The sequence below is a fragment of the Euprymna scolopes genome, chromosome 30 (assembly GCF_053919585.1).
Source record: "Euprymna scolopes isolate OS-2025 chromosome 30, ASM5391958v1, whole genome shotgun sequence".
NCBI classification, from domain to species: Eukaryota; Metazoa; Mollusca; class Cephalopoda; order Sepiida; family Sepiolidae; genus Euprymna; species Euprymna scolopes.
This window is the reverse complement of record NC_136511.1, coordinates 21,251,252-21,323,340: the sequence shown is the minus strand read 5'-3', so window position 1 is coordinate 21,323,340 and position 72,089 is coordinate 21,251,252. Positions and strand designations below refer to the sequence as shown.

Sequence of the window (72,089 nt, the reverse complement as noted above, 5' to 3'; positions counted from 1 at the left end):
ATTAACAGACTTTTGTGCTGGAATGAAAGGACAAACATTTAAACTGATGTCCATGTTAAACAACTGCAATTACACCTTATTACCTAAAATGTTTTTTTTTTTTAATCGTCTCTGCGTAAAAAAAACTATAGCATTATATTAATTTACAAAGGAAACGTTGTATAAACTGGCTTGCTAATACTGCACTGCCTTAATTTCCCTCCAAAATTCAATTAGCATTTCGGCGTTTATTCATTCAGTTGTTTCACATTTCGGCCAACTATTCGTCTGGCTTTCATCAGGTGGTAATCGTGACGGGAAAGGAACTCCGAATCTCCTAACTGCATTCTCAGCAACTCCTGCCTTCCATAGTTTTTATCTTCCCATGTTTTGGGAAACAAAGCCTCTGGCCGTCTTTAGGTAAGATTGTAACCCTGTCTTCAGACAATTCTCACCTGTAACCGTAGAGATTCAATGTATGCATCCACTAAGCCATGGACCCCGAGAGCGATCAAGGTTGTATAGCCCTTAATAGAAATTGTCTCAATGAATTACAATTCAATTTCGGGCATAGTATTGAAATTTGATAATTTCTCATTGCATGGGTGTAAGCTCTTTCGTTAAGAGTCGCACTTTGTTTACCAATCATTCGGCGAAGTGACGTTAGACAAATATTAAGGTTCAGATGATCAACACTTTATATAATGTTGCTTTTCTTAAAGCAAAAAATAGGTTTTATTCGAGCATCACACAATTATAACTTATGATAAAAATGGTTATGCGCTTTTTAAATGTAACATAGTTTAGTATTTTTTCACAACAAACCTACAGTTAGAACTCTTAAAATATTTATGTACTGTTTTTTTCCCAATCTTTATGAAGTATTTTAATCCAAGATAAACAGTTCATGAATTTGTAAGAGTTCTAGTTTACAACTATAACTCTTAAAAACTACCAACGGCTGATCTATTTAAGGAAAGTACATACACCTTTTAATATAAAGGTTATGGTTTTATTATAAACGCCAAATGAAGACTGTTTGACTAAAACTATTTTTATATTTGCTTTTAAAACTCTACATTCTATAGTGGTTATTTGAATCTAAAAAATTTTAGACATCACATTTGCCGAATGGCTTTGTAAACAGTGCGATTCTTAACGAAAGCGGACGTTAAAAATTTATAGTTATTCTAAAATATAACGGATATTTAAATTTTCAAATCTCTAGATTTGTATAAATGACAATTGTGTTCGTTCCATACGGATTCTGTTTCATACAAATCTACCTGAAATCTCGGAGGCCAATTTTCTGTCGGAATGCCTCCGATAAGTATCAAATCTCAATTTGACTAATGTTCACGCAATTATACAGTCGAACATAAGTTCATTTGAGAAGTTGTATTACCACAGAAGTTCCCCTGATACACGATTTTCGTATTTTAAACTTTAATTCCAATGATTATATAAAATTTTATAAAAATCAACACTAAGTTGATTTACAGTGTATGTCCATGTGTGTGTACTATTATATAAGAGAAATATTTTCTGTGTATGTATGATTTCGTTACCTATGGACTCGAGCTTGTTATACATAAACCTAGTCATATTTGAGGCTTGGAAGTTTCATATTAATAAACTTTACCGTGTAAGCTGTTAAATCTTGAAATACCTTTTTGACAAACTCGTTGTCTATCCAAGTTCTTATATAAATAGTTAAGTTTTTGTCCCTTTCTCACTTTGCAATATTTTAATACAAAAACACACACACACTTCAAATAACGACTTTTGATTTTTTTATTATAAAAATAATCCCTCGCTTTTATATTTGATTTAAAAAAAAAAATCAATACTTTTTTACATGTAAACTATTAACATTTGTCAGTTTGCTAATAGTGTTTTAAAAAAATCTTAGACATTTTTCACGGTCTTCTCCGTCCAGTCGACAAAAAATATTTCTCAATGTGGATGCTGAAATTGAAGATAGCTTTTGGATGTTTTATCAGTAACTTTTTTTTCGCAAGTTTACTCAGACAACTCTTAATCCATAATTTCCCAACAATGTGGCAATTAGGAATTGAACTTTTCATCCAGAAGAAACTACTATACCTAATCGAATATCGCATGTACGGAACGAGGTTTTAATATCTAGTTATAAGTCATTCTCAATATTTTCGTTAACTAACCCTAACGGATATTACAGTGAGGGATACTCGGATATTAAGTGAGGGAGACCCAAATACGTAAAACGCGGAATGAGACTGATCTATATTGGGGAGCATGTTCCTGTCAGATAACGGAAGTAAAAAAAAAAAAAAAAAAAAAAAAAAACGTTGGGGCTGGTCATTATTAAAGTGAATGGCCAATTTGGTAATTCCATGGTCTGTAGTTAAGAGTAAATGCTCTCCCCCTACAAGAGTTGCAACAACCTATCCTCGCCATCTCCCACAACGGGAATATACATACGCCAGGAAACCGCTTGTGAATTTCATACTCCCATGGTATTTCCTCCTTTGGAGGAAGCTGATTAAACACGAATAGTTTTAGTGTCATTTCGCACACATGTCGTGTGATTTTAGAATAGATTGAATGAAATGTGTTAAAGACAGCCTGCACTTTTGACTTTTTGAGATTAGTTGTTAATATTTGAATTTTATCTACGGTTGCAGCTTCTGTTATCACAACGTTTTGTTCGATGTAACCTCCGACCTTCTTTCGGGGTATGTTGTCGAATTCGGGAATGTTTTTCTCGAACTCAGGAATTTAGACTGAATTTCAAAGGGAGCCTTTAATTTGCATCCCGGGAGGCAACATGCTCTTGATTAATCAGCTATGGCTGAATAGTTCGCAAAGACCCGAGGGGCAGTGGTTAAAATACTCGGAAAATCAACTGTAGACGTGATCTTCTAAATGTTTAAACATACATTCTCAGTTTAAGTGAAGGAAAATACAATTGCAAATTGATTATGGCCTCTATCCAGTCATGGCTGACGGAACGAGAGCATGCTACCCCCCCGGTACAGAAAAGTCACGTTCGAAATTCTACTCAAAATGCTTTAGTTCGTAGAATCCTTCCGGAGTTCAAGATAGACCCGAAGAATGTCAGATAGCATCCACCGAAACGTTGTAGATATGCCGCACAAGATGAAAAGAGTTATTCGAACAAACATACAATTACAGAAATACTGTTTTATGTTTTTCAGATGGCCGAGGGTGTGGCAGATGACGTGTGCCAATACAATACGCCAAACGGACGCTACATTTACGATTTGATCACTACAAATAATCTCTCCGAAATAGGTGTGCATTTTAATTCATTAACCATACGTCATCGACAGTCGATTGTCAGCCAAAAAGTAAAAAATACAACCCTTCTCGGACACGCTTGTAGCCTCGGATTCAGACATATCGTGAAATATCTCTTGGACGAATGCGAATCTGATATCTCTGACGGTTATACTCATGGGTACACACACTTAACACCATTGCGAATCGCCATCGATAACCTGGATGTCCTAATGATCAGCTTATTGTTAAGTCGCGGAGCTGATGCTGCTGATAAACACGGTGGACGCTCTTGTGCCGAACATGTTTTCAAGAATGACTATTTCTGTATAGAATCCATGCTGATTAAGCACAACGACGCTGGAAGACAGGACAGTAATTCGGAAGATCTGACCTTGCTTACCTGGTTGACCAATACGCATATAAATGATAAAAAACCCTTTTTATTAGCGTCGGCATCCGGGGATATTGGCGCAATAAAAAAATTGATGGAAAATGGCGTTTACCTAAAAGTAAAAAACCAATCCGAAGAGAACGCTTTGTGCATAGCAATCTTAAACGGGAAAAGGGACGTAGAGCACTTTTTGTTAAATTACAGAGTATTCTCTTTTAAAGCTCATGTGCAGGCTATGGAGTTATGCGGGGCGAAATTTATAGTTTTTCAATCTAACTTTCAGGATGGCTTTCAATGTTGGAGAAACGCGTTAAGAAAAAGAACCGAATATTTTCCTGGCGTTTCGGATAAATTCGTGAATCCCCGCCAGACCGATCTGGGGTTAGAGTTCAGTAGCGAGGAAGAACTCAACGTGATGGAGAATTGTGATGCTGAGATTTATGTCCAGGGGTTGATTGTTTTCGTCCGCTTGCTTTTCCCATCAAGCCAGATACTTCAGGATGCTTTTGTGCGTGTTGCGCGGCACACTTTTATTCGAAATGACTTATCGCAAGCTACAAAGATACTCGCTACGCTTTCTGAAATCCCAGTCTTTGCGGGAAGATTAGTTTCCCCGAGCACTACGGCTTTTGTCACGCTGGAATACCTATTACGCCGTCATTTTCGAAGTAACCTATTAAAAAAGGCTGACATTATAATGAGGTTAGGATATATGATGGATTTCGTAAACAAATCAAACTGGCAAGTGTTACTCAGTCGTCCAGGGAAATTTTATCCATTCCTTTATGCACAAATTCTGAGGCGTATACTGTACAGCACAGTCTCACTGTATAGACTAAATCCTTCCATAAAGGACAAAGCTTGGGTGACTGAATTTATGTCCAACTTGATGACGTGGCATTCCGATCCATACCCAACAACATTACTTCATTTATCGATTGCGGACCCAAATACAAGTCCCCTCATTTCATTACTTGTCAGCATCTCGGATGATGTCAATTGCAGGGATAACCAAGGAAATACCCCAATGCACATAGTTTCCTTCCTACAAAGCGATAACGCTTATATCTCAAGTCTCGTGAACTTGTTAGTGAAAGCAGGAGCTCATATTGATTCCGTTAATAAGTACGGAGTAACACCGCTTAGTAGACTATTATCTGATGGCGTTGTTAGAAACCCCTTAAAATTTATGTCCTTACAATGCCTGGCAGCTTTGACTATTGGTGTGAATAATGTAAACGTTCCGGACTTTTATCCTAAAACAATTCTTCGCTTTATAAAAATCCATAGAAAATGAGTTTCATGTACATTCAAGAATCCACTTCCGACTGATCTGTGGACAGTTTTGTTGTGAAGTGCAATTTGACATAATGGAGAATAATAAATCTGGTGTTTACGGTCAGGCATTAGTAACGTATTACATTTAATTCAAACCGGTTCATGATCTTGCTTTTCTAATGGTCGGCCAGAGTTGTGTACAACAGGACTCATTGACAACGATAAAGATACCCTAGAAACTTGTTCAACTTCCGCATATTCCTTATATAGAGTTTGTCTTCCCGCTAAATTCGGTCCTGGATATGACCTTAAACTATATCCAGTGGTGAGGCCCTAGCCTGCGTGCTTTGGGAAGTGTGGAGCCACCCTACAATTGCCATTGCTCCGAGGTCCACTCTGTTCTGGAGTGGTAATACCAGTTAGGGTCCCAACTATGGGTTAAGTAGAAACCGACTTGAAAACAAATATATTCTATTAAAAATCTTTCAAAACCTTTGGATTTGGCATTAAATAACCTTATGTCGTAATTTTATCAATGGCCGATGAATATAGCTCAATTTTTTAAAAGAAATTCATGAGATAACTTTAAGACTACTAAGGAGAATATGTGCGTTCCGGAAATGTATCCCCTAAGCCCTTTTGTCACTCATAAATTGAGTGCTGAATTGATAGTTATTTTATTATTTAATGTTGTGTACCTAATCTGTATTTTAACCTTACAATTGAATAAAAAAACAAAAGTTTAATTAAACTTGGAAATACGATTAAAATGATAGCGCGGATCAGTAAGTGCATTAGCACCGTTTTGATTTCCAATATTTATAATCATTTAAAGAATACTTAGCGTGTATTCGAAGAATGCATTCTAAGTAAGTTAGCGACACGTAGCTGAAGTTAACTCTGATTCATTGTATAAACTTTTTAATACTTCGCAACTTTATATGGAATTAATATTTAATATCCTCTTTATCCAGCTCACATTTTTAAAATGTGATAAGGTATGTAATCTCTTCAAAACTATAGTTTGAACCAAATCCGGACGGGGTATACAACCTTTGGTCGATCGTCTTAATAGAACAATTTTTACTTCATTTTGGCAGAATTCGATTTAATATTTATATAGCTGGAATACATATTTTATATATAGTATGTAGTTTTTCATTTTTTTTCCTTTCTTCTCCAACATCAGTTCTTAATCTTATCCCCTTTCCAATTCTCCTCGGTCCTGGATATGACCTAAAACTATATCCGATGGTGAGGCCCCACCTTTAGAGGAGTGTGGAGCCACCCTTTAATTTCCATTGCTGCCAGGTCCACTCTGACCCGGAGTGGTAGTACCTGTTAGGGCCCCAACTATGGGTTAAATAGAATCTGACTAAAAAAAATATACTCCATTAAAAAATCGTTCCTCAAAATAACTAGATTCGTTATCAAATAAACTGAAAACAACCAACCAACATCGGGATCAATCGTATTAGTTTCATGGTCAAATAGATATTTGAGGAACACAAACCCCATTATTTGTATTACACATAAAATATGTAAAAATATTATCTTTATCGCAGATTATCGCACGTTTCTTTCCAACTCTGTGTCCACCGTTACATAAACGACGCTGGTCTGGTTTCAAAATATAAACTCGTAAGAGAAAAACGGTTAATTTTTATCTGCATGAAATTATTCTAAAGAATATTTAGAATAGATTGTGTTCTTCTAGTTAAATAATACATTTTAGTAATAATTAAGTTTTATCCTCAAATATTTTCCTGTCATATTTGTTCTCTTTTACAAACTAAACTAACACTGGATTTATTTTTGTTCTCACTGGATATGAGAAATGATATTTTTTGCCCCCTCCGACAAAAGGAGGTTATTCGTCCGTTTTTCTGTCTGCACTTCTTTTTTTTTTTTCAATAAGTACGCCTTGGGATTTTTTGAAATTGGGCCAAATATTAAACATGTGAGAAAAGTGATGGATTTTCCGGGAAACCTCCGGTTGCCCCCTACGACGGCTTTCGAGTTAAAATAATTAAAATGGACTCTTTTGTGCTTATTAAACAAAAAATTGTGCCTGGGATCTTTATAAAACTTTCTGAAAAGTTATAACTAAGAGATTCCTATATAATTATCTTTGTCTATACTTGGCGATAACCCTTTGGTGTGCTCCAGGAGCTTTTTAGGGGCTAATGAAAAGACTCCCTTTTTCTTTTTTTTCTTTTGTTTTACTATTTTTCCATATTTGTCCAACATTTTGTCCAACATTTTATGTGTATGTATATTTAGAAGTTTTGCATGGTGCTGAACTCCAATTTAAATATTTTAAGGTCTTAGGGACATCTGGGGCTAATGGGGGGGAGGCAAATAACTGACATAGTAATGTTTTTGCATGTTGCGGACCTCAAATTTACATAAAGGCCTATAACTGCACTGTTTGTTCATTTTCATCAAGATATGACGTCCCTGGTGAATTCTGGGGCTAAATGGGAGTGGAATGCTGAACTTGGTCATTTTTTTATACCTCGTTCACTACGCACTCACGGGGGACCACACATGCTTCACTTGTGTATTCATTCTTTGTACGGACTGTTATCCTCCCCTTTGTTATTGTTACGCCACGTTTTGCTAAACTAATCATCTGGCCTTCTTCAGGTGATTCATCTCGATGGAATAGAAATAATTATTGCATTTATAGTTACAAGACTCTGCATTCTCTTTCTATCGCGGTTTATTACCTGCAGAAGGCCAAAGGATGACTTGGCCGAAACATGGAACAATAAGAACGAGGATAAGTCTGCCAACGTATGACATACGCTGTAGGTCTTCTAAAATGCTCTCCATGTAAATGCTCCAACTCGTGTTCCCTTGAAGACATTTTTAGTCTTGAATTGCATACTATTATTTCAAAGAATACGCAGATACATTCTTCATCGTGCTGCTCTCATTGAAACAAAGACAATTCAATTAAACTAGCTACAACTTTTCTAATTTTGCAAGCACTTAATGTTACTTAACATTCCTTATTACTAATTTAATACGAATTTGTTTAGTACTCCTTTCAGAATATTCGTTTAAACCTAAGTTTAATAACTCTGTTTATTTGATATATCTCGATCAATCGTATTATTTTCGGTTATGTATATACGGAATCCAGTGTTGTACCGGTTTTGGTACAAGACGCCATCTATTTTCATGTTAGCGAATTAGAATTTCTGGACTGAGTTTTTTTACTTGATTTCCTCCACATTAAGGCATCCATTTTTTTTCTGAACCTACTTGTTATTTCATAAATTGTATGCGACAATATTTTCTAAACAAATGTTGATATTATTACAAATTTGAATAACTGCTGCTTATATTGCATGCATCTTTTTATTAGATCCACTGCTTTCAAATTCACAAAAATCTAAACGAATTTTCATCTTTTAATACTAAAAATTGCTTTATAACATGGAATCGTACGTCGCTTTTAATACCGAATAAAATTAATTTTCCAAAAGAAAAACAGGACCTGTCGGTGGGGCATTAGAATACACCGACTGCCCTCCTGCAGAGGGTAAAAGTCCCTAATGGAGGGTCATGGATATGACTTTAAACTATATCCAGTGGTGAGTCCCTAGCTTGCGGGTTTTGAGGAGTGTGGAGCCATCCTTTAATTACCATTGCTCCCAGGTCCACTCTGACCCGGAGTGTTAGTACCTGTAAGGGTTCCAACTATGGGTTAAATAGAAAGCGATTTGAAAACAACATATATTCTATTAAAAAAAAGTTTCTTCAAAGTCTTTGGATTCGGAATTAAATAACCCGAGAAGGGTTGATATACCGTAAAACAACCAACCAAAAGAAAACGTGTTCTTTTTTTTTTTTTTTTTTTTTTTTTTTTTTTTTTTTTTTTGTAAGGTATCCTTCATTATCAACCGATTTCTATGTCATAATACATGCTTTTTTACGTAATATTTTGGGAATTTGATCCCAATACATTTGTAATACATACTTATACAAAGTTAGTCAAGGGAAAGGGATGGTTTAGTTAAAAAATATTTGAAATATCCGCAGAGGCTTTTCCCCTAAAAACCATCCGTTTTCCGTGATTCACCCTGAACTAATATTTCCTGTCAATGCCGTTCCCATAAATTGAACTCTGTACTTCTGTGTAAAATATGATCCGGATCTTCTCGTAAAGACTCTACATATACCAGCGATGTATTCGTGAAAGAAAAAGTAATAGAAAATAACCCAAAACTGATCATCTATCAATCCAGTATCAATATTTTTAAATGTTGTAATAACCCTTTCTACGTGACCAAATAAAGACTCCAGAATTCAACTTGCTAATAATTACTTTAAATACATTAAATATCTGCAAATACTGATCCCATACAGCTACTAATCCCCCCTCTTTCAAATGTTCCCTGCCTACTTGTTCACTCAACTTTTTACCTGCAGATGATTAAACAGAGGTAGTTGGGTAGAAAGTTATTGCCCAGTAGATTAGGATGTTTGTTTCTAATTATATAGGTGTATGTGTATATGAGAGTTAGAAGGCTATCACAATGCGAGGAATGGAATGTAGTCGGTGGTAGGAAAGAAAGACGAAAATAAGTGATCATTGATTTGCAAATTGTCACTTATGTTCTGGGCAATACATTTTCTGCCCACTCCTATCCCCCAGAACTGACATTGTTTAGCATTAACTACAACAGTGCCATGTTCATAGCCCCAGTTTAAATTCAGTTTATGGTCCGACCAGAGAAAACATTCATAATTAACGCCTAACTGTAAGCGATGTAAATAATTCAATATATTCGTTTTTTGTGTCTTTTTTTTTTTTTACACAGTGGTCACCACTTATCAAGGCCCGGAAGCCACTCAGGGATAAGGGTTATTGCAAGTACATTACGTTAGTGTGGAGATTTGATGAAGTGTTTACTTAAGGGGGCGGTTCATTAGGAATTTGTTTACGTTGGACTTGAAAACATCCAAGTTGTAGTCGGGTGAGAAGCAGGCAGACGGAACAGTTCCACAGGCGTGCAGTTCTAAGAGAGAAGCTTTGTTCATGGAATCTACGTTTTGATTTAGGCACAGATAAAGAGTGGGGAAATTTTTCACAGTGGATTCAGCTGGACGGGTGTTTTTCGTGAAAGATTGGCGAGGGGGGACCAGAGATTGGAGTTCAGACGAGCACCTGCCATGGAAATAACGATAAGACGAGGATAGGCTCGCAACGTCTCTTCTGTGGAGTAAACAAAATGAATCCTCCGAGATGTACCCGTCACTGAAAGGATACAGTAGGGCTTTTTTACAACTGACTAAATAACTGTTGTTTCTAAGTTCAAATATTGTGGCTTCCTTCATTATTGCAGGCTATCGATACCCACTGTAAGAGTACCTGCACATAATTTATTTTCTTTTTTTGTGGCAAGAGTTGCACAATCTCCAACCACACCACTCTTGAGTCAGTGTTGTTTAATACCAGTAAGAAGTGGAGGTTCAAGACGACAGGAAACGATGCCGAAATAAACAGAGCACATACAGCGCCTGGAATCCCTAAATAGTCGCCCATCTGGTACTAACAAGACTCAATGTTGCTTAACTTCGAACCGGTGTGTCAACGTTATTATGCCATATTTATTGATCCATCCCAATAAAAAATCTTATTCTTTCAATCATTTCAAATCTTAACCGTGTCTACATAACATGTTTTAAAACTTTATTCTCGAGTCGTATTTAGCCACTGTATAAGTGCGGACTTGTCAAAGAGTAAAATACGATTCATTTGTAAAGGGTATTTGTAAAAGGAAAATCTAATTAAAATTCATATTTAGAATGATTTTTTTTTTACATCCTGGACAACTTCGGACATGTGCAGATTGCATAATAAACAGACTTAAATATTTTCTTACTGTATTTTCCAGTAGGCAACGCTATAATAAACGGTAGAAATGGATAAAAAAACACATTCTAATGATTTAAATTAAGATCAGATAAAATTCTAAAAGAAAATCCATTTCTAAATTTTTTCAGATGAGCATTGATTACACGTATTATTTGGACCATTCGGACTTTTATTCTTATCATGAGAATAATGTTCACCATGTTTCGGTCGATTTTACCTCCGACCTTCTTTAGGTATATGTTTCTGTCGAACTCATGAATCGAGACGGGATTTAGAACGGAATTTTATATATTCACAGTGAGTTTTATTTGAAATCAATTGTAAAACCGATATTCTCTTGAAAGGCGAAAGTTCAATTCTAAGTACAAAACTGAAAAATACAAGTGCGAACTGCTTAGACCTCCTTCAGTTAATCCAGTAAAACAAAGGGTTCCTTTCAGAATTCCGTCAATATTCCGGTTGTTCAACAATATACACATGAAGAAAGCCGGAGATTAAATCTATCGAAACCTTATAAAAATAGCACTCCATGTGAGAGCAATTGTCCAAATGATAGAGAAATAAATTGTTTAAATTTTTAATGTATAAAACCAGGGGAAAATGGTAAATCTTTTATTTTTGTAAAACTACAAACCTCAATAAATGTCAAATATGAGATGTCCATGTCATTCAAATAAATAGATTAAGCAGCCAAGCATCGTAAAGACATTTTATTTTAATTTTTGGAATGGCTTATATTAAAATATAGAGAATCGTCGCCTGCGTTTACTGACAAGTTATCACTATTTAACAGAAAATAGCAAGCTTCGAGGTGCAAGGAGTTTGAGCGTCAATCAGTTTCATTTAGTAACAATTTTAAAGCTATTAAAAAAAAACTTAACGTTAACGAAGTATTATAAATGAAACAAGGATGTTATATTCTTCTAAGATGCTGAGCTTATTTGAATGAATATTTTTTTGGTTTCAGCTACTTTATTTGCGTAAGATTGAATTCATCAACATGGCGGACCGCTTCATCTACTTCCAAGAGGGGTGCATTTTTGGATTTACTTTTTTTATCAACTGAGCAACGGCGATTTGACACTCGAAAAATCACTGCGTTTATGTGCTAACACTGCATGCTCCAGCTAACCCTCTCAATTATCGAAAGCTTTTCTAATTTATGCTAGTATCTATTTATCGATAAAAGTGAGAGGGGCACCTTCCAACAAATCTTTCATCTACAGACATGAAGTTTGGAATATAGAATATTCAGAAAAGTGGAAAACTTTCTAAATGGTTTCCATCCGGGAGCAAAGGCTGTTAAGGGCTTCAAAGATGAAACGAAATTGTAACAATTGAAAAATAGTTATTGGATTTTTTTTTCTATTTCTCAACTGTTTCACAAATGCGCAGAGAAACATGAAAGCTTGTTTATGTTAGGAATACTTAGGTGTGTAAACACCTATTGAAGAACGGGTCAAGCTGTCCTAATAGTTATCCGAGTTGAGTCACTCTCTTTAGGTTTTAGTTTCGATCTCAGCTCGAATATTTTATTTTTGTTTACTTTTTAGCGATGTTTGGAAAAGGTAATACTCGCATGCACATTTTGTTTGTTTGTTTTTAAATTCATTTTTCTAAAAAAGGAATGTAACTTTACGTTTAATATCGGACAACACCGTATACATCTAGTCTTATATAAATAATATATAATATATCTATATATAATAGTATATATTTACTTTTATATGAATAATATATATCTATATAGAATAGTATACATCTAGTTTTTTATATACATAATATATACTATATAATATACCTACATATAGTAGTATATATCTTATTTATATAAGGTCAACATTAAAAAGGAATATGCTAGATGGCCGTGTTGCGTGAGAAACAAATTCAAGTTAACCCGGTTTACAAAATCCATCATGTCAACAACGAATGGGACTATTGTAACAACCCCGCGATAAGGAAAGTATAAAAGTTCAGCAAGTGGGAAGAGACTTCTACTGCGGCGAATTATTCTTTGGGTGATGATCACAATAGCAACCAAAATGAAAACTGACTGAATCTAGGAAGTAAACGAAAAAGGACTATTCATGCTTGGCCAGAAACATCAGCATTTGATTTGTTATTCGCAACTAAACTTTAACCATAGATCAGTGTTAAGTTTATTCCCGATTTTTTTCTGGTCGAATTTTATGTCCTTCCTCAAACATGGCAACACTTTCTCTAAGCTTGATTTCAATCTTCTAGACGCACACAACTGCAGAATGAAAACATGATATTTCAAATAGAATCGTCATTATAATCACCATTAAGTCCAACAGTCTTGACGATGACTAGTTGGGGCCTCAGTGCTTTATCCCTCGGTGTTAGCGTAATTCAATCGCCATAGGACCTCCCACCTTGTCACCATACTTGCTTATGTTATGTAATGGATGGCTGGAACCATCCGATACACAACTGAAAAGAAAAAAAAACTTCTTTAATAAAAGATTAAAAAGAGTGGGAATCGAATAATAGATTGTCCACCAGTCGAAACGGAAAAGTTTACGTCGTAAACAGAGAAATCGGACGACGATTTTTTTGTTTACAAAAAAAAGGAAACGTGACATTCCTTGCAACTTTGGCATGTATACAAAGTTAGCATGTGAGATAAATTCACGTGTATCGATAAAGTCAATAGTCGGTCAGCTGAAGAGAAATCGGCCACGATGTCTAGGTCAGGAGGCGGCGAAAAGTTGTCAAAACGTGACCAACAGACACGCGCACTGGTATCGAACAGTATGATTGACAGATCGCGTGGATTGGAAAAAAAAAGCGAAAGATGCTAATATAAGGGGCGATTTTTGGAATCTAACCAGAAGAAGAAGAAGGAAGAGAGAAGAAGAGAGAGAGACACCGATAGGAAACGTACGACTGTCGAGAGTATAACGTTTCCACACACTCCTCTCCATCACTGAAATGAACAGTAAGCCACACTGTTAAAGTTTGTAACTATTGAAAATCTCAGTGTAAAACGAGAAAATAATTTCAAAACAAAATATATTTTTATATAAAAAGCCAGTGTATCTTACGTCTTTATTTGTTATGCTGAGTTACGTCTGACCTTTGTATGCATGTTAATTTCTTTTGAGTCGGGATCGCTGTTATGACAAGCAATGACAGCTACAAAGAGAAAATGCACAGTCAAGGGGGAAATAACTCTGTCGTCTTAGCCGTTACCATAACAACCAGAAAATTAAACAACTAGACGATCACTAAAAGACGGCTACTGGGTTTTTGTTGCAGCGGGGAACAAACTAACAACAACCGTTCCCAACCTAGGGGTCCTGGCGCTATATAACACTTGCGCAGTTTAGGTGCAGTGTCTGTGCGATTCAGATGGTGTCTCATCAGAACCCCAATGCTCATGTCCAGTGGAGTGAACCCGCGACGACTGGCAGCAGAGGAGGCCGCAGCTTCTGGCCGAAAGTAAAGTAATATCGGTGAGGTAAACAGTCGCCCTATCGTGTCAGCTACTGCGCATTTTCTTTCTAAACGTGGTTCCATAACTTTAAGGAAAACTGCAAGGCAGCAGTAGGAGTTGAAGTTAAAGTTCCCATCTCTTAGCCTTTTGCTGTGATAAGTATCTATACGATAATGTAATGTTCGTAGTATGTTATAACTCGCTATACTCCTTTTAAATAATAAGGATCTCCCGAAAATTACAAATTTGTATGAAAAAAATAACGAATAAACATCAAAAACATCATTAATAGAAACACTGCCGATTCTTTGAATCCATCAGATTTCGCTAATGCGATGAGCTGTTTCTGACAAAGTCTTTGTATTGTTTTGTACTTAACTTGAGAATCCTTAGAAAAAGAAATACATTTTTGAAGAGACACTGAGCAAGGAATTGGAATTAGTGTTATCCAAAATTAAAATTTTTTTCTGAAAGTATCAGATATTGAAGAAAAAAATCATTTAGTAATCTTTTGACAGTTCCGTGGTTAAAGATCTTCTGTTCACTTTTGAAAGATTATATTTTCTAAAGTAGCCAGATTCTAGATATTCAAATTGTCTGCAAGAACCGTCCAGGACCTCACTAATAAAAATCTAAATGTTTTACCCGCTAGAGCGTAACTTTACCTATGGTTGAGTGGTTTTGGATTAGTGTAATATTATGGGGATTAATAGTTTGAAATAATTTGATTAAATGGTTCGAATACTTAATACAAACAACACGTTGAAATAATGACAGTGAAAATAAAATGGAACAATTCGATTTACAGAACTTTATTGAACGTTAAAATTTATGCTTTTATGTTGTAAAAAAACAAAACAAAAATCACTTTTCTCCCTGCATAGTTAAAATACAAGTTTATTTTATTGTGAAAAATACAAACACTGGTCTCAAAATATATATTATTTAATTGGAATTCATTGAGACGAGTATTATTTATTTATTGCGGATTATTATCCTCATCTTTTTTAGTTGTTTCACGACGTTTCGGTCAACTATTCCTTTGGTCTTCGTCAAGTGGTAACCTCGACGGGATAGGAACTCCAAATCTAAGTGCATTCTCAGCAATTACTGCCATCCATAGTTGTTGTCTCACCACGTTTTGGCCAAGTAAACCGCTTACCGACTTTGGGTAGGATTGAAACCACAATCTTCAGACAATTCTCACCTGGAACCGTAGACATTCAACGTCCCTATCAACTGCCCCACGTTCCTCGAAGGCTAGATACTGAATATTTACAGTTTCATGTGAGAATTCTCTGAAGATTACGGTTTCAATCCTACTCCAAGCCGGCCAGGGGCTTACTTGGTCAAAATGTGAGACGACAACAACTACGGAAGGCAGTAATTGCTGTGGATGCGGTTAGGAGATTCCGGACTTGAAATTTTAAATTTGATACAGATTTCTAAGTAATTTGTGCTGTTAAAAAAATATTGTCAATTAAGATTTTCCCGTGTGGTATTGTCTTTCGACAAAAGAAGAAACAAACTATATATGCTTTATTTATAAGAGGTATAAATCATTAAAATGTTTCTACTTAATCAAGAAAACATTTATGGGATTTCGATTTGTTTTTGGGAATGAAGTTCATTAGATTTTAGGAATGTGATCACGCCGGTTTTGGGGGTTTTACTTTATGGTATAATGTAAGGAGTGGTGAGCCGGCATCAACTATTTTTAGTGAAAAGATTCGCAGATTTTATACTCCAACGTCGAAAAATGAGAAAAGGTAAGCAAAACAGGAGTTACGAAAGCGATATTTTATGTTTCAGATAAGTGTATAGCAATTGGGAGACAGAATGTTCAAATATTTTTAGTTTTTTTTTTTTTTTTTTTTTGTAAAAACAGGATTCATTAGCTGGACCATTAGAAGTTTCAGGAAAATCATTAAAATGTTTCTACTTAATTAAAATAAACCATTGAAAAGGTGTTTATAAAAGTGCATTGCATTTTATATTAATATAAGCTTCAGTGGAAAGATTGGAAATAGTTCAATGATTATAGAGATTTGCAGGTAAGTTTAAGGTTTTTGTTCGTTAATGCTTGTGGGCGTGTTTAGTGTAGGGAAATGGGCATCAAGCGAAACCGATTAGTACACCGTCGGGTTAGGGTTAGGCTCCACTGGTTTATAGAAGAATCTGGCGTTTAACGGTTTTATGTACCTATTTACAATGCCCCCCCACGGGGCAGAGTTAGACACCAGGGTCGTTTTTTTCATGTGGAGAAAAGGTACAAAAATAAAAGTTGTCTAATTCGTGAAGGGTTTCTCCTCCACCAAAAGAACGAGAAATGGAAGTGGCGCATCCGAAGAACAGATACTACACCTTGATCTTGGCCAAAAGGCGCTTTTATGTAGTTCCCAGAAATATCGTTTCGGTGCTTGTACATTTTAAGATATTAAAAAATTAAAATATCGAAAAGGTTATATAGTACGTATCCGTTTTAAACTGAAGATCTCCGAAAATAAAAAAAAAATCACTTTATTTTATCGAGTAGTTTTTTTGGTTTTGGTTTTTTTTTTTTACAGCGGAAAAAAAATGTTTTTTTTATGGGAGCGCGTTAACGTCAGCCATCTTGGAAGTTTTTGATCAGGCCACGGGGAGATAACTCCATTTAAAGCGCCGATACTCCCTCCCATCTTTAATACTAACTTTTCTTCCTAAATATCGAACCTTATGCTCTGTATCAAATTGTTTTTTTTTTCGATGTAACAAAAAAATATAAAATACTTGATCAAAGTGAACAATTTTTCGGAGGACTTCGTTCCATAACGGAGACGTATAACATTTTTTCAATATTGTCATTTTTAACTGTCTTTATAAACTGTACAAGTGCCACCATTTGAATAAATTCAGAAAGATTTGATATTTCGAATGTTTTTATTCAGGATAATATATGCGCAGATGATATGCTTGCAAACGTCTTTATACATTTTCACAAACTGCTATACATTAAATAGGAAAATAGCTCTCCAGTCTGAAAAGTAAAAATGAATAGTAGACTGAATTATTACAAATATGATGCAATGATTTAACAAAGTAATAGGCTGGCCGGCGTTGCCTGGTCGAAAAAAAAAAAAAAAAAAAAAAAAAAAAAAAAAAAAGCTTCAATATATTTTAATTCATGTTAATTTTATATTTATTTTTATAGAGCAAACACTCCATCGATTATCATATTGGACCACACACGTATATATATATATATTTCAGAAGTGTAAGCAATGTTCAGTTTCAGAACAGTTTCCGATGGTTCGTTGTTCCATACGCCCTGGGAGGTGATTGGTTTGCAGTAGACAGTTCAACGGAGCAAAAGATTCTTACCGTGTCGATAGGGGGAAAAAAAAACATCGGAAAATGCTAAAGGTTTAATATTTATGGAGCAATCTGGTTTCTGATTGGTTGGTAGCAGAACGTGAATTAATTCGATTCGTCAGTTACTAGCAGCATCGTTTATAAATAGAATCGCCCGACTGTGTGGAATAAATACCCGATTATGAATTAAAAAATATTGCAACATCCCCCATGTTTTATAAGGGGGAAGTTCTTTGTGTTGGTTCTGCTCAAAAATAGACTTTTTATTTTCAATTATCCATAACAAACATAAGAAATCATTTAGATCTTGAAATTTTAGCATGTAAAAAGACGCCATTTTTAATCGTGTTCAAATGTCAAAACATGTGGACAGAGAAGAGAAATAAAAGTGGAAGGTATTTTTTACCTTAAAAAGGGGTGGGTATGTGAAAAAGAAATAATTTCTTAAGTTTGATTATGCAGTTTTGTAAAAAAACAAAACATGCATATACACATAAATAAATATACATAAAAATAAACATACATGCAAGAGTTTTGTTTTCTGTTAATTAAAACAATGCAAAAAAAAGAGGGCATTTTTGAAAAAAAAGAAGTAGTGTGAACAAAATAAATAAAAGTCAATTGTAATTTCTGCGCGTCTAGAAATTAGCATGCAAAAAGTATTTGTCGAAAAGGAAAATTACAGATGTTTTTAAAAAATTGATATTTTTCTTTAATTTGTTTTTTTTTTTATTTTAGCAAAAATATTAGTTACGCATTAGTAGGTTAAAGTGTTAATACAAATAAAATTGATTATTAAACGTCTTGTCCAGGACTTTTTTATATACAGAAATGTATATACATACAGGGCCATGAAAAAACTTTAGTCAAATCCCCCAACACGTTTTGAGAAAAAAAACTTGTTAACTTTATTCTTGTTGCAGGTTTCGTGAATATATCAGCGATATTTTGTTCTGATGATATGTAATTCAAAATAATGGATTCCATTTTCACCTCGTTATTTATGAAATGGTATTTTATATCTATATGCTTAGATCTTTTAAGACTATACTAGGTTGATTATCACAATTAATACGGGGATTTTAGGTAATTCTGGCTCTAAAATAGTCTTTAGGATATTTTTAAGGTAAAGTGCTCCCTGGGCGTGTTTGATCGCGATAAATTCTGCTTAACACGTAGAGAGAGATACAATCTGTTGCTTTTTAGATTTCCATGAAATCATGGCCCCATTTTTTGAGAGTCTGAAACAATATCCAGATATACTTTTTCGATCTTTCCCTAATCTGAATCAGAAAATCAGAATTTATGGGGATTTGATTTTCCAAATACTCACTTCTGTTCTTTTGTTCCTTTTAAATATCGCAGAACTTGTTTAGCTTTATTTAAATCCTTCATTGTCGGTCGTGATAATTTTTGTGACTGTTTTGTTACTGTATAGCATATGTCGGGTCTGGTTGCAGTCATTAAATATACAAGACTACATATAATTTTGCGGTATAGCTTATTATTTCAGATTCTGTGTCTATATTTTTATTAATATATTTTTCGACGGGTGTAGAGCGTTTCTTTCACTCTCCCATTCCAAATTTTAATAGTATTTTGTCGATGTATCTCAATTGATTCATCGTAATATATCCTTTGCTTTGAGTAAATTCTACCCCCCCCAAAAAAAAACAGGATATTTTGCCAAGATTGGTAATTTTGAATCTTAATTTGTTCCTAACATCGGTCAACATTATGCCAGAATTTGATGCGATTAAAATATCATCGACCCACAAAACCAAAATCAGTAGTTTATTGTCTTTGTGTTGGGTATATAAACAGGGATCTACAGCGCATTGTCTAAATTGTTGTTTAATAATATAATCATGAAATACTGTATTCCAACACCGAGCGCCCTGCTATAGACCAGATGACTTGTTAAGTCGCCAGACGCTGTTTTTATTTTTCATTATAAATCCCTCTGGAAAGGTAATACAAATTTCAGTCTATTGGGGCATTCAAATAAGCATTTTTTACGTCAATTTGATGGATGTTTAAGTCATATTGCGATACGATTTGAAGTAAAATTCTAACGTTCGTGGTAGGTGAAAACGTAGAAAAATATTCTCTACCGTAAATCTAAGTAGCCTTTAGCAACAAATCTAGGTTTTTACTGTTCTACGCCTGATGCTGTAGTCTTTTTTGTAAAGACCAATCTTGTAGAAATAACAGGTTTATCTTTTGGGAGAGGCACTACCGTATAGGTGTCATTTTCGGTTAAGGCATCTATTTCTTTTTTTATGGCAATTTTCCATTCATCACAATGTTCTGAATTAATTGCTTCGTTAAAGCTTTTTGACGCATTTTCCATTGAATAGGAATAGTGGATTTGATAATATTTTATAGTGTCGACCACAAAAAAATCGGGTCGCCTTCAATTTCTTTTGGGATATCTTTCGACTTCATCATAATCATCATGAATACTCTTGTGTCCGTCATTTTTATTTTCTTCGTTTGTTTTAATAATTTGAGGAAATAGAATTTCATCTTCATATGACGGGTTTTCGTTCTAAAAATTAAACGTGTCTGTGAATTTTACACATCGGATTCTTTTTATTTTTCTCTGGAAAATACTAAATTGGCTAGACTGTTTTTATCGTATCCAAGAAATATACATCTGTCGGCTTTAATATTCAATTTAATCTTTTTATCTATATATGCGAACCAAGTTGAACAAAATACATGTATTCTGCTTAATTTTTTTTTTTTACCACAAAAAGATTCATATGGAGTTTAGATAGTGTTTTGTTAAAACACCTGTTGCGTATATTGGCTGCCGCCATAAGTGCGTACGTCCAGAGGTTCTGGGGTGAGTTTTGATTCAATGAGTATGCATCTTGCCATTTCCAAAAGTGTCCGCCACGCTGTTTCAGCAGTCCCATTTTAGTGTGGCGATCTACAAGGTAATCGACACCCAAGACCTACGCAAGATCACTCACAAAAGAGGGAAAATTGGAAATCAGGACAAGCAGAGACCCGGGAGGAAATAACTTTAAGAAGCTCCTTAAACTTAAAGATTCTTAAGATTAGAAGCGTGAAGCAAAAAAATATGTCCCTTTCCTCGAGTCTCTGTTTCCGGAAAAGCCCAAGCCAACCCCACCCCGAAAGAAAAACGTCCCCCTTAAAAAGTCCCAGTCCCAGTAAACTTCACTCCCTACCAGGGGGAAAAATAACGTCCCTAGTCGCCCCTCAGGAAAAAAGCTCAATACCCTCCCTTTGTTCCACCCCTGCCAACACACCCCAGAACACTTCCCCCTCTCAACCATGAAAACGGATATGCCCCCTCCCACCCCGTCTGACGAAGAGGCAAAGAAGCCAATCTACTGAAACTGAATCTCGGAAAAAAATCCCCCCCTTTTTTCCGGCAACACCGTTTGCCCAATTACCCCAAAAGAGAACCGAATATGAAACCACATAAGTCAAAAGACCACAAAAACCTATTAGCATTTAAGTCAGTACAACAAAAAAGAAAAAAAAAGATACCTCAAACCCCGAAAACTTCCCCAAAGCACAGAGGGTTTTAACAGTAGTTAGACCTAGAGAGGAAGCAACAGGAGTTTGGACGATGATGGAGGAGGCGAATAACGCCTACAACCTCTTTCCCCTGTCGCCTTCAACGACAGAGAAATAGCGGAGTTAAAAATAATCATGTGTTGGTCGGGCCCCTATTAAGATGTATCTATCATTATATAGGGCAATTAAACTAACATTCCGTCCTGACATATTCGGCTGTCCCCTGACGTGTCATTCCGCACTGAAATGACCACTGGATGCATGGGGACAGCTGTTGGTGCCTTAAAACCGTCTATGTTTGGTCAGGATTCCCAACCCTAAGTAAACTAAGATGACCTTGGGATTAGCTACGGTTAATATCCGACGGTTAAGGGACGCCTCTCGTAAACTTCGAGTTGCACGCAACCTTCAACGCCTCGGCGTGGATATATGTTGCTTACAGGAAACTCACTTTATTCCAAGTGAAAATCAGGATGTGCTCTTTAGAGACTTTCAGCTCCACTCAACACATTTTGATACCCACGGAAGCGGGGGTTACCTGGCTAGTTAAGTGCACTCTTGATGCGTCGTGTGACTATTTATGATGATCTGGAGGGAAGATTGCTCGTTCTGGATGTTACCATAAAGGATGTGGCATTTCGTTTTATTGGGCGCATAACGCCCAATAACCGTACTGAGCTAGTTTCCTTTTTTCGGTGAATCGAACCCTTCATGAATTCGTCTCTTCGGTTAGTTTAAGCGGGAGACTGAAACGCGGTCCTTGATCCCGAATTAGATCGCGGGGTTAATACCACAAGGGATACTAACCAGAACCGGGATGCTAAGGCGTTGAGAGACTTTATCGACAAGTTTGAGCTTGTCGATAAGTTTCGAAGCGAAAACCCCAGGGATTTAGCATGGACATGGACAGGTAGACGCGGCTCCGGTCCGGTGCAACTTTCGAGTTATATCGATCGGTTCTTAGTTAGGAGAGTCGACCTAGAGCTTTTAGACTGTCCAAGTTTTCATAATATAGTTTATTCTGGCCATAGGCTTGTCCGGGTTCGAGTAAACTTAGATAGTGTTAAACCTATGATGGCTAGTTACTGGAAGTTCAACACGTCGTTGTTCGATGTGAAGGGCTTCCGGGAACAACTTGTACTAAGCATACAGAAGGAATTGACGGGGGCTATTATCGGGAATAAGTGGTGGGGTAACCTAAAAAAATAGTCATTAGGTCCTTCGCTGCTGATTTTAGTAGCCGGCTCAACCGCAGCGAAAGCGGCACTAGAAAATAGATTAGAAAGGGCAGTAGAGGAGGGGGATAGTGATAGTTATACTATAGTAAAGGCTGAACTGGACTCCTTGGATAACAGGGAAGACTAGGGATTACTAGTTATGACTAAATTAAAAAGAGAGCCAAACGAGGCAACAAATATGGCCACGTCACTGCATGCGGAGGAGTTTCGACGTTCTGCAGATCGACACATCGCCAGCGTCACATTGCCGGACGGACGAACCGTAACTTCGAATGAGGGAATTTTGGAGAGTTTTCGAACTCATTTTCAGGAACTTTTTACCAAGGAGCTCGGTCTGACTATTGCACAGCTTGTCACATATTAAGCCGACTTTTCTCGCCTTGAGGCGACCGAAGCGGCTAGGTGTGAAGGTAGCATAAAAGAGGAGGAATTACTTGATACCTTGAAACAGGTCCGGCTAGACAGGACCCCTTGGATTGATGGTCTGTCCTACGAGGTGTATTTGAGGCTGTCGCCCATTTTTATTGCTTTGCTGACCGTACTTTTTAACTCCTGGTCTAGGAACGGGTGCATACCTCAGTACTTTACCAGGGGCATCATTAAATTGTTACGCAAAGATTAATATGGAGGGGATGGGATAGGTAATTTCCGTCCGTTAACGATGTTAAACAGAGTTAAAGATTTTGTCCAAGATCTTAGCAAATCGTCTGCAAATTGTCTTACACCGTCTAATAAGTCCCGAACAGACTTGGTCTGTTAAGGGCCGGACGATTCAAGATAATTTGCACACGATACGCTTGATCGTAGAAAAAGTCGACACAGAAGTCGCGCTAATCAATTTAGATCAGTCCAAAGCATTCGACAGAGTAGACCATCGTTACCTAGAGGCTGTTCTTCGCTCGGCTGAGTGTGTTTCCAAGTTTTGCTCTTGGATTTGCCTCTTGTATGCCAACCCCGGTGCTATGGTGGAAGTGAATGGGGTGAGGTCAGGACTCTTCACTTTAACAAGATCTATCTGTCAAGATTTTGGCCCAAATTCTCGCAAATCGTCTGCAGCTTGTCCTGGCTCATTTTATTAGCCCCAAGCACACGCGTGCTGTGATGGGTAGGACAATACAGGATAACTTGCACACTATACGCCTGATGAAGTCGGCACTGATAAATTTAGATCAGTCCAAAGCCTTCGATAGGGTTGACCATGGGTACTTGGGAGCTGTTTTGTCGGCGGCCGGTTTTGGCCCGCAATTTCGCGCGTGGGTTCATCTCTATGCTAACCCTTACGTGACGGTAGAAGTGAGTGGGAAGAGGTCGAGACCCTTCAATTTGTCACGATCAATTAGTCAAGGGTGCCCGTTATCACCCATGTTATATGTGCTTGCGATAGAGCCATTTTTGCGCAGGCTAAGGGTGAATCTAGTCCTACGCGGAATCACTTTGTCAGGTGCGGATGCCCAGGGAAAGTGTGCCGCCTATGCCGACGACATAACTGTGCTGGTAACGAGCAGTACTGAGATTAGTGTCGTCGGTGTAGCAATCAGATTGTATGAAACGGTAACAGGGGCCAAAGTTAACTGCGACAAGTCTTCGGGTTTGCGCATCAGTGCTTGGATGGGTATGCCCCTCCAGGAGTCCTTTAGTTGGAGTGGCGGGCCTTGCAAGATACTCGGCGTCTAGTTTGGTCCTGACATCCAGCTGGAGAAAAATTGGTCGGAGTTTCTGAAAGCGGTACGGTCCGCGGCTGCGCTGTGGATCAGTAGAAACCTTTCATTAAAAGGGAAGAGCGAAGGTGTGTATAACCACATTTTCCCAATCTTTATTTATCGTCCATCGGTGATTCCAATCCCGTCAGATACACTGCTATACTTGCAGAGGTGTATTTCCAACTTTTTATGACTTGGAAGGGCTCACTATGGTCTGTCGCTATGTATGCCCGCTACATCCTTCTGAAAGCGGTCTAGGTATGCAAAACGTGGAGATTCGGCTCCACACAATACGCCTCTACTACCTCCATCGAATGTGAACACAAGATTGAGAATACGGTGGCCTCTGGATGGAGAACACTAAGAAAGCCTTTCCGGCTTTGAGAGAATAGCACGAGTCCGAGGGGGGGGCACACAGGTTGCCCCGAGGTGAATGTCCCTTCTACCGCGAGTGCAGGCGCGCGCTGAAGTTCCTCTCAAGAGTTAAGGAAAGCCTCTCCAACGCTCTGTTGTCCGGGAAGGCATTTTATCGGGTGTTAGTGAGGGGATCCGTAAGGGATGTTATTATTGAGGTGCTCCCTTAGACGAAGGGGCAGCTACGTTCAATCTGGCCTTGGGCGCCTGAGTCGGGATGCCTCACTAATGATGAGGCATCCTTGACCTGTCTGGTAATTCGGGATGCTCTCTCGGTAAAAGACTTCACTCAGCTGGCTTGGCTGTCGGGCTGATGTGCGCCGCCTGGGTAATACCTAGGAGGTCCACCCTCCAGGGCCTTGCCAATGGGCTTTCCGCTGGAATGTTTATCGCTTACTGTCCGAGGTGCCTCGACCGGAGAATTCCGTCGGGGTTGCTCTTGCAATTTTTACAATTGCCCCTCCTTTAGGGGAGCCTGCTGGATCCACACTTTCCGGTCTTGTGCCACATTTTGCTAAGGTGGGCAGCAAATAAATCCCTACCCCATTCTGAATTGTCTGACTCGTCTCTCTGCGTTTTACCTAGCACTGTTATGATAGTTACTCTCTCTATATATATATCAACTGTGAAAAATTAATCCTGTACCATCAGTTCGAATCGAAACCGAAACACAGCTTCCCAGCCTTATCCGCTGACATATGACGTAAATCCCTACGTATGAAAAACTGCAAAAATATCAAATTCAACCCATACGTTTTAATTCACGCGCACAAAGATAACGTGTGTAGTCCACTTACGCCAGGTGAAAGTATTTTCTTGCAATTGTTACCCGTTAGCAGCTATTTTACTTGTTAAAACACAAATCAACCGCGTGCTGCATTTCCAACTATATACCGTATATTTCGGCGTATAAGCCGACCGTAAAATAAGGCTAGGTACAAAATTGGGGCAAATTAATGAATTTATCATATATCGGTGGTATAAGACGACTGCTAAATCACGAAACCATGTTTGTTTAGCCTAAGCTGGAGATTGCAAGACCCGGTATCTTATGAAATACTGGCTTTTAAAAATATATCAACTCTTAACAACTAATTCAGACAGGGGCTTGGAGAGACAATTATCAAACACAAACATTTTCATCTGGACCATTTTCATCTGGAATTCTACGCAATTATCCATAAACTACGCATGCTTATATCTTAGCGCAATAGTGAAATAAAAAAAAAATAATCTATAATATGAACTTCACCTGTCTGTTTAAATGCATGTATGCATGTATAAAACTTGACCGATTTTCACGAGATCGTTATCGTTTTGAAGCGTCCCCATTCGGACGACAACTCTCGAAGAAGTTGCTAAAAACATTACTCCTTCACCCTGAACTGGACTTTTTCTACTTGGAAAAGTCCTTTTTATCGCAGATATTTTCAATAGTCATCCCCTCTTTTCGATTTACTAGCCTTAATTTGAAACTTCACTTCACATTTGGCGATGAACGCAGCAGCAGAGCCATCACGTTTTTTTTTTCATGTTCTTTTCTCCCTGCGCGGTACGGGTTCAAGCCTTTCTGATGCTAACACTTTTTGCTCAACACATCTCTAGACACCCAGACAACGCCGGGCACACAGGTTTGACTAATATGAAATAAAAAATGCTTAGTAATTAATTAACGATCATTTTTCATGATAGGAAATGAAAATAAGCTGACCCTCATGTAGTCGCTCGCATGTACATGACAAAGTATACAAGTTTGCTTAAATATCAAAGGCAGAGCGAGAGAAAAAACTCAAATGTATACAAATATAGATTAGGAAACAAACCTTTCAAAATGTACAGTTTTTATTACATTTTCACCCCAAACAAGGCACATTGCCACTTTGGTGTAGGAGCCACTATCAGGGGCAACAACTACTGGGTACTATGTAAGGATTTTGGCAGCAAGATATAGGTTCACGTTACACTTGAACTTCTGCACATACTTACCTTGCGTAGAGGTAATGGCGTGAGATCAAAGTGTAGTATCTGTTCTCAGACACTCATACTAAGGCGTGACAAAGTTTTTTACGCAGCCCACTTGGCCAAATTTTGGCCACTTAAGGTTTTTTTTTTTCTTGTCAAGCCTAAAAGGACCGACCCCTTCTTTGGCAGTGTGGTCCTTTCGGCTAAACTAACTGCCTTGCTTTTCTTTCTTTTTCAGGTCCGTCCAGTGTCTGGATCCGACTTAAGCAGCCGGCAGGACTAGAGGTAACCGACGTGCCATTAGGCGAAGGCCCTCTAGCTCCGAATCGGCGGGTCGGTGAAGGGCACTGGGCCAACTTTACCAGAAGGCAGGCCTCTGCCTTCAAACACCATGGGGGACGCCCCTGGTGTTGTGACGCGGCGGGGGAGTGCCACATCCGGTGGCACTCCAGTGACGAGAAGGGGGGGTGTCACATCCGGTGACACCCCAGTGCCGAGAAGGGGAAGGGTGTCACACCCGGTGACACCCCAGTGCCGAGAAGGGGGGTGTCACACCCGGTGACACCCCAGTGCCGAAATGCGGGGATATCACCTTCGGGGATATCCTCGTACCGTTAATGAGGGGGAATGCCACGCCCACTGACTCTCCGGTGTCAGTTTCGGGGGTCGCTACCCCCAGTTCCAGCAGGGAGATCTCCATGGAGAACCTAAATGTCGTCCAGGGCGCACCTGGCGGAAGGCTTGCCCACAAGGCTAGGAAGCCTGTTAAAAAATGGTGGGTCCCGGACGACCACAGACAACCCCAATCCGAAGCAAGTAGCCCCCAGAAAGCTGACACCGGGGAGTTAAGGAAAACCAAATCCCTCGAGGTGATCGTGGTAGATGGGTGCTCCTCGACCAAGACTACACTAATGACACCAGCCAGCACGGCGGAGTGGCCAGCCCTCACAAGCGACGACTCCCCGATAACGCCAGCTCAAAGACCGAAAGACCAGACAGCCGGGACCAGCACGCCAGGGGAACCCCAGACGTCGGGAGCCTGGACCAAAAAGGACAGCGGGAATACCAAAACTCCGGAATTCTACAAGGACCTGTTGGAGACCAAGTACCGGGAACTCATCGAGGGAAATACCATCAAGACACTGACCGGTACTTGGGACGACATAAAGGAAAGAACGCTGTCCTTTATAACTTTCGACGCAGGTGGAAAGGGACTAACCGGGGTTTCCATGGAGAAAATGCTTGAGACAATCAGCCAGCTAAAAATTCCGGCTCAGTATTTGGTAAAGAGACTCCGTTCCACGTGGGATGTCCTTTTGCCATCAAAGGAGGTGGCGATAAGTTGGGCAAAAGGAGACCTCACGTGGAAAGACATACGCCTCCGGCCGGAATACTTATCAAAGAGGCAAGTAACTGTCACTGTGCTGGGAGTCCCGTGTTTTATCGGGGAGGATCTGCTGGGCGCAACATTCTCGCAGTTTGGGCAGGTCGAAGGCGTGCTTCCAGTCAAGGGTCCCCGGAACATCATCACGGGGACCTACAAGATCTACATACGGATAGACCGCAAAAAATTTCCACCAGATCCCTGCCCAGCTGACATGTGAGGACTGGAACATGGCAGTAATAGTAGAGGGGAGAAGACCACTGTGCTGGCTTTGCCTGAAGCCCGGACACATGGCCCGCTTCTGTCCTACAAGAAAGGACGCTCCTAAAACAAAGGAAGCAGCTACAAGTCCAAAAACAGACCAACCCAAGGAAGGACAGAAGCCGGCGAAGACAAAGGGGGAGAACGAATGGAGCAAAGTCGCCGCAAAAGGCAAGAAGACGGAGGTGGCCCCCACAACACCGAGGGCAGTTGCGGCGACTACTAAGAGGAAGCTCCCGGTAAGCTCCTCGGAGTCGGAGGAAGAAGAACATGCTCCAAAACTTAAGAATAAGGAAAAGCGAGAGAGGAAGGAGCTGCCGAAAGACACAGAACAGGAGCTTCCTCTAGAAGAAGACACCAATGAGACTCCCCCTGAGTCTATGGAAGACGTACCAGCCGAGCCTCCAGTATCTCTCACCCAAGAAGCTCAGCCTATCCCTCCCCTATTCAACACTCCGGAGCCGGAAAGAACAGCTCCGGAAGACCAGCAAGCGGCGTCGGCGCAGAAATCAGTGGAAGAAAAGGCGCCCTCCAGGACGGAAAAAACAAGGAAATAACCTTTTTGGCCTGGGGAGCGCCTTTGCGACGCAGAACTAGCTGTCGGGGACCTAAACGGTACGCAGAAAAAGAATCTCCGGCAGCTAGAAAAGTTAACAACTGTCGATTCAAAGAACATCACAGACCCCCGAAATTTCGCCGACGCCCCGAATCTCATCACCTTCGTGCGGCCAAATAGGAGAGGAAGATCAAAGGCACTATGGAGGATGCTGGAGGCAGGAAAAACAACTTTCCCGGGCTTCAGGCTCATGGACGAGGAGCACCCATCTTTAACAAAAATAGCAAAGCAATGCGAAGGTCGGGTCCCCATTTATGTTCACCCCTACTTCTATAGAGCAATTAAATTGACGTTCCCCTTGGACGTAGGGGGTCTGGCCAGGAACGGGCGGCTTACGCCCGACCTGCTCAAGGGCAGTCTGGGCCAGACTTTCGACGTCCTCTCTCCCGAGGACTTTAGACCCCTAGTAGAGGAATACTACTAGGTAGTGGAAACATGGAAACGAGCTTAAATTTAGCTAGCTTACATGCGAGGGGCATGAGATCCCGAAGCAAGGCTGTTTGCGTGCTGAGGGATCTCGTGGCCCTTGAGGTAAATGTAGCCACCTTACAAGAGACCCACTTTGTTGGGGCCGGGGACTGCGATGTGCTGGTGAACGATTTTGATGTTTACTCAGCATATGGCAGTCTCTATAGCTGGGGGGGGTTCTGTACTAGTGAGTCGCACTCATTCTCCGACACTTACGCTTGTCCACGCGGACGCTCATGGGAGGCTGGTCGTGGTCGATGTTGCCGTTAAAAGCGGCGCGTTTCTGATCGTGGCAGTTTATGCGCCTAACATCCCCAGCGAGAGGGTTTCCTTTTTTCGGCGGGTAGAGGTGTTTCTCTCTTCGGGTCCGGAGCGGGTAGTTTTAATGGGGGACTAGAATGCCATACTGGACCCCAGCATAGAAAAGGTCGGGGGGGTTAGAGGGTCGGGAGGGTGTGAAAGCAGCCTGTCTGACCTGATGGCCTCGTGCGATCTGGTCGACAGGTTCCGTCTGGATCACCCCGGGAGAGAGATGTGGACGTGGCAATCTAGCTCGGCCGCCTTTACAAGTTCATACTTGGACAGGATGTAAATTAGAAGGGGCGACATAGATTTCCTATCTTGTCCCACGTTCCACTGGTTAGGTCATTCGGACCACAAAGTTGTGTTGGCCCGTTTGAAATTAGGTAATAGGCCTAGGTTGGCTGGCTACTGGAAGATAAACGCCTCCTTATTGGAGTCGGTCGACTTCCGGGAGCAGCTGACATTACTAATTCAGAGGGAGTTAGTGGGGGCGGTTACCGGGAGTAGATGGTGGGTTAATCTTAAGGCTACCATTAGGCGCTTTTGTGTCCAATACAGCCAACGCCTCGCGTTAACTAGGGCTCGGACCAAAAGGCACTTAGAGGATAGATTGACCCGGGCGGTGGCAGGGGGGGATTCCCTAGAACTAGCTCTAGTTAAGGGGGACCTCAATCGCTTGGCTAGCGAGCGATATGAAGGTCAATTAATTAGGGCTAGGTTAGAAAGAGTCTCCAACGAAGCCGTGAACGTTGACGCTGTTGCGCGTAAGGCTGCCCTAAGACGTGGCTCGGACGGGTACATTCGGGAGGTGAATAACCTGGGAGGGCGTCCTCTCGTGTCGACACGGGAGATCTGCAATGGGTTTCGGCAACATTTGGAGGAGCGCTTTACAAAACTACCCAGACTCCGCGGCCAGGAGTTTGGCAGCTATTTAGCTGGCTCGCCCCGCCTTACTGCGGCCCGAGCGGCTAGCTGCGAGGGGATGATTACGGAGCGTGAGGTCATTACTGCGTTGAAGCAGGTTGGCCGCAACAAATCGCTGGGGCTCGATGGTTTACCTTACGAACTGTTCTTGAGGCTGTCGCCCATGTTTGGTGCCCCTTCTGACGGGCGTGTTTAACCACTGGTTTGCCCAGGACTCGATCCCGAGGCAGGTAACCAAAGGAGTGGTCACGCTTCTGAAGAAGGGGAGCCAACATGGAGGGGGGAATCTAGATGACTATAGGCCCATCACTCTGCTTAACGCAGATTTCAAGATTTTGTCCCGCGTTCTTGCGAATCGACTGCAGGTTGTTATCGGCGACTTGGTCGAACCGGATCAGAACTACGCTGTGAAGGGTCGATCGATTCAAAACAATCTGCACTTGATTCGCACGATCTTAGAGGGGGTAGAAGACGACACAGAAGCCGCGCTGATCAATTTAGATCAGTCCAAGGCGTTCGACAGGGTGGACCATGGGTTCCTGAGGGCTGTTGTGGAAACCGCCGGCTTTGGTCCGGACTTCCGCAAGTGGATCTCCGCCCTGTATCGTGATCCCGCGGTGGTAGTGCAAGTTAATGGTAGGTTGTCGGAGTCTTTTGGGGTCTCCCGGTCGGTGCGGCAGGGTTGTCCGCTGTCGCCTCTGCTTTATGTCCTGGCGTTGGAGTCCTTCCTTCGCAAATTAAGGGACGAGGCGGCGAGACCAGTCCAACGCGGCATAGCTCTGGCTGGCGGCAAAGTTGCCAGAGTGTTCGCGTACGCCGATGACGTTACCGTGTTCGTTGCACGACGAACCGATATTGAAGCGGTGATAGAGGCGATCGCTGAGTATGAAGTTGTCACAGGGGCCGTGATCAATCGCAGCAAGTCCGTTGGCCTGCGGTTGGGCGCCTGGACCGGAGTAAACTCGCTTCCAGGTGTGTTCGGCTGGACAGATGGCCCAGTAAAGATTCTCGGTGTGTGGTTCGGGCCGGACCTCCAGCTGGACAAGAATTGGTCGGAAGTACAGACTAAGGTCGAGTCGTCAGTAGGGACTTGGATTCGTAGGGGATTGTCCTTGAAGGGTCGCGCGGAGGCATGTGCTACGTACGTGTTTCCGCTGATCCTTTACCGTTTATCTGTTCTTCCCCTGCCTGCGGACCGCTGTAAGGCTTTAGAGCAACTCCTATTCAAACTCCTTTGGGTAGGAGGGAAGCCGTATGTCCGTAGACAGGTCTGTACACAGAAGCTTAGCGAGGGAGGCTTGGGGATGCCTGATCTGCAAATCACAAGCACGCAGAAAGATTGGCATTCCTGAGTCGGACACTGATGGAGGAAACGCCCTGGGTACCAGTCGTGGAGCAAGCTTTCCCACGGCTCATATCCAACCCTGCCGCTGAAGGTCGCAGAAGACCGGCAGGGGAAAGGTGTTTCCTTACTGAATGCCGAGCCGCCCTTTGGGCATTGCCGGGGTCGAGTGACCTTGCACGGCCTAGGTGGTTGCTATATAGGGATGTAGTGGAGGGGACTGCGAAAAACCCGCTGGTGGAGCGGCTACATCTGTCGAGGGGGGATCTTCTCTCGCTGTGGTGTTGGGCGCCTGCCATTAGCTATATTAACAACGCTGAATTTTCGCTTACGTGGAGGCTAGTCCGAGACGCGCTACCACTCTTTGGCAAACTAGCCAGGGACGATCAGGATAGGGATTATTACTATCCCCCGTGCCCACGCTGCAATGATGAAGAAGAGGAGGAGACGAGAGAACACGCGTTCTTTCTTTGCAGCGGGGTGCGGAGTCTCTGGGAGTATGTCGAAGGGGTAACGGCTCGCATCGACCCCGAGCAGTCGGTGCCACTTGATTTAGCGTACGTAGTCGATAATGTGGATCCGCCGTTTGACAGGGAGAAATGGTTGGGGTTTCTAGCGATCCTAGCGGTGGCTAGGTTAGTGACGTGGGTTTCACGTCTGGACATTGTCTATAGGGGGCAATCCGTTTCTGATCACGATCTGGTTGTTCGTTTTAAGCATCAACTTTAAACGAAAATCAGATGTGATTGGAAAAGATTGCACCACATCGACTTTGATAGAAGATGGGTGCACAACACTAGTTTGTGCATCCGACGAGGCGCTAGATTTCAGTTCGTGTTTCCACCCTAGTGGTATTGGTCCTAGGGTGCTGAGGTTTCTTTTTTCTCGGAACCCAGCCCTATCAAGACAAGTAATATAAGGTTAACCTTATAATATTGGGTAGTTTTAAGGCTAGATAGGTAGTAACCACCAAGAGTGGATAGCTTGTGCTTTTTATAGGGCCTAGATTAGGGTAGTATGCGTGTGGATCCTGTTCCCATAGCTTTTTATTTTTGATAGATTGGCACTAGGAGAGCTTCCAAAGATGCCCAAAAGTCCATTTGTTTTATTTTGTCCCAGGCCTATTTTGCCCATTACGTACTTTATCTTGGAAGACGCCATCCATCCCTATTATCCCCGACCCTAATTTATTTTCCATACATGTCCCTAGTTCCTCCACTCCCCTTTATGGAACGACCTGCTTGCTTTCACCCTTTCCCCCCGGGGGAAGAGGACCGGAAGACAGTGGGCGTTTCATATGACAGACCAGCCGTTAGGTAGGGAGGGTCCCCTTACTAACCCGTCCCCATAGGCATTTTGTTAATTTGTTTTCTTTTTCTTTCTTTTTGGGTGTATTCTAGCTTGCCCCCCTCCCCATCATCTCACCCCCATTATAAAAAAAAATTAAAACTCTTTAGTTTGTACATATTTTCCCCTTTTAGTTTTTTGTATATAATGTTATGTTTTTCTTCTTTTTATCACAGCGTGAATATCGCCTGCCATCCCGTAAGCTGGGGAGCTGTTATTTTAAGTAGGTCCGGGTAAGAATGTTAGGCGAAACAGTGCATGATAGAAACTCTAGTGTAGGTTTTATAATAAAGTACTTGCTATCTTACGCAAGTCTAGCTAAGGACTAGAAAAGACCCCTTTTTCCCCACTTCCCCTTACTGACCTTTGTGCCTAAGCTTCCTCGTACCCCAAATGAGGCCTTGGCAGTAGATAATGCCAAGGCCGGGGACGAGGGGCTAAATATCATACTTAGCTTGCGTAGAGGTAACGGCGTGAGATCAAAGTGTAGAATCTGGTCTCAGACACTCATACTAAGACCTGACAAAGTGCTTTACGCAGCCCACTTGGCCAAATTTTGGCCACTTAAGGGCTTTTCACTGTCTAGCCAAAAAGGACCGACCCCTTTCTTTGGGAGAGTGGTCCTTTAGGCAAACTAACTGTCTTTTTGCTTTCTTTCTTTTTCAGGTCCGTCCAGTGTCCGGATCCGACTTAAGCAGCCGGCAGGACTAGAGATAACCGATTGCCATTAGGCGAAGGTCCTCTAGCTTCCAAATCGGCGGGTCGGTGAAGGGCACTGGGCCAACAAAAAAAGAGGCAGGCCTCTGCCTCTAACACCATGTGGGACGCCCCTGGTGTTGTGACGAGAAGGGGGACTGCCACATTCGGTGGCACTCCAGTGCCGAGAAGGGGGGGGGGGTCACACCCGGTGACACCCCAGTGCCGAGAAGGGGGGTTGTCACACCAAGTGACACCCCAGTGCCGAGAAGGGGGGTTGTCACACCAAGTGACACCCCAGTGCCGAGAAGGGGGGGTGTCACACCAAGTGACACCCCAGTGCCGAGAAGGGGGGGTGTCACACCAAGTGACACCCCAGTGCCGATACCTGGGGATATCACCTTTGGTGATATCCCAGTGACGATGACGGGGGGCACCACACCCGGTGGTGCTCCAGTGCAGTGGAAGGTCCCGGGGGTCGTCACCCCCAGTACGGAAGGATCGCAAGCGTCCGGCAAGGTTGCGGACAAGGGGATCGCCACCCAGGAAGGCGCCCCCGGGACGAGCGAAGGGGTCTCTGTGGTCGACACTAACAGGCCATGGATGCCGCCTACAACCGGGTTAACAAGGAGCCGCGAGGAAGTCGTCAAGGCCTGGAGTGACTTCGTCAAGCAGACTCCAGGCGGAGAGGGGGAGGACATATCGAAGGCAGCGGCGGCTAAGAAAAAGAAAAGGAGGCATGTAAAACGTAGGTGGCTGCTCGACAATGAGACACCAACAGTGCCGGACCAAACGCAGTCGGCAAGGAGCAGCCCCCAAAAGTCGGCCACAGAGACCCGTTGAAGGACAAAATCAGTAGAGGTCATTGTTGTGGATGGGTGCTCCCCAGGGGGGGGGAGCAAAAAGCGTGGAGCCGGCAAAGAAGGAGTGGCCAGCTCTCGCAGGATCAGACTCACCAATCCCAGAGGAGCAAAAAACACCACCATCAACCCCTGTGGCGGCAGTGTTGGATGGAAAAGTCGTAGCAGAACAACGGAGCTGGAGTCCCCAACCCAAGGAAACCAGACGCCCTCAGTACTACAAGCAGCTCTTCGATGAGAAATATAGCAGTTATGTCGAGGGTAACAACATCACAGTCGTCCTGGAAACCCTCGAAAAGATCCGGGAAAGATCGGTATCCCTGTTGACCTTGGACGCAAAAGGGAAAGGGCTGAAAGGAGTGCCGAAGGAAACAATGATGGAGCTGCTGAGCGAACTCAATATCATGGCCCAGTACGCCGTACGGCGTTTCAATGCGATGTGGGAGGTCCTCTTGCCGACAAAAGAGGACGCGGAAAAGCTGGCAAGAGGAGACGTCGTCTGTAGAGATATAAAAATTCGGCCAGAATACCTCTCCAAGAGAAGAACAACAGTAACGGTAACAGGGGTACCGTGCTTTCTCATCGAAGAGCAGCTGGGGGCCATATTGTCCCAAATATGGCGATGTGGAAGGAATTGAGGCCATAAAGGGACCAAGAAATATCCACACCGGGGACTACCGGCTCCAGATGCGGCTAACCCGCAAGGAATTCCTTGGGATCCCCGCCCAATTTACCTGCGAGGGCTGGTCGATGATCGTCATTGTAGAGGGCAGAAGACCACAATGCTGGCAATGCCAGAAAACTGGTCACGTTGCCAGATTTCTGAGACGAAGAAAGAGGACGAAGCTGGGACCAGTAAGTGGAGCACGGTCGCAGCTAGGAAAGCAAAGAAAGCAGAGCCGGCTCCAAAAACCGTATCAAGACCTACGGCAACTACTGCAAAAAGGAAGCTTAGGGGCAGCTCCTCGGGCTCCGAGAGCGAGGATGATAAACACCAAGAGAAGAGAGAGAGGATGGAAGAACAGAAAGACCAGCGCCCTGAGCTTCCAGAAAAAAAACACCCCCCCAAGGAAGAAGTTCAGCTTACCCGTCCCCTGTTCACTACCCAGGATTCAGAGATGGAGCAACCAGGAGCTCAAGAAAATAACATCAAAGAGGCACCAGAAGACGAAACACGAGAACCGATAAAGTCGGCGGCCCCTATGGAAGAAAGGACTAGGAAACTCCCTTTCTGGCCTGGGGAAAAATATGCACCGCCGACCTAAGCCATACGGTCAGTGACCTCAACGGCCGACAGAAAAAATACATGAAGGAACTGGAAGCCCTGAAGGTGGTCGACGGAAAGGAGGTCACTGACCCGAAGAATTTCAGTAACGCTCCATCTCTTATTACCTTCGTCCGGGTGAACAGGGGAGACAGAGCAAAGGCACTTTGGAGGATGATCGAGGAGGGTAAGACAGCCTTCACAGGATTTAAAATCGTAGACGGGGAGCACCCATCACTTGGCAAGAAAGCCAATCAATGCGAAGGGAGGGTCCCACTTTATGTTCACCCCTCCTTTTATAGGGCACTAAAGATGACGTTCCCCCTGGACGTGGGAGGCCTGGCTCGAGACGGACGGCTTACGTCCGACCTGCTCACAGGCAGTCTCGGTCAAGCCTTCGACGTCCTGACCCCCGAGGACTTTAGACCCCTAGTAGACGAATACTACTAGGTAGTGGAAACATGGAAACGAGCTTAAATTTAGCTAGCTTACATGCGAGGGGCATGAGATCCCGAAGCAAGGCTGTTCGCGTGCTGAGGGATCTCGTGGCCCTTGAGGTAAATGTAGCCACCTTACAAGAGACCCACTTTGTTGGGGCCGGGGACTGCGATGTGCTGGTGAACGATTTTGATGTTTACTCAGCATATGGCAGCCTCTATAGCCGGGGGGTTTCTGTACTAGTGAGTCGCACTGTCTGCGACGGTTACGCTTGTCCACGCGGACGCTCATGGGAGGCTGGTCGTGGTCGATGTTGCCGTTAAAAGCAGCGCGTTTCAGATCGTGGCAGTTTATGCGCCAAACATCCCCAGCGAGAGGGTTTCCTTTTTTCGGCGGGTGGAGGTGTTTCTCTCTTCGGGTCCGGAGCGGGTAGTTTTAATGGGGGACTGGAATGCCATCCTTGACGCCAGCATAGATAAGGTCGGGGGGGTTAGAGGGTCGGGCGGGGGTGAAAGCAGCCTGTCTGACCTGATGGCCTCGTGCGATCTGGTCGACAGGTTCCGTCTGGATCAGCCCGGGAGGGAAATGTGGACGTGGCAATCTAGCTCGGCCGCCTGTACAAGTACATACTTGGACAGGATGTTAATTAGAAGGGGCGACATAGATTTCCTATCTTGTCCCACGTTCCACTGGTTAGGTCATTCGGACCACAAAGTTGTGTTGGCCCGTTTGAAATTAGGCCTAGGTTGGCTGGCTACTGGAAGATAAACGCCTCCTTATTGGAGTCGGTCGACTTCCGGGAGCAGCTGACATTACTAATTCAGAGGGAGTTAGTGGGGGCGGTTACCGGGAGTAGATGGTGGGTTAATCTTAAGGCTACCATTAGGCGCTTTTGTGTCCAATACAGCCAACGCCTCGCGTTAACTAGGGCTCGGACCAAAAGGCACTTAGAGGATAGATTGACCCAAGCTGTGGCAGGGGGGGATTCCCTAGAACTAGCTCTAGTTAAGGGGGGCCTCAATCGCTTGGCTAGCGAGCGATATGAAGGTCAGGTAATTAGGGCTAGGTTAGAAAGAGTCTCCAACGAAGCCATGAACGTTGACGCTGTTGCGCGTAAGGCTGCCCTAAGACGTGGCTCGGACGGGTACATTCGGGAGGTGAATAACCTGGGAGGGCGCCCTCTCGTGTCGACACGGGAGATCTGCAATGGGTTTCGGCAACATTTGGAGGAGCGCTTTACAAAACTACCCAGACTCCGCGGCCAGGAGTTTGGCAGCTATTTAGCTGGCTCGCCCCGCCTTACTGCGGCCCGAGCGGCTAGCTGCGAGGGGATGATTACGGAGCGTGAGGTCATTACTGCGTTGAAGCAGGTTGGCCGTAATAAATCTCCGGGGCTCGATGGTTTACCTTACGAACTGTTCTTGAGGCTGTCGCCCATGTTTGGTGCCCCTTCTGACGGGCGTGTTTAACCACTGGTTTGCCCAGGACTCGATCCCGAGGCAGGTAACCAAAGGAGTGGTCACGCTTCTGAAAAAGGGGAGCCAACATGGAGGGGGGAATCTAGATGACTATAGGCCCATCACTCTGCTTAACGCAGATTTCAAGATTTTGTCCCGCGTTCTTGCGAATCGACTGCAGGTTGTTATCGGCGACTTGGTCGAACCGGATCAGAACTACGCTGTGAAGGGTCGATCGATTCAAAACAATCTGCACTTGATTCGCACGATCTTAGAGGGGGTAGAAGACGACACAGAAGCCGCGCTGATCAATTTAGATCAGTCCAAGGCGTTCGACAGGGTGGACCATGGGTTCCTGAGGGCTGTTGTGGAAACCGCCGGCTTTGGTCCGGACTTCCGCAAGTGGATCTCCGCCCTGTATCGTGATCCCGCGGTGGTGGTGCAAGTAAATGGTAGGTTGTCGGAGTCTTTTGGGGTCTCCCGGTCGGTGCGGCAGGGTTGTCCGCTGTCGCCTCTGCTTTATGTCCTAGCGTTGGAGCCCTTCCTTCCCAAATTAAGGGAGGAGGCGGCGAGACCAGTCCTACGCGGCATAGCTCTGCCTGGCGGCAAAGTTGCCAGGGTGTTCGCGTACGCCGATGACGTCACCGTGTTCGTCGCACGACGAACCGACATTAAAGCGGTGATAGAGGCGATCGCTGAGTATGAAGTTGTCACCGGGGCCGTGATCAATCGCAGCAAGTCCGTTGGCCTGCGGTTGGGCGCCTGGACCGGGCTCAACCCGCTTCAAGGCGCGTTGAGCTGGACAGATGGCCCAGTAAATGTCCTCGGTGTGTGGTTCGGGCCGGACCTCCAGCTGGACAAGAATTGGTCGGAAGTACAGACTAAGGTCGAGTCGTCAGTAGGGACTTGGATTCGTAGGGGATTGTCCTTGAAGGGTCGCGCGGAGGCATGTGCTACGTACGTGTTTCCGCTGATCCTTTACCGTTTATCTGTTCTTCCCCTGCCTGCGGACCGCTGTAAGGCTTTAGAGCAACTCCTATTCAAACTCCTTTGGGTAGGAGGGAAGCCGTATGTCCGTAGACAGGTCTGTACACAGAAGCTTAGCGAGGGAGGCTTAGGGATGCCTGATATGCAAATCACAAGCACGCAGAAAGATTGGCATTCCTGAGTCGGACACTGATGGAGGAAAAGCCCTGGGTACCAGTCGTGGAGCAAGCTTTCCCACGGCTCATATCCAACCCTGCCGCTGAAGGTCGCAGAAGACCGGCAGGGGAAAGGTGTTTCCTGACCGAATGCCGAGCCGCCCTTAGGGCATTGCCGGGGTCGAGTGACCTTGCACGGCCTAGGCGGTTGCTATATAGGGATGTAGTGGAGGGGACTGCGAAAGACCCGCTGGTGGAGCGGCTGCATCTGTCGAGGGGGGGAAGTTCTCTCGCTGTGGAGTTGGGCGCCTGCCAGTAGCTATATTAACAACGCTGAATTTTCACTTACGTGGAGGCTAGTCCGAGACGCGCTGCCACTCTTTGGCAAACTAGCCAGGGATGATCGGGATAGGGATTATTACTATCCCCCGTGCCCACGCTGCAATGATGAAGAAGAGGAGGAGACGAGAGAACACGCGTTCTTTCTTTGCAGCGGGGTGCGGAGTCTCTGGGAGTATGTCGAAGGGGTAAGGGCTCGCATCGACCCCGAGCAGTCGGTGCCACTTGATTTAGCGTAAGTAATCGACAACGTGGATCCGCCGTTTGACAGGGAGAAACGGGCGGGGTTTCTAGCGATCCTAGCGGTGGCTAGCTTAGTTACGTGGGTTTCACGTCTGGACATTGTCTATAGGGGGCAATCTGTTTCTGATCATGATCTGGTTGTTCGTTTTAAGCATCAACTTTAAACGAAAATCAGATGTGATTGGAAAAGATTGCACCACATCGACTTTGATAGAAGATGGGTGCACAACACTAGTTTGTGCATCCGACGAGGCGCTAGATTTCAGTTCGTGTTTCCACCCTAGTGGTATTGGTCCTAGGGTGCTGAGGTTTCTTTTTTCTCGGAACCCAGCCCCATCAAGACAAGTAATATAAGGTTAACCTTATAATATTGGGTAGGTTTTAGGCTAGATAGGTAAGTAACCACCAAGAGTGGATAGCTTGTGCTTTTTATAGGGCCTAGGTTAGGGTAGTATGCGTGTGGATCCTGTTCCCATAGCTTTTTATTTTTTGATAGATTTGCACTAGGAGAGCTTCCAAAGATGCCCAAAAGTCCACTTGTTTTATTTTGTCCCAGGCCTATTTTGCCCATTACGTACTTTATCTTGGAAGACGCCATCCATCCCTATTATCCCCGACCCTAATTTATTTTTTCATACATGTCCCTAGTTCCTCCACTCCCCTTTAGGGAACGACCTGCTTGCTTTCACCCTTTCCCCCCGGGGGAAGAGGACCGGAAGACAGTGGGCGTTTCATATGACAGACCAGCCGTTAGGTAGGGAGGGTCCCCTTACTAACCCGCCCCCATAGGCATTTTTTTAATTTGTTTTCTTTTTCTTTCTTTCTTTTTGGGTGTATGCTAGTTTGCCCCCCTCCCCATCATCTCACCTCCATTAAAAAAAAAAAAATTAAAACTCTTTAGTTTGTATATATTTTTCCCCTTTGGGTTTTTTTGTATACAATGTTATGTTTTTCTTCTTTTTATCACAGCGTGAATGTCGCCTGCCATCCCGTAAGCTGGGGAGCTGTTATTTTAAGTAGGTCCGGGTAAGAATGTTAGGCGAAACAGTGCGTGATAGAAACTCTAGTGTAGGTTTTATAATAAAGTACTTGCTATCTTACGCAAGTCTAGCTAAGGACTAGAAAATACCCCTTTTTTCCCCACTTCCCCTTACTGGCCTTAGTGCCTAAGCTTCTTCGTACCCCAAATGGGGCCTTGGCAGTAGATAATGCCAAAGCCGGGGACGAAGGGCTAAATATCACACTTGAACTTCTGCATGGAATTCCAAAGTCTAGCAGTTCTAAGGAAGAAACTATTGAAGTAGAAATATCTTTTACATCTAGGGATCTCTACTGTGTGGGGGTGGGATTTAACTGCCTGTCAAGGATATTTACGTCGTGGGGGCAGAAGTGCTTGCAGTTCGTCAGAGCATTCTCCATTAAAATACTTGTAGAACAGGCAGAGGGATGCAACATTTCGTCGATGGGGCAGAGGCTGATGCTTAGATGCCAGTTCAGGGCCTATCAGATTGGCGACTCTTCTGAACCTTGTATAGGAGCGAGAGACTAGTAGCAGATGCACCAGCCCAAATATGGCAGCAATACTCCATACATGGGAAAATGGTAGCCTTACAGAATTACAGGATACTTTCGGGTGTTAGTAGTTTTCTAGCACGGTAGAGAGAGCCTACCTTCCTCGCAGCGGTCCTGGCAATGCTTTCAATGTAATTGTTCTAACTCATGTTTCCTGTGAACGTTAAGCGAAGGAGTTTAAAAAATGTACTCTCAGATCAAGAGTCGTTTGTCATTGCTATTTGCGGTAGAGAAGGTTTCTTGTAATAATAGATAAAACTAGTTTAGTCTTGGGCGGCATTGAACGTGACCATCCATTTTTGTCCCCATTCCACTACAGATTGGAGGTCATCCTCTAGTGTTTCTGCCATCGTAAGGGCATTCTGCCTAAAAAGTTTGTTCAAGTTCACGAACGGTTTTATCAGAGAATGCGGTATTATTGCAACCAGAATAAAAAATAAGTTGTGATAAATTATGGGTCTAGTCTTCTGTGCTCTGTGGGGAATTTATAACATGCAAGGATGTCAAAGCATTTATCATAAATCAAATAAAAACTAAGTTTGCAACCTGGCTAAAAGAAACGCTGGTTTAATCCGACGCCGTCTGCACCGGCATCCGTCGACCTCTGGTCTGTACAAGTTATGTAAAGCAAAGCCGCTAAAACAAGTGTTTGTTAGCACATGTTAATATTTAGGCTATGCGTCGACAGATGGCGAGTTTCATCGAAAATTTGAAACAATCGCTTCCTCCGACTATAGCGATGTCGAAAGAGGCAGACCCGAATCTTTTCTTGAACAGAGTTCTTTGAAGAATCCTCGATTAAAAACGAGCGATATCGGTATCTTTTTCCAGTTCAATGCGTAATTTCTTTCCGAATAAAGAAAGAAAGGTTAAAAAAACCTTAGAATGAAGTAAAAAATTAAAATAGTGAAATTTTCGAAACAATCTTTATGAAAAAAAAAATACCGAATAAGAAAATTAAATTACCTATCGATATTAGCATTAGACAACATCTCCGAGGTGTAATCTTCTAAACGCAGCATTAACTGATTAATTATAGAAATGGGATTTCAATTAAAATTTAAAACATTAAGATTAAATTATTTCAAATTATTATATACTTAGTTCCATTTCTAGCCACTATTTTCCTCTCAAACCTGAATCTCGGAATATGAACGAAGTTTTCCTCCCTCAAGTTTATAAAGTAAGTCATAGAACGCGGACTACATGCAATAATCGAACGTGCCTGTTTAAACCAGCATAACTGGATTAAAAATATATAAGAAATAGTAAAAACGTCACGACTGAACACTCAAAACTATTCCTGGAGAATTAACTCTATGAAGCAAGAAGGGTTTTGGGTGCGTTCAGCTAGTAGAATTAAAGTTTTTTTTTATGGTTTAAATTAACGGAGAACGATTGAGATAGAAATATTAAAAAATGAAACTAAAGGTATATAGGTTACAACTGAATATTTATCCCAGGTTTACGTTGTGGAACATGGCTAGCGTCCGTTATGTGAAGATCGAGGCTTGTTTAGAAAGAAAAATTTTGCAGGAAGTTTTCCGACGAAAATATGTTATGCGTTTAACTATGAAAAAAAAAAAAAAAAAAAAGACGCGTAGAAATATATTCTGCGTATGAAAATTGAAACATAAAATTCGTTTGAAGCGAACTGGAAATCTTTCAGGGACTTAAACAACTCTTGAAAAAGCCAAGCGGATTTTTTTTTCAAACTACGTGTTTGACAAGATAACATTTGTAGGGTTTGTATTACTGAACACAGATTCGAAAAAGTTGTCAAAAAACAAATATATAACAAATAAATGTTATCAAAGGCAAGATAAATTACTTTTCTACCAAACTGGATATAATTTTGGTGTTTTTATTCAATGTAACATGTTTATTCAGCTCGAAAAGCATACAGTTTTTACCGATGTATTGGAAAATTCAAAATGGCGGCCGACTCTCTCTTTAACACGGTAAGTTCTGAAAAAGGTGTAATAAATAATAAACTAGAGAAAATACTGTTAGAAATTTGCTCAATATATGTAACCGTGACATAACTTGACATATTCGGTGGTTTTTTAATAGTATTTTGTCTAGTTTATTATTTATAACACCTTTTCCCGAACTTACCGTGTTAAAGAGAGTGTCGGCTGCCATTTTGAATTTTCCAATACATCGGTAAACACTGTATGCTTTTTGAGCTGAATAAACATGTTAAATTGAATAAAAACACGAAAATTATATCCAGTTTGGTAGAAAAGTAATTTATCTTGCCTTTGATAACATTTATTTGTTATATATTTGTTTTTTGACAACCTTTTTCGAATCTATGTGTACAGTAATACAAACCCCATTTGTAAATATAAACTTTAAAAATATAAGATATACATCTGGGACGTTGATATAATCATGAATTATCTTTCCAATACAACATTTTAAAGCCATAGAATTTAACTTTAAGTAAAAGTTTTATAATCAGCATTTTTAATGTGGCCATTAAAACAGTAACACCTGAATAGGTATAGATGACCAGCTGTCCTACAAATTTAACAGTAACAAGTTTATCTGCTGGTATCAATAGAGCTATGCATAGTTTGGCTTCTGTTAAAATTTCGGACAACTTTAGATGAAATTCGTTATTTTATATTAATGTTTATAAATTCAACAAGACTTTTGTTGTATCCTAGGGACGCTCATACTATTCTCACCAATACAGACATTGTAGGGATATGGATTTTAACGGACTTTAAAACAACATCCCTCATCTTCAGCACCGTAAATGAGCTAAAACCGAATTTATTAACCGAATCAATGTCCTACGTCTGCTAACCTGTTCACTAGATAGAAGACAATCATTTTCTCATGGGAACGAGACGGTATGCATCGGGGTGCTATTTAGGTTGACCCTGAAATTGATATCAACCGTACAATCGATGAGGAAAGAGATAACACGTTATCGGTTTTCTTTTTGATCGCCAAACGAAGTAACGTTGTTGGGTTAGGACAAGAATGCAAGGTCATTATGTAGGAAATGACCCGTTTTATCGAAATCATGATATTTCGAGAAAATGTATACCTTTTCAGGGCTACCATATTATAAAGAAGTAGTTTCAGAAGCTCTACATAAAGCACAGTGGGAAATATTCTCCGGCCGTCGAGTAACATTTTCCAGTTTATTTCGTCCATAAAATCTATCAGTCGTAGTAACTTCATTTCTAGATCAGCGAGGTTTATTGGGTTCCCGAGAAAATGGTGACGTAATAATTTATTCAGCGTGAAAACAGCTGCAGCGAATGGGGCAACGCGTTCGCTACGAGAAGCTGGCAATTCAGAGAGTTTAGAAAGAATCTTTACTGTTTGCGAAACGTCTTTTAATACAGGATTCCAAGCAACTCTTACAAAGGCAAGCTTAAGAGCCGGGTTTATTGGAGAAAGCAAACGAAGAAGAACGATCAAGGCCTGGACATAAATGTCCGCATCACGAGTGGCTAAAACGTCGAGTTGTTCTTCGTTACTAAACTCAATACCAAGATCCTGCTGATGTTTCTTCTCGAGTTTATCTGAATAGCCATAAAAAATTTCAGTTCTAATTCTAATTGCCTTCCGCCAACATCGCATACCTTTCTCAATGTCTGAATTAAAAACTATAAAGTTCGCGCCGACCAACTCCAGAGAGAGTATATGATCTTTTAGGGAAAACTCCTTATAGTTCAATAAAAAGTATTCTGCGTTTTTCCTCTCATTCCAGATGTCAAGCACAAGGCATTTTCTCCAGACACAATTTTTGTTTTAGTGTTAACGAACTCTTTCCGTAACGTGTTCATTTTCTCAATATCACCAGAGGCCGACGATCTTAAATAAAGAGTAGTGTATATTTTATAACTGTCTAGCAAGGAATTTAAATTAGATTGGTCAGCGTTTGTCCCCATTAATTCTATTGTAAGATTGTAACTACCCAAAATCGATGGAATGAGTAAACATTTTGTCTCTAAAGCACACAGAATCCTTAATAGCGCCTCGCGTTTATTAGCGAGGGTGACGCCCCTTAGTTTTAAAACAATAATCATTAAAAGGTCGAGATTATTTATAGCAACTCGTAAGGGTGATAACTTCTTGTGCTGATGTGTATACGTCTCAGAGATGTCCGCTTCACATTCCTCCAGGAGATATTTCGCAATATCTCGGCAACCGAGTTCGCAAGCATGTCCAAGAAGAGTTTTATTAGAGACCGTTTGGCATACAATCGATTGACGATGACGGAGGGTTAAGTAGTAAGCGTATGCCACCGAGATCATTCGTAGTGATCAAATCGTAAATTGAACGTCCGTTTGATAAATTAGCTTCGCGTACATCAGCCAAATCCTCAGCCATCTGAAAAGGAAAAGGATCTCTTTAGATTTTTAAAGAATTATTCAACGTCGAGAGTAAAAGATCGAATTTATAATCACAGCTTAAGGTTGTTTATGTCATACTTCCGAACGATTGTTCGATAATCAGTGAGGAAACAATTCCGTGGTATTGTGTTCAATATGCGAGCAGTTTAAATATTTAATTTTCGCTTAGTTTTGAGCAAAGAGACGAACTTAAATTACTGATATTGATTATGGCTAGACGGGTGTTGACCATGAATATTTTACAGGTCAAGCAAAGAGTAAAGCTTAATCTAACACCTGCCATCAAAATAAGATTGAAATAAAATTCATATGCATAAAGCAATGTAAAATAACTGACACAATATTGTCCTAATAGTGCTAACAAGTTTGCAAATCGTAAGTCCTGGTAATACGACTATGCATGAAAGCAGTTTAACTTAAAACCAAGTCACATAGGTTGAAGAGATATAATGCGTTTATTTGTATAACAGTTTAGAAGTGAAGCAAATCTTTGGGAGTTTGCGTACTTTTTTTTTTATGAACTTGACTACTTAGTAGTGTTCTTTGGAGGTATTTTAGTACTTATACAGTTTTATCAAGACGTTAAAAGAAATGAAAATATCGAAAATTTTATATTGTGCGTATCAGTTATAAAATAAAGCTCCCTGGAAAAAAAAATCTCACTTAATTTCATGAAGTAGCTTTTGTATTACAGAAAAAAAAAATTGTGATGCCGAGCAAAAAGGTGCGATTTTTAGGAAGAAAAGCTAATATCAAAGATTGGGAGGGAGTATCGGCGTTTTAAATGGAGTTACTCCAAACAAAAATTTTAAAAATTCCAAAAAGACTGCTTTCAATGTGCTGTCACAACTTTTTCCGCTGTAAAAAAAAAAAAAAAAAAAAAAAAAAAAAAAAAAAAAAAAAAAAATCAAATTAAGTGAATTTTTTTTTCGGAGATATTCAGTTCAAAATAAATACGTACATTATAACCTTTTTTTCTCGATATTTTCATATTTTAATGTCTTGATTAAACTGTACAGATTTTTTTTTTATAGGTTTAAAATTAAGTATCTTCTAGGATGCGGATATGGTTATCAGGAATAGCCCGAGTGACCGGTTTGATGACAAATTTTATGAATGAAAGCGCTCTTTATGAAAGAGTGCAGGTTTTGAAAAAAACAAAAAAAAAAAAAAAACAAGAGATTGCGAACCAGTTGGTATGTCTCACTAGAAAAGACGATAGGATTCCATCTCTGTTTGATGAAAATCGGTGTTCATTATTGCAGACCATCTCCTTGACCAGTTGTGTAGGGGCATCCTATCATGTCTTAATTGACAATGTCCAACGAGAAAGGTTTGAGATACGCCGTTGTACAACTAATGCTCTCTACCGATCCAAGAGATAACAGGACTATTGCCAGTGCCCTCGAAATGCATCACTGATTACCACGAATAACATGAACGTGTCCATGGTTATGAACAGTCACGGTTATGGCCTTTAGCGTGGTTCACATGAGGCTAATATGCCACCTCACATTTTCGAAGTCAGCTTTAAGGTCATCACCAACATGACCCCCCTACAACAAAGACAGCCTGGTGACGCTTTCTGCGGAGCTCCCACCTGTGTTTGTGGAAAATCATGCCCCCGCTTCCGGACCCGTATCGACGCGGTAATTGAGGCTGAAGGCGGCTACATTGGTTGTCAGCGTTGTCACATAATCAAGTGATCTGAATTGATTGTTTTTCAATACGTTTTAAAATAAAGCTTTAGTTTCGCTTTCTTTAAAGCGGCACTTCTATAATTCCATTTTATATACGGTGCAAATAACTCCTCTGGACGATCTATACAATGTAAATACCGAATGTGATAACAGATTCGTACATATTAGAAAAACAGTTGAATTCGTATACCATCGACTATTAATAACGCACATCGAACAGCTCGAACCTGGAAAACCAAGCTAGTAAACTTGGTCGTAATACCGGACAAGGAGAGAGAAGAAACCTCAACTATGAAGTGTTCAATGATGCTAGGTTTTACAGGATAAGTTAAAAACAAAGTTCCTATATAAGGCATGAAAAATATACTGGATCTTAGATTTATATCAGAGCAGTCATTATAGGAGTAACCAGCTTTCTAGAGAAGAATTTAAAAAATTAACCGACTAGTTTACCTGGTGAACCAAGTGAAAAAGAAATATGAAATATACTGCATAGGGATGGTTAAAGTTAGAAAAATCGCTGTTGGAAAGTTAGAGCCGGTGCGTGAATGTTAGGCATGCAATACGAAGCTTTAACCTAGGAATACATAAGTTAAAAATTAAAAAAAAAAATGTTTCGAGTAAAATATTTAAATACTTAGTACAAAATATTTTAAAATTTTAACTTTCGTAAAAATATAGTTAAACTTTCTACGAAGATGATTGTCAACAATTTAGAAGCTAAGAAATTCCTAAAATAGAAAATAGGTAAGAGAATGAATTACTTTTTCACGTTACCTTTTTGAATTTAGTTTGTTATTTGGATTTATTTGCTCCCCACGAGAGCAAATTAAACACAAGGTCGTTGAGTTTAATTAAGTGGTAATTACAACTATATATTAGTTGTGTGTGGGTTTTTTTCCTTACCTTTTTTTCTTCGATCCAATTTGGTAGTCATCACAAGTAACAATCGGTTCTATTTTATATATTCCTGTGCATGCTTGGCATATTTGCATAAAGATTATTTAGTCCCACATTGAAAATGTCTGTTAAAGATAATTAAAAATAAAGGGGGTAAAGCCAATATTATTTAATGTTCTCGTCTAAATATAGTGTGCGGTGAGTTATAGGATAGAATGTCAAATTTGTATGTGAATTACTGGCACCCGATAGTAAGCAGAAATACATGTTTTTTATAATTAAAAATAGAATTTAAAGCAAGTAAAATCTAGATAAAATTGCTTTAAAAATTGATTTACCAAATACAGAATTTATTTATGTTCCAATTTTCTACCCAATAAATGAAGTCCAATATTGTTTTGAGTTTGCGTCTAAATTAAGCAAATTATGATTGATAGGTTCGCACTTGTGTCCAATAACAAGTGCAAATTTTGCTCGGCTTGAAGAGTGTACCTCCATCCAAAATCGGAGCACTCTGTGACTCATATAAAATTTAACTGTATTACTTGGAATGGTATACATGATATTCTTCCGTACGTATTCTTGGTACGGCATAATCACGTTGACACATCGGTTCCCGCTGGATCATCGAAGTTAAGCAACGTTGAACTTGGTCAGTACTAAGTGGGTGACTATTTGGACTTTTCAAGTGTTGCATATGCTCTCCGCTTATCTCGGCATTGTTTTCAGTCGTCGTGGATTTCTCCTTGCCACTGGACTCAAACAGTATGGTTTGGGATGGCTAGATCATGTTCTTAACTATTATTTGCATCGCAACAATTATTGGTAGTATAGTGCTTTTATTTATTTACTTACTGAAATTACACGTGCGCTTTGCACAAGGATATACACGCCTCTGGTAAACGATGATGCTGATGATGGTCAGTCATTCAAGCCTTTAAGACTATATGGTCTTATCTCCCCACCTTTCGCTTCCCAAGGGCCTCAGCTCTCACTAAGTCGCTCTCCGACTCTCGTCTCTTACTTCGAACCCTGCCTCAATATATTTGGAATCTCGATTTTCATTACGCCAGAGGCGTGATAAAACAATGTGACTCCCTCACGTTTCAAATTACACGTGAGCTTTGCACATGCATTCACACGCTTCTGGTAACAAAGATATTTCTAAATTATTTGTTTCATTTATAACCTATTTTTTTCAAAATCTAACCTACTTGTTAATCATTATTGCTACACTGCATTGCTCATATCTAATTCATAGATAAATAATATTTAGTTATTTCCAAGAACAATGACACATCTTTCTACACTCCTAGGATTTCTATATGTGCTCTTTTAAACTTTTCTTACTCGGTTTGATTCTAATCTTTTCCAAATAGTTTGCTCTTTTACCTGTCTTTTTGCATAACAGAGACAATGTAATGAAAGAGACTGAGAAGGGTGACTATATTACATTTTAAGGATACTTAGCAAAGAAGTCAGTAAACGACTATTACGAAAAAATCAATGTATACATAAATAAATGAATAAATAAACAACTACTTTATGTTAAGAACGGCTTTACAAATAAACACTCTCAACCTGTCCATGTCAAGAACGGCTTTAGAAATCACCCCCAAACCTACCTCTGTAAGGAACGGCTTTCGAGGTTAAGGTTGCTTATTTCTGAAGCCGTTCTTAACATGGGGAAGTTAGTATGTTTATATTTATCTAGTTACTCTCGCAAAAAAAATACGAAAAAAATTCAAAGCCCTGTAAATCTTGAAGTCAAAACATGGTTTGGTTCTTCCAAAGAAAATGACGCAATTTTTTTTTAAATCTTCTCAGAAAACTGAATTTTTTAGATTAAATAAAGAGCAATAAAAATTACTTGAAAATCAAAAAAAAAAAAATGAGTCAGGTAGGTATAAAGTAACTTTTATTTGCTACGGTAACATTTATTTCTTGTATATTTTTTCATATAGTTGTTTGTTGGTTTCTCTGCTAAATTACCATTATTCTGCGTATATGTAGAATTAGGGAAGCTTGTGCAAGTCCGAGTATAAGACTTTCTGCCATTTAGAGCAGATGCGGGATTTTTCTGCTTTCCAAGACTATTTACAAGTCATGTATTTTTTAGAGCACATAACATTAAAATGCTTACAAACCAAACTCAGGGGGTAACATTGCGGCGATAAGATATGGGTTAGAACTTCTTTGATTTTGTGTTTTTATAGCCTGTCTTAGAGGAAGACTCTCATAGTAGATGCACTGGCCCAGATGTGAAAACAATACTTCTTCAATGTAATTTTGTAGAGATTCATGACACTCGGATGTGAGTATGCGAGTAATTGTCTACCACGGTTGATGAACCCACCTTTTTGAATCTACTTTGGAAATGCGCTCTTCTAAGACATTATGATCCTTTGAATGTACTGGATTGACTGGACTACTATTATAAAAAGAAAATATCGGCATCTGTTTGGGCTTCAGAATTTAGGATTAGTTCAAGTCATTTTGAGGTTTGCTGGATTTTTAAAGTATATACACTTGAATCAACATTACGAAAAAATGTAAATATATTATTGAAAGACAAATATGTAAACAAAAAAAACAGATAAAATAGACATAGGAATTTATAAAATAGAAATTATAAAACTGTTTTATTATTAAATATGAACTTTAGATAAAAAATATTTTATTTCTCTTCCTAAAATGGCAAACATTTTTTTAATATGTGAAAAATCAAATGTAATGAGGGTCCAGGGTGATCCACTTGGTCTATTTGGAAACAAAAATTGCACATTAACTCTTAGGGCCAACCTACTTGTAATATTCGTATATCGTTCGGAATGATTTAATTTTACACAACATTTGCAATTCCTAGGGATGAGGAGTGGCAAGTAATACAGCGTAATAACATACAAAACAAAAAAAATCGAATTACATATATATTGATTCTGATTTATAAATATGCGATACTGTAAATCTAAAAAAAATAGTAAAAGAAAACATATTTAAGGATTCAGTAATATTTATCGTTAGCATCTGCAAACAACACACACATTAGGTACTCCTGTCTCCCCCCTCCATGTATGACATGTTATTATCACTATTTTTCTCCCTCCTCCATTTCTGACTCTGTTTATTTCTAAAAACAACTAATCAGATAACTGCATACGAATTTTCAGGGTTTGACAATTAAAAATATCGAAGTAAAAACCGACTTCGTGATCTAGTGGGCTATGGCCTCTTCACCGTTCTTACTAATTATTTCCTACAGAAAGAGGTGATCTACCAAAAATATGCTGATTTAGTATTAAAAAAAGCAGGCCACCGGCATTGCCCGGTCGTAAAATACGCTTAAACATGATATTTTCATTAATGCAGATTTCGTATTTATTATATTATATTGAACCCAATATATAGGAGCTATGTAAAAAGTGTGTTTTTTTAATTTAAAATAACACGTGCACCACCACTGAGAATCGAAATCAAAACGTTTAGCTTACGATTTACATTTCCATTGACGTAAATGACTGACGTATGAAGACATGTTTGCTGCCACGCTAAAAATTAAAAATGAACCAATAGCTATTACGTAACGCATGAATCTTCGTGACGTCGTCGTTTGACCTTCACTTGGTAATTTTTATTCCTTTAATTTTCACAGTTTTGTACTGATTTCCCCCGGCTACAACAGAAATAAAACGATTCGCATGGGTTCGAAAGGAATTTAGTGTACATACATGAAGTCTCATGTACCGAGACCAAAACTGATAGGAGTTTTGTAGGCAAACATGTTTTACTCAAATATATATATATATATATATATATATATATATATATATATATATATATATATATATATATAAATTACATACATACATAAATATATATAGAAAACGGTTTACGAAAATATTACGCAAGTATAAATCATATAGAATATCTGCGTGAATATAATTACACGTAATAGTAAACTAAAGATGGTCATCCCATAAGAAAACCGAAAAACTAATAGGGAATTAATTAAAATAAAAATTTAAAAGAATATGAAAATTATCTAGATCTTTTGCCGATGGATGCAGTTACAGGCCCCATGTATAAGAAAATTGTATTTTCTTTTTTAAATGAATAGAAAAGAGGTTTATTCTTTTTACTGTTAATCTTGACCTTAGAGTCAGGATCAAAGTGTAATATATGTTCTGATGTTTCACTTAAGTTAATTGGTCCTTTGTTAGGGAAACCCTTCATACTTAGACAATTACTATTTTTTTATGGATACTGCCAGAATGCCCTCTTTTTGACCTTGTTTCAGGGGAGCTGGTTCTAACCTCGTTACAAACGACCTTGTGTCACAATTGATTTCGTAGGGAAGCAAATAAATACCTAAATAAATAGAAAAAAAGCTTGTTTTTTTTCTGTTGTTCTTATCTTTCGGGCCAAGATCGAAGTAGACGAGTTTAGGAGTGTCCTACTAACCACTTTTGTACTTTTCTTGCCCCACCCTCGACACAAATGAACTATTGTAATGTTATTATCTTTTGTTTTTGTTTTTTTACACGTAAATAAAAAATGTTTTAAACAATTAGGTTCTAAGTAGGGCGTTCCTAAGTACAAAAGGGTAAATGCGGTATTATGGTGAAAGAAGATACTAGCTAACAGAAACATTTTGTTTAGTTCTAGAGTGACAAGGATGACCAAAGACCTCCTTTTCCCCCGTTTTTATTGGCCTTATGCCTTAGTTTTTTGTTCATTTTGAACTTACATTGTAATTGTAGACTGAATAAAAGATTTAATATCTCAAAGTATAGTATCTGTTCCGATGCTATTCAGAAGGCAATGTGTCTCAGTCAAACCTTCGATACTGAGAGAATTATTATTTTTGGTCCAGAGAGCATAGTGTGCCTTATTTTCGGGGAGCTGGTTTAAACCCACAAAAAATACGACCTCGTGTCGTATTTTTCTTTCGGGGGAAAGCAAATAAATACTAATAGAATGAAAAAAAGATTTTAATATGAATATCATTACACAAAGAAAAAATACAAATTACAGGAGTATACATAATAGATAATATTTCTATAATTCAGACTAATTCAGACAGAATAACGAATAAAACAATTATATCAACCCGGCATTTTCCAGTGTCTAAGGAGCCAAATCCTCCCACATTGGAGAGCCTAATCGCTCCCTAGGACGGTTACACCACATCGGGCCTTTCCGATTGTGTGGTAAGAAGACTTCTGAAATGCACGTCTCATATTAGATTGCGTAAGGTGTTGGCTTTGGTTAAAATCGCCAGTTCCTTATTTCAACAGATAATTTCGATTATCAATACATATCGAAGACATTCCTATACATAACGTATCTAACATTACTGTTAGGCAGATGAAGTACCTTTGTGCAAAAGTTCATAAACATCGGCCCAGCCGTTTCCGAGTCTATAAGGAACAAACTCACACACAGAGACACACGCACACAAAGTTCCTTGTATAAAATAGTAGAGATAGATATAGAGATAAAAATGCATTGGCATCGATTCCCAAACTTTAAACACGCATGTGTCTATCCATCGTAATTTAACATTCTTTTAGATTACTTTACCGATATCGATTCGTTTATTTGGTCAGTAAACGAGACTCGGCATGGAAAATTATACAAAGAATTCAGATTTGTTTCCATATGTATTGCAGTGAAATATGTTGATGATCAACACCTTTAATTCAGTTCAAAAGATCAAACGTTCTTCGGGACAAGATCAAAGTGTAGTATCTGTTCCGGCAGATGCTGCAAGCAATGACTAGCTATGACTAGCAAAGACCGGATGTGGGGGCAACCCCACATGCCTGACCATTAACCAGCTCCCATTTCCCACCTCTCGGGAGCTGGTCCCCTTTTTCCCTTCCCCCTCCCTTCACTCCTCACATTAAAAATCGGCCTTGTGCCTAATTTGCTCGGTGAGGGAGCAAATAAATACCATCTGTTCCGGCAGATGCTGCACTTAAGACGGTTTGTACCAGTCAATGGAGGGGAAACCCTCTATACTGGGACAATTATTATTTTTGGTAACCAGAGTGCCCCCTTTTTGCCTACTTTTAGGGGAGCTGGTTTTTACCTCACATTAAAAACGGCCTTGTGCCTAATTTGCTCAGTGGGGGAGCAAATAAATACCATCTGTTCCGGCAGATACTGCAAGCTATGACTAGCTAGGACTAGCTATGACTAGCAAAGACCAGATGTGGGGGCAACCCCACATGCCTGACCATTAACCAGCTCCCATTTCCCACCTCTCGGGAGCTGGTCCCCCTTTTTCCCTTCCCCCTCCCTTCACTCCTCACATTAAAAATCGGCCTTGTGCCTAATTTGCTCGGTGGGGGAGCAAATAAATACCATCTGTTCCGGCAGATACTGCAAGCAAAGACCATATGTGGGGTCTCCCCCACATATGACCTTGGTCAATGTAGGGGCAACCCTTCATACCAATTGTCACTATCCAGCTCCCCTACTCCCCGGGGAGTTGGTCCCCATTTCCCCTTCACTCCTCACTTAAAAATCGGCCTTGTGCCTAATTTGCTTAGTGGGGGAGCAAATAAATACCTCAAAGTGTAGTATCTGTTCTTTAGATGCTGCACTTCAATTTCTTGTTCTCTATTAGTGGGGAGAAATCCTTCACGACTGAGACAATTTTTTTTTAATTTTTGTTCCTTTTCTCCGCGTTAAAAAAACTACCCTGGTGTCTAATTCTTTCACGTGGGGAGATATTGTAAATAGGAACGTTATATATTAGTATAACACCAGCAGGGGCGGGCATCCGGCTTTGCCCAGTCGTAAAATACGCATATATATGATATTTTACTTTGTCCAGATTTCATAGATATTATTATAGAGTCGTGATTTCAAAAGTAAAAAGAAGCATCTGTGTGCCATCAGCGAGAATCGAAACCGAATGCAAAACTAGTATTCAAAGTTGCTTACGTTACCACTGTGGCAGCACGAAACGCAGATTAACTGATTAAAAATAAATCAGGATTAATGTAGAAAACCTATAACGTTTTTTTTTTCAGTTTTAACCCGTTTTTGACTCCTTAAAAAAAGTATCTTAGCAGGCTAAAGACCAACAAAAGTACGGTTAATAAAAAGTCTAATTATTTGAAGCCCCTTTCGTCACCCCATTACTTTTAGTTTCGAGAGAGAGATCAAGGTTTAAAAGACAGACGGACAGACAAACATTGTGAGTTTTATGAATTAGATTTGCCTGTGAATTCGATAAAAATGTCATTCTAAAGTTATAAAAGGTTACTAATAAAACGTTCAAAGTAAAGCTGTCGGTAATAAATAAGAGAAGAAAAATGGAGCATATCTGTCATAATTTGGACCGGAAGAGAAATTTATCTCTATATAAATAAAATGAACTCATTTTTCCCGCGGATTTTGACCTTAATAGGATTAAAAATCAAGATATTTCATGCAAATATAATATGCACAAACGGCAGAACAATATCTGAGGTGTGTTATAGGCTTATTATTTCTCAAATTCCTCGATAATCTTAGATTTTTATACATTTTCTGCTGAGAAGTCACGGCCAAAATCGGTTAAGATCAATGGAAGTGGTAACATTTTCTCTCTAATAAATTCCTCCTCCCCCTGCCACCACTTAACACCGTTTGGGGATCGTTCACAAGGAATAGTTGAGAAGAGAACACCGGTTTGGCTTCGTAGTTCTTTCATGTGAAGTTATTTAAAATCACTAAACTAAGCTGCAGTGCTCTCTGGCGTAGTGGTTAGCGTGCTGGACAATTCACATTATATTTTCACGTTCGCGCCGACCTACCGTAGTCGTTTTTTATTTTTTTTCCTAAACAACTGGAATGGATTTTTCTTGGTGGCCGAACTGTTAACGTTGCAGATTTTTTTTTTCACACTTTATTTTCCTACTTTTACTCATGACTCCGGGTTTGATCCTTCCTACTTACCTACCATTTTTTAAAACTCCCCCCCGTCCCGGAAACAAACACTCGGGCAACGCCGGGTACCCCCGCTAGTTCACCAATAAAATACAATAATTTAAAAGGATCTTATGTAGTTGACTTAAATAATCACAGTATTTTCTTTATATTAAAAACAAACAAAAAATCGTTTATTTATTTCGAACAATTCGAAAATTTAACCATTTTTAAAATAGGAAAGTACAATCTCAAGTAATACGTTTAAATTTGTAAAATGCCATAATATATTTGTGTAGAACATTTTTGGTTACGATGTATATAATTACACGTATTTCGATTTACTTTCAACAAAGTAAAACATAGTGTATGCTTTTATGTGAAGTAAAATACAGCTTTGTAAAAGCTAACCTCTTAGTAATTTATATGTTCGCAGTGCTTATTCATCTATATATCTATAAACGTAGAAATTTCTGTGGCTTTGTGTGTATGTTTGTGGACATTTCTCTACCAAATAACTCTGTCAATTTTCGGTCAAGAGACTCGAGATAATGGGTGTTGAGATTTTGGTAAAACAAATTTTAATCTATTTTCAACCAGAAATTTGGCTGTCGAAAGGTTATAGTTCAACGATTTCACCTTTGAAAACTCTACAAAACTCCTCCGCCAATTTTGGGTAGAAAGCACTTGAGATTATAAATATAGGTTACTTTAACATGGATCAAACTTCATAATTAAATTTGAGCCCAAAAAATGAATGTTAAAAGGTCAGAATTCGGGTCAAAGTTACAAAAAAAAATGATCCCTGCGGTCTCTACTAAATTACTCAGCCACTTTCTGGTCTAAGGATTTTAAATTTTACATAACGAATATTCAGAGATAGGGCAAGCTTTTTAATCTGTTTGGGTCGAAACTTTCAGCTGCCAAGGAGGCAAAGTGGAAAAGATTTGACCTTTGCGATGTCTAGGGGCGAAAAGTTTGCTGCGGAAAGGTCAAAGTTGAAAGAGAGGACCTTTGCAAATTCTATCGAATTCCTCACCAATTTTGGGAATGAAAACTTGAAATTTTAGATGTAGGTAACCTGGACATGGGTAAAACTTCTTATTTTTATTTATGACCAAAAAAATAAATATTAACCGGTCAAAATTGGGGTCAAATTAAAAAAAATAACCTCCGCAGTCTCAACGCAATTTCCCGGACAAGTTATGAAAATTACATAGAGCCCGAGCAAAGCTGAGCTGAACTCCTAGTACATTTATAAAAGTTACAATGTCCGTGTTCGTCTGTGTGTGTAAATTTCTCTACCAAACTACTCTGCCAAATTTCAGTATACCGACTCGAGATTTGACATATATACACCTTATGTATAAATCTCAATGGTTTGAGAAAATCTTTTGAATAGTTTTCTGGACAGAAATGTATCTGTCAGTAGGTCAAAATTTAACGATTTGACATTTGGAAACTCTACGAAAATTTTCCGCCAATTTTGGGGCTAAATAATTGAAATTTAAGATGTAGATAACGTGGAGATGGATCAAACATTTTGATTGGATTTGACCCCAAAAGAATACATGTTAAGAATGGGCGTGAAATGAAAAAAAAATCTCTGCAGTCTGTACCCGATTACTCAACGAATTTTGGGTGTAAAACATTTGAAATTTACATAAAGTTTATTCAGAAATAACGCAAGCTTTTTAATCGGTATTTGGTCCAAATTTTATCTGCCAACGGATCAAAGTTTAAAAGATTTGACTTTTGCGATCACTAGCAAACTATTCAGTCAATTTGGGGTCTAAATATTTGAAATTTATATTTATAACAGGTATTTATACATGCAGCAATCAATTTTAGTCAGTTTTAAGACGAGAATGTGGCTGCAAAGTTGAAAGAGTTCACCTTTGAAGACTCTACCAAACTCCTCCCGCAATGTTTTGTCTCAACACTTGAAATTTTAAATGTAGGTTACCTGGACATGAGTCAAATATTTTGATATATATATATATAAATATATATATATATATATATATTTATATATATATATATATATACATAAAGTTAGGAACAGTACATAGGCCCCGACCAAAGCCGGGCTTAACTAGTAAAATACTAAAAGCATAACAATAAGAGGATCAGGAGGGCCTACTTTGCAGTTTTCGCCCATACTCCTCTATTAACACTCTGAAATAGCGTCCTAGCTTTAGACGGAGGTTTTATTGATATTTTTTTTTTTACAAGGTGGTTGAGATTTAATAAAGTGTCTACTTAAGGAGGCGGTTCATCAGGAATTTGTTAACGTTAGACTTGAAGACATCCAGGTTGTAGTCAGGTGGGAAACAGGCAGACAGAACAGAGTACCACAGGCGTGCAGTTATAAGAAAGAAGCTGTGTTCATGGAATCTACTTTTTGATTTAGGCACAGATAAAGTGTGGGAAATTTTTTTACGGTGGTTTAAACTAGACGGGTGTTTTTTGTAAAAGATTGGCGAGGGAAGGGCCAGAGATTGGAGTTCAAACGACTACCTGCCATGGAAATAACGATAAAAAAGATAGGCTCGCTGTGGTAGAGAGGCTGTAGGGAAGATGAAAGGGCATCCCCCACTAAACCACGGAGTCTATTTTGTGCTCTGTCAAGACAGGATAGATTGTTTTTAGCAGCTCCTGTCCAGATATAGCAGCAGTACTCCATCCTTGGACGTACTTGGCTTTTATATACATAGAGAATTGCATCAGTAGTGAGATATCTTCTAGAGCGGTAGAAGGATCGTACCATCTGTCCAGCGACCTAGGATTAAAGGTCAAGTCCAGAGGATTGTCAAAACATAGGGGTTCTCCTTGTCGAGAGCCATCCATTTCAATTGATGCCAGATTGGGATCAGAGCGTTGATGATGTAAGGATAGGGGTTTGGTTTTAAATGCATTAAAAGTAACCATGCACGTCTTTCCCCACTGAACCACGCGCTCAAGATCAGAGGAGAGAGAATCAGAGAGAACTTTGTCATTTACAGCCTTTGATGTGTTGCCGTAGATGGTCATGTCATCAGCATAGATGTCAACGAATGATTTAAGTATGTGTTTAGGGAGATCATTGATGTAGATCAGGAAGAGAGTTGGGCCCAGGATGGATCCCTGAGGGACATCTAGCATTATTACTGCGGGCCTCTGATTTTTGTACATCGACCACTACTCTTATGAGCCTATCAGAGAGAAATTATTTAATGAGTGAGAAAAGATTTCCAGTTATACCGTAGCTTGAAATCTTGTAAAGTAGGCCTTTATGCGATACCTTGTCGAAGTCATTTGATATATAAAGAGCAATTGCCCTCGAAAAGAAGCCTTTGTCAAGAGATTCGTAAATCCTATGGGATATAACCGCTTGCTCATCAGCGGTAGATCTTGCAGAACGGAAACCATACTGCATGTTACTAAGAAGGTTATTTCTGCTGAGGTGGTTGACTCTATTTAATATGGATTCCAACAACTTACTCATGGCACACAGGAGACTTATTGGTCTGTACTGAGAGGGAGATGACTTTTCCCCTGAATTCTTCAATACAGGGCATACTGATGAGGTTTTTCAGGGTGTCGGAAAGCACTTCTCCTTAAGGCAATGCTTAAACAGTTTCGTAAGTATTGGAGCAACTTCTGGTTGAAGCTTTTTTAACACTATAATTGGGATGCCGTTAGGGCCAGTTGCTTTACTATAATCAAGGTGCTTGATTAGCTTGGCGACCTCATGCACAGATATTTGTATGTTACCTAGCGTCTTCTGTGTTATAGAAAGAAATATTGGGAGTTGATGGCCTTCGTCTCATAAGATAGAATTAGCTGCAAAGTTCTTGGAAAATAGTTTGGCCTTGTCTGATGCTGACGAGATTACGTCTGGTCCATTGATAATGGTTGGGATAGAGCGCACACTTCTGTTCAGGATCCTATTTGTTATTTGCCAAAACTGGTGAGAACAAAGCCGTTGATCAGCTACTTTGGATTTAACAGACTGAGCATATAGCTCTCTTGCATGTTTTATTACTCTTTTACAGTGGTTGCTAGCGTTCCTGAAAGCAGCTTTAGTTTCAGTGCATCTATTACGTTAGTAGCTATGGAAAAGTGATTTCTGTGAACAATGGCAGCAGCACATTCTGGGGAGAACCATGGCTGGCTGTTGTGTTTGTGTTGGAATTGTTTTAGATGGTATGAATCGGTCTATGCCTACAATTAACCGTTCGTTGATTAGGTCTGATACTATAGAGGACGCATCCTCTTTTAACATCGAATGCAGAGGTAGATCAGATATGAATGTTCGGAAGCTACCCCAGTCAGCCATGGAGTATCGGTATACAGTCTGGTGGAGGGGTACGTCTGGGAACTTATTACATTTCATTTTTATCTTAACTGATACAACGGAGTGGTCGGAGGATCCTAGAGGAGAAATAACGGAACATGAACATAGCTCAGGGGAAGTTGAGAGAAAAAGGTCTAGAAGGATTGCATACTTACCGGTAGTATCGGGCACACGGGTGGGTTCGCGAACAATCTGATTGAGGTCATAGGCAATGGAAAATCATGACAGAACCTCCCCTCATCATCAGTCTTATTTGAGTGGGTCAGCCATTTTACGTTATGGACATTGAAGTCACCACAGATGTGAATGTTAGCCGAGGGATGTGCAGACAGAATGTGGTCTATTTTATCAGATATACTCTTAAAGATAGTAACTCCGCTGTTATAGGGCCGATAGAGGGCAAATATTCTGTGTTGTAAGCAAGTGCAACCCGGAAGCACATTTATATAGTAAATTAGGGTCTTCTCTTAAGATATCCATGCCACACGGGAAGCCATCTTTAATGTAGACACATATTACATGCCCATGGCGATCTTTAAGGTCAGATTTAGATATTAAGTTAGAGTATCCGTTTATTATTAACTTATCTAGGGAAGTGGTCGGCCCTATTTCAGCTTCACTTAGAAAGAATATGTCCGGTTTTTTCTCCTGTAATTGGGTTTCAACCTCTGGAAGGTTGGAACGTAGACCCCTGATGTTGGAGAAGGAGACATGACAGTAGGGGTCTACATTGGAAGATGGGGTTCTAGGCTTGTTCGTGTTTTTTCGTTTGTTTTTTTAATTAGATATTTCATGTTAAGGTTTTGGGATTTGTGGAACAGGTGGGCATACTTGGTTAGAGCCGTATAGAGAGGAAAAGTAAGAAAGAAAATGAGAGGATTTTTATGTAGCACATGATAAGATAAAGCCGTAACAATTACCCACTAGTATGACATCGAGAGACTACTGCATGGTCCAGAATCCATTCACCAAATGGCAATACAGCAGCCCCAGTACTTTGCACCTGCTGATAGGACAGCCCCCTTAGGTGTTAATCCGGGGTTCGGGTCTCTGACTATCAGTAGGATAAGGTAAGCCCAGACGAAACGTTTACCTGCAGCACCCTTACTAGTTACATGGCCACAAGGATGGGCATTGGGACAGAAAATTTACCGACTTGGTAAGCAGCTTTTTCTTCACCCTTTTGTCAGAAAAATCACTCATTTGAATGAGGATTGAGAGACAAAAAAGGAGAAGCGAGAGTAACTAGAGCTGCCGATAACGCATCTACTGCATTATCTACTCTCCATTTTGAAAAAAAAAGAAAAAAAGGGGAATAGGTACGAGGGACATATTAATATCTACTTAGCATATGTCCGGTGCTCAATTATCAATTCATGACGCTGTTTAAAGATGTGTGCAGAACAGAAGACTTTGCAAATAAAGAAATGAATAAATAAAATAAAAAGTAATTTCGTTAATCAACCTCTCTCTGAAAAGAAATGGGGTTCATTTCCAGAGGTCTTCCCTCTATTTCTGCTCCAAACCAGGAGCTTCAAAGATCAGCGGTTTTCCTAAGGATATTAGTGGTACCTACAATAGCAGAGGCCTGAAGACCGCCTAAAACATCGGGGATTCGTAGCTTTTTCAATTGCCATTCCTGACGATTTGTTACTACTCCTAGCATACTAACTACAACTGGGATTATTGGTATTTTAACCCCGTGTATACGCCTTTTCTCCAAACCCAATAGAGCATCAGTCTCCACTTCTTCTTCTCCTTCTCTCGCACGTTCCTGTCCCAGGGTACTGAGAATTCTACAATTTGCCAGTTTTTTGAGACCTTGCCAATGACGACCAACTCCGCACTATTATGTTCCAATTGCTTGGTCGTTCTGACACTTTTGCCCCACCATACCTCTACATTGCCATCCTCACTTGTTCTCACTTCATCAGCCACCTCCTCAAACCATGTTCTAGCAGAGTCCATACCAACCTTCTTACAGACAATATATCCGGAGCCCCATGCGATCGTTCTTCTTCTTCTTCTTCTTCTTCTTATTATTATTATTATTATTATTATTATAATGATGATGATGATGTCGTTTATGAAGATCCGTCTGTGATTGTTTATAATATAACGTCAGCTGATATTTGGTCTTGACAATGAATGTCCTGGAAAATCATTCTGATTAATATTTAGTTTCAGATTCATGCAAGAAAGGAAAATATTAAAATCTTACACATAAAATTTATGTAAAATCTGTAATTTTAACAAAAAAATATAAATATTTTTTGCAATTATAATTTTTTATGTAAAAATATTAAATAAACTATGCTTAATTCAATAGTTATATCGGTTGTTCGAGAAACTTTTTTTTTAAATTATATCGATTTCATTAGATTGATTTAGGGGCATTTTCGTAATATTCCTGTAAAAAATATTTTTTTTAATTTTTATAATTCACGATGCTTTATTTACATAAAAAGGCAAAAATACATTCATGCATTATTTTTTTACTACTGAAAACCATAACTTTATTAAAGGATATTTTTAACCGAAATAATAATAATAATAATAATAATAATAATAATAATAATAAAAATAATAATAATAATAATAATAATAATAATAATAACAATAATAATAATAATAATACATTTCCACTAAGTTTTAGATTAAAAAATAATGGATTTATTATATTCCGTGATCGTTATTGCATGATATCTTAAGATGGTATTAAAATTGGTTAATTTCTTGATTTTGGGTTATTTTTAAGTAAAGGGAGGAGCAAAAATGTTTATACAATTTGGAGCATCGGCATTTATTTAGCACGTACCTAGTTAACTGCGTCGTTAAGAAACTTTTCACCATGCATGTTCTTCAAGGACCATGAAAGTTCATCGCTTTGGTCTTCTCTAATTTTTGTCATTCTCTTTCAATTATCTTCTGTTTTTTTTTCTAATAGAATAGCCTATTATTTATTTTGAAACTTATTTTTCGTTCATGTGTATCGATTTTGTGACCGTTAGACAGAAATGTTTTGATAGTTACCCTTTCCCTACATTTGACTTCATCATCATTGTCTAATTTCCATCGTACAAGATTCACATAGGAACGCAATTCATCATAAGTCAATTTTATCAGAAAAGAGGTTCTTGCTCGCTACAAAACCTCACATTTTCTCTTATCCGATGTGTCAGTTCACCACATACGTTTCTTAAATGGAAACGGAACTAACCTGATTCGTGTTTAATCATATTCCTCCAAAGGATGAAGTTCTATGGGAATATGAAGTTAACAATCGATCCCCTGCCGCATGTATATCCCCGGTAGGGGAGATGACGATGTTAGGTTTTGGCAATTCTTGAAGGTAGATGTCGACGTTCTTCTACATACAACTTCTGGAATTCCAAAATTGGTCACCCTGGTACTGACTATGCTCAACCTTGCTAAATTTCGGTGATCTAACGATAACCGGTGTGTCAACGTGATTATGTCTTACGCACTTTTCCTAGCGAACACAAATATATTGTCGACAACATACCCCAGGTGTATATTTGTCTTTGTTGTTTATTTCACTGAAATCAAAATCTATATTGTGTCTTTGGTTCCTAATGCAAAAAAAAAATGTCTTAAATTCTGCAGTGCCAGTCCACTTGCAACATATACAGCATCAATCGTATCAACGTGCCGTAATATGTTAAGAGTTGTCTCGGCCACGTCCGTTTTGTGCTTATTCCTTCTTCAAGTGCATCATCTTAAATCTCTTGGTCAATAGAGAGAGGTAGCATCTATGTTGTGCTAAGTTTCGACATCTCGTACTCTTCACCAATTGATGCAATAATGGTCTCTCACTTCCAACTAATGCTGAGTTGTTAAATACTCTTGGTAAACCAAACTACATCCTTCAGTATATAATTTGCACCATTTTTCCATATGTTCGATTTGCGATAATGAGAACTTTATTCGAGTGAAGATACCGAACTGTAGGTACAAACATTTGTACTTTTCTGGTAACTCAGTCTTCTCAATTATTATATATATATATATATATATATATATATATATATATATACTAGCACGGGTGCCCGGCGTTGCCCATCTGTTTGTAGGCGTGTGTTGAACAAAAAAAAACAGTGGTAGCAAGAAGGCAGCCTTGAACCTGTACCGCGGAGAAAAAAAAACGAGAAAAAAACGGGACGTCTTTGCTGTTACGATCACCGCCAAACCTGAAGTGACATAGGTTTAAACAAAGGCTAGACAATCGAAAAGAGATGACGACTTCCGAAAATGTCGGCGAAAAAAGGCACCCCTCCATGTAGAAAAGTGTACAGTTTAGATGGAGAAATTAATGTGTTTTTGCCAATTTTTCCGTATTTGTCGTCTGAAGCGTCAAGCTTCAAAACGATACTGATCTTGTGAAAATCCGTCGCCTCTGTCGAAACTTTTAGGCAGACATGGAAACATAGATAGATTTATATATTTGTAGCTCAAATTTTCGACCCAAACCAATTCAAAAGCTTGCCATATCTCTGAATACCGTTTTTGTAAAATTTCAAATGTTTAAGTCAGATATTTTCTGAGTAATTTGGTAGAGACCGCAGATATCAATTTTTATTTAACTTTGACCCCTAGCTTGACCGCTTTACATTTATTGTTTTGGGCGCAACTCAATTTATAAAGTTGGATCCATGTCAAAGCAACCTATATCTAAAATTTCAATTGTTTAAACCCAAAATTGGCGGAGGTGTTTGGTAGAGTTTTCAATTTATCTTCTTGATATCGCCTACAAATATTGTGGTGTTGCTAGCTATCTTGCACTTCGTATCAACAGAATATTTGTTTCTGTATTTTTTGTAAAAAGGTGTTTACATATGCACTTTGAGTTCTGCCTTGGAACATTTTAAGTTTACACTCATACATTCTGTGAACCCATATTAACCCTGTATGTGTCTTTACTCATTGTTTCCCATACAACGTATTCCGGGATACGTTGGCCCTAGGATATATTTTTTCAGGTTACGATGTGGTAGACTATGTTTTACCGGACCCTGGTTACGTTATTTTCCCCGCCTTACGTTGTCATTTATAATCTTATATGATTATATACATGTGTCTTATATATTGTACTGTATATTATTACTAATGTTTAATATGTACTGTATAAAATTTTGCTTAGTTCCTGTCATAAGGTGATTTCATCTTTCGATCCCAACCCCGGAACGTGGTGCTACTGTGCTGTTCTTTTATCCTTCTTCTATTCGTTCTCCTGACTTTCTTCATTCATTCTTAAGCATGGAGTATTCTTACCACATCTGGTCAGGAGCTGCTAGAAGCACCTTATTATGTCCTTACAGTTCAAAATATACTTTGTAATCTAGTGGGGGATGCGTTTTTCTCTTGTCTGTCAAATCTTTTCCACAGAAGGGACGTTGCTGGCCTATCTATGCTTTTTCGTTATTTTCATGGTAAGTGCTCGTCTGAGCTCCAATCTATGGTCCCCCTTCGTCTAAGTAAAACCACTATCAATAATACCCCCACTTTTTATCTGTGCCTAAACATAAACGTAGGTTCATGAACAAATGTTTCTTAGAACTGTACGCCTGCTGACTACAATATGGTCGTCTTCAAGTCCAACATAAACAATAGTTGATTAGCCGTTCTCCTTAAATAATCTAATTCAACAAATTTCCACTACTAACGATTACTACGATATTGTCCCATTGACTACTGTACACTCATTAAAACTTATACTCGAGTGGCCCCTTTGTGAATCCTTTGTAAAAAAAACAAAAAAAAAACAGTTTTCTCTTTGCATCTTCATGCTTACTTTTTCTTCTGCAATTGCTTTTATTCACTTTAATTCAATTTTTATTTTGCTACAGTTTAGCAGAGAAGCCAAAACACAACTATACGAAAAAATATATATACAATAAATAAATAAACATCCCTCACCTCGAAAGCCATAGGGGGTATTTTTCTGAAACAATTCTAAACATGGCGAGGTGTTTATATTACGCTGCGTACTCTCGTAACATTTAAGTCGAAGCACCTGTGGACTTTACCATGAAGTCAAAACGAGACTGGCCTTTCCTAAAGAAGATGCTGCCATTTTTTTTCAAATCCGGTCAGAAAAACTGAATTCTTTTAGATTAAATAAAGAGCAATAAAACTACTTGAAAACCGAAATAAATGAGCCAGATTAGTATAAAGTTAACTTTTGACTACGGTAATATTTTTTCTTGTATATATTAGTGCTCTGAATTATTGGAGAGGAAGCCTATGTTTTCTGTGGCGTCAGTGCTTCCCTGCGATTACAAGATTACCGTCCATTAGTTTTTCCTGAATTTTTTCCACAAATTGTATTTCATTAAATAGATGTGCACAGTAAAAAAAAAAGATTAGGCGAAAATTCCCTTTATATCCCCAGTTCAAAAGAAGTCAAAAATGCCCCAAAATGACACTTTCGGACCATTTCTTTTAAGCCATCCTTTAGATTCTTCTGAAACTTGAACAAAACGTAGAGCCCATTAGTCTCAATATAAATCCAGTATGGGTGACCCTGGCAAAATTTTGCTTGGCGTCTCCGGGGATTTTCAGTGCTAGAAACGCACTATTTTGTGGCTCTTTTTTTTCATATTTCTCAAGAAAAACTTGATATGTCTGACTATATAGTGGTTTTTCACAGTAGTCAACTCAAATATACATGTGTTAAGACTTGAGACTGCACCGTTATTAATTTACACTGTGATTCGTCGTCTCCAGGGGCTCAAAAGAGGTAAAAAAAAAAAACTGCCCGATGAATTAGATTTTCCTGAAATTTGGCCAAAATGTGGATGCCATTGTTCTTAGTATAAATTCAGTATGGCTGAACCTGAGCAAAATTCTGCGTCGCATCCCTCTAGGACTTAAATCCTTTTTGGAGCTCTTTTTTCATATTACACAAAAACGGTGTATGTCTATATAGTGGTTTTCCATGGTACTGAATTTAAATATACATGTATTAAGGCGTGGAACTGTGCAGTTAGTCCATTTTCACTGGGAGTTGGCGTTCTCATGACCTCCAAAGAGGTTACAAATGCCCCAACATTTATTAAAAAAAAAAAATAAAATAAAAATGAAGACTTTACCCCTACACTCTTACAGTCATCGTTTCTTCAATTTTATGTTGGCATCTCACAGAGTGGGGAACACGCACGCGCTGCTCGTTTTTTCGTTGTAGTCCTTTCTGCTAAATACCCTATTTCCCTCCTGGAGAGGAGAGTGTCAATTCGTTTAATCCACGCTAAACATTTATTGGTTCTTAAATGAATTCTAATTTCTCTAGCTTTAGCTTATCGTTTATTTTGCAGCGCTACTAGTTCTGCATTAGAAATGTTGTAGCTCTTTTTACAATTCTTCTTTGGCTAATTTACCTTCGTTTTCCAGTGTGCTTGGTTCTGTTATTGCTTTTGATGCAATATACGTCAATCAATCATTTTGTACTATTATGACATGATTAGAAAAAAATAATAAACCGACTCTGTAGAAAGACTTGTATAATGCTGTGGGGAAAATAGTACTAGAATGAATCGTGTTTATATATTAATTCAACAAACTAGTGCAAATTACGAACCGGAATTCTGTAAATATTAACTAAGTTTGCCCGTCGCATAACTCACTGAATGAATATACCGGGCAACTCTTAAACATGCAAAGACGCAAAATTAATCGGACACCAATTACAATTAAAAACGCCGGAAGTTTTTATAATTGTTTGGGTTTTTTTTTTCTCGCTTGATTAAAAAGTAGTTTGAAAGTGGGAATTAGGGTGTGTTCCACAAATCGGTAACGGTATGCGCCAAGCCCACCCTCATATTCTCTTCCGAATCTTTGTGGCAATGATGCTGCACCTCATTTAAGCTGGTATTGCAGTACGCTACGAGTAGCACCGATTTGTGTACTGACTTGTCCGTCAAACCGAAATCGCTGTGTGCTAATCAATCATTTAAAAATAACTAAATTTTATCTATACTAATTTATCCATCATAGTTAATTGGCGTGTGCTACTCAACTGTTTTTAGTTGTTAATTTTAAATGATTACTTAACCTTCTCTTCCAATTTGTCTGCTCGGCTTCTTATTGGCTAATCAAGTTTGATGCCGCATTCTTGTTGGCTGATTAAATTGATCCACGCATGGCATATAACGGCGTGAGATACCAGTACAGTAATACCAAAAATTGAAGAGAATTAATTTCATAATCTACACTAGTTGTTATATATTAATACCGTAGTATCTTTAACAATACTGTAATATCTTTAACGTACGTGCGTGTGTCACGGTTCATACAAGTATTAAATCAGTACATAGAGACGCTAATATAAGGTTTATATTGTTATCACATTCTTTTTAATAAATAGGATCTCCCGATCACCAATGACACAATGTAAAAAAAATAAATAAATTAAAAGAAAAAAAAAAGTGTAACTTTTGGGGTGTACGTGAAACTAAACATGCCTTTGTCTTCTGTCAAGGAATCAAGGGTAGTATCTGTTCTAAAGAGGTATAATGATGTGTAAGGGGGTACCGTTCACAGTGGAAAATTTACCAGACTCCTATGAGAATGTTGGAGATTAACCGTAATAATTTTATATTACGACACTAACGATCTGGTAGGCGGGTTGGAAACATTAAGTTCTATGTGAAGTAGTGGGCTATAGAGAAGCTATCAGTAGAGCGTCCAACTGCATCTGAGTAACCCGAGAAACTAAGCCAATTTTTATTGTGGACATTAAAGCCACCAAACACGTATGTTTGCGTTATTATCTAAGGATAGTGCTGCACTAGCAGTGTCAGAAATTTCGTGAAAACTATTGGATAATTCTACCCGCTATCTTTCGAAGCTTATAACCCTTTGAAAAATGTAATTCAAGCCCTAATTTTTTTTTTCAATTAAAAGGAGCAAGGACCAAGGTTTCGTTAAAAAAAACAAAACAAAAAACAAACGTGTGTTTTTTTAATGGTTTTAAACTTCCAACTTTACAGGTAAATTTCTAAAAAACAATACTTTTTGTTTTAAATTTGAATATATTATTTATTGATCTTTTATCTTCAATTTGTGATATATAAAACTTTGGTACATAAATTAATTATTTACTTTTTAATAGACATTTGAAAAGGGGGGGGCGTGAATTAAGAAAAAACGTTTGTCTAAGATATTATATTCGCTTTATTGAAAGAGCATAAAATTTCACATTGACCCTGAAAATACCGTAAAAACAGAATCAATAGAAAAATTGATAGATTTTTAAAGTTTAAAAATTGAAAAATACTGAACTCGTAAAATTCAATTAATTTCATTAGTCTTTTTTAAATATTTCTATTACGTTTTATACAACTTTAATAGTTTATTTTGGAAGTATAATCCATAAAGAAAATAAACAACCCACCGTTAAAAAAAAAAAAAAAAAAAAAAAAAAAAAAAAAAAAAAAAAAAAAAAAAAAAAAAAAAAAAAAAAGAGAAATTACGAGTGTTTTATATTTTATTTGCGGTTTCGTGTTAGGGGTGTCAAAAATTCCTACAAACATTCTGATACACCTAGTGCTGCAGTTATACTATCGAGACCTGATCGATTAAGGTACACTCCTGACTTGAAGGAGAACGACAGAGAAAAAAAAATAACTAATATTGATACACGACCTCCCTGATAATACGGTGTCCGAGATGGGTATATTTGCTGATGATACAACGCTCTATAATACGCATGAGGGAAGAACTGATGTACATAAATCAAAGATAATGGCAGAATAGTTAGAAAATGACCTCCAGACAATAGTGAAATGGGGGCCGCAGACGGACGGTAACATTTAATGCTAGTAAAACTGAGCCGTTCTCCTTTAACAATTACAAGACGCCTCTCCGACCCCTTATATCCATGATAAATAGTACCCTACCTACTTTCAAAACTCGGCCAAACATTTGCGGACAATATCAGCTGGAAAATACAGAGGACACTGCAAAATCTGCTGCAACGTAGGCGGGTTCCCTCTATCGAGCTTGAAGACTACTCACGCCTGAGATTATCCTGTACCTTTACAAAGCGACCATACGCCCATGCATAGAGTAGTGTTGCCACATCTTGGCTGGTGCATCTACCACTTGTCTCTCCCTCTTCGAAAAAGGAGTTGTCAATCTAATCAGTTCCACTTTATCAACTATGCTCCAGCCCCTGTCTCATCGCCGCAATGTTGCATCACTGCCTGTTTTACACATATTTTAATGGAGTGTTCTGATGAACTCGCTTCACTTGTACCCCCTCGATGTACATGTTCGACAAACCGATAAGCAATAAAATCTTATCGCTTCCCCGTTGTTGAACCTAAATGCCAGGAAGCTTTCTATTCTAAGTTTCTTCCCTCGAATACCTGGACTTTGGAATTCCCTTTCTTGAGGCCTGCTTCCCTGGTCGTACTGATATGCAGAAGTTAAATTGTTACAAAACAAGTATCTTGTTAATATTATTTTAGACATGGCCCCAAATATTACCCCTTTACGTCCAAGTGGCGATATGCTTTGTAAGGGAGTGAGCATGACTAATGAATAAAATATAAAACAAGATTACTGAAATACTTTTACGATTTAAACAAAATTTGCAATAATATCGCGGTCTAGTCACGTTGCACGTTCACAGAATGCCCAACTGCAATAGATTACATATGAAAGGTCACTGGAATTCCACAAATCCCGTTAATCCAGTTTATTCGAAACAAATTAGGTAAGAGCCCTGTAAAATGTGATTCGATGTATATGTATGCGTTAGTATATCACAGAATACAAAATTTACCCTGTATTTCATTAAAATACAAATGAAAAAAATTTAAATTAAAAATAAAAATAAAATAAAACCGAGCTTTATTCAACATTGAAATAAGAATTAATGTTAAAAAAATTTTTTTTAAAAAAGCTCCAAAACAAAATCACGTATAAAAAAATTACAATCCGTTTATTCCATTACAAACAATTCGAAAACAATCTTCCTAACATGTATAACAGTGCATATAAGCGCGTGGAATATAGCAGCAAAGGTTGGATGGCTTGCAGAGAGATTAGCAGCAGCAGTCGAAAACAGCGCATATGCAAAGTATGCAGTGTGCGAGAGTTGACGCGGCAAAAAATAAAAATGACACCAAGTGGTGGTGGGGGGGGTCGGAAAATATGAATGTGTACAATTGAGAACGAGAATGGGTCAAAGGAAGGAGAAACGCGAATCAGTATAGATGGACATGTGGCAGCGAGATATTTTAAATTAGTATATACATAGGGAGAGTAACGATTAAAAAAAAAATTAAAAAATTGTTGAAGAAATGAAAAAATGCCGAACCGGAATTTGTTTTGTTTCTAACTGCAACGTTAGAAGTGATTGAAATAAAATCTTGAAATCTTAAGCAGATTCAGTTAATACACAAGTAACATTTGTTTTGTTGCAAAAATATTCCCGATCAAAGATAAACGTAATTACGTCCCTCGGTATATACTTGCGTTAATATGGAATCAGAATCTTGACCCGAAAAATGACATATTTAAAACTCTTACCAAACAAGATCGCTTAAACAGTCAAACGATGATTTCTACACATTCTTAACTGCTACTAACATGATTGCATTACGAAGGCAGAATAGGGCAGTGTTTTTTAATTATTAGTGAAATACAGCTATTAAAA

The 72,089-nt window shown here is 39.6% G+C and overlaps 2 protein-coding genes across 2 annotated transcripts in view; one reads left to right on the top strand and one right to left on the bottom strand.

Annotated features, from left to right (window-relative positions):
* Positions 1–5,088, top strand: part of LOC145254706 (protein fem-1 homolog B-like) — a 5,834-nt gene extending 746 nt beyond the window's left edge. The window contains exon 2 of the mRNA XM_080113374.1: positions 3,180–5,088. Within this exon, the coding sequence (XP_079969500.1) occupies positions 3,180–4,952 (1,773 nt within the window). The 3' untranslated portion in view covers positions 4,953–5,088. The remainder of the gene's footprint in view (positions 1–3,179) is intronic.
* Positions 5,089–16,937: 11,849 nt separating this feature from the next.
* LOC145254587 (uncharacterized) lies at positions 16,938–45,517 on the bottom strand. The gene is made up of 2 exons (XM_080113193.1): positions 44,227–45,517; positions 16,938–17,302 (listed from the first exon to the last, which is right to left on the bottom strand). The coding sequence occupies exons 1-2, from the start codon at positions 44,766–44,768 to the stop codon at positions 17,278–17,280; spliced, it is 567 nt and encodes a 188-aa protein (XP_079969319.1). The 5' UTR covers positions 44,769–45,517; the 3' UTR covers positions 16,938–17,277.
* Positions 45,518–72,089: the final 26,572 nt, after the last annotated feature.

What these genes read in the sequence shown, in the direction of transcription:
- LOC145254587 (XM_080113193.1), bottom strand. Translation starts at nt 44,768, where the DNA reads ATGCGATGTTGGCGGAAGGCAATTAGAATTAGAACTGAAATTTTTTAT. An exon ending in AATATGGTAGCCCTGAAAAG is followed by an intron (nt 17,303 to 44,226) that starts GTATACATTTTC and finishes TTTACTTTTCAG; the next exon opens with ACTGGAGAGCTATTTTCCTA.